The 70,828-nt window shown below is 45.3% G+C and overlaps 2 protein-coding genes across 4 annotated transcripts; one reads left to right on the plus strand and one right to left on the minus strand.

Annotated features, from left to right (window-relative positions):
- Window positions 1-473: 473 nt before the first annotated feature.
- Window positions 474-20,045, plus strand: Prss54 (serine protease 54). Of its 2 annotated transcripts, XM_028770336.1 has the most exons (6): window positions 474-709; window positions 841-935; window positions 4,657-4,828; window positions 13,560-13,818; window positions 14,596-14,727; window positions 19,355-20,045. In XM_028770336.1, exons 2-6 carry the CDS (start codon window positions 875-877, stop codon window positions 19,883-19,885), a joined length of 1,155 nt encoding a protein of 384 aa, XP_028626169.1. In that variant the 5' UTR covers window positions 474-709; window positions 841-874; the 3' UTR covers window positions 19,886-20,045. The 2 variants fall into 2 exon arrangements, with proteins under 2 accessions (XP_028626169.1, XP_028626170.1); XM_028770337.1 differs by lacking the exon at window positions 474-709 and having other exon boundaries at window positions 875-935; window positions 4,657-4,832; window positions 13,564-13,818; window positions 19,355-19,885.
- A 235-nt stretch (window positions 20,046-20,280) lies between these two features.
- On the minus strand, window positions 20,281-43,860 carry Ccdc113 (coiled-coil domain containing 113). 2 transcript variants are annotated; one of them, XM_028770469.1, is made up of 9 exons: window positions 43,688-43,860; window positions 41,155-41,281; window positions 39,466-39,627; window positions 36,674-36,829; window positions 34,968-35,048; window positions 31,851-32,006; window positions 26,708-26,815; window positions 21,814-21,969; window positions 20,281-20,435 (listed from the first exon to the last, which is right to left on the minus strand). In XM_028770469.1, exons 1-9 carry the CDS (start codon window positions 43,786-43,788, stop codon window positions 20,349-20,351), a joined length of 1,134 nt encoding a protein of 377 aa, XP_028626302.1. In that variant the 5' UTR covers window positions 43,789-43,860; the 3' UTR covers window positions 20,281-20,348. The 2 variants fall into 2 exon arrangements, with proteins under 2 accessions (XP_028626302.1, XP_028626303.1); XM_028770470.1 differs by lacking the exon at window positions 39,466-39,627 and having other exon boundaries at window positions 20,291-20,435; window positions 43,688-43,799.
- Between the last annotated feature and the right edge of the window lie 26,968 nt (window positions 43,861-70,828).

The following is a 70,828-nucleotide window of genomic DNA, read 5'->3' on the forward strand; positions in this document are numbered from 1 at the left end:
CATTTCAGATTCGCTGCTTAGTTGCTGTGTGACTCTGAGCCTGTTACTCAGTGTCTCTGGGTATCAGTTTCTGAGTCTGTAAAATGGGACTCTGAGAGTGTCTGTGTCTAGGGTGGCTATATGAATGTATGGAGCAAACCTTGGGACTGTTACCAGTGATGACATCCCAGCAACACTGGGTGTCAGGTTTTTTGTTTTTTGTTTTTGTCATTGTTGTTTTTGTTTTCCTTTTTTTTTTTTAAGACAGGGCCTCTCTATGTAACAGTCCTGGGCATTCTGGAACCCACCCTGTAAAACAGATTGGCCTCTCACTCACAGAGATCTGCCTGCCTCCACCTCCCTAATGCTGGGATTAAAGGCATGCACCATCACTCCCAGCCCTGATGTGAGTTTTAGTTTAGGAGGGATTCATCACAGTAAGACACTAAGCCATGGGAGAGCTCCTATCAAAACCCCGTCTTCTCTTTCAGCAGTGTTTTATGGCTATAGAGTCAAAGCAAGGGTTGAATTCCACAAATCAAAAGCCAACCCTTTTTAGAGAACCAACTATCTAGCACAACCAGGGCCCCAGGCTGCTCTGAGAAGACAACTGGAAAAAAGAATTCCCTCACTCCTTGGGCCATCTCACAAGCTGCTAGCCAAGCATCAGAGCCAGACAGCCTCTTCCTTGCCCATACCTGCAGGGAACCCAGCGCTGGGGATGTGACAGGTCAGTTTACTCCATCTGGGAACCTTGATGGCAAAAAGGAACCAGCTTCTACAATGGGGATCACCCCCTCCGGGGAGCAGGGGAACCTGCCTGTGGACGGTGATGGAGTCACGAGTCTTCTGTCTTCCCAGCTGCTCATGGTGCTCGCTGTGCTTCTCTCTGGGGATGGCAGAGATGAGCGGGCTGCTGCTGCTGCTGCTGTACATGTCCCACTCGTCATCTGCCAGTGAGTGTGTAGCTCCCTTCCCAAGGCGTTCAGTGACAGGTGGCGTCTGGGGTGGGGTAGGGTGGGGTGGAGGGACATCCAGGAGAACAGGGTGGCCCTAAATGCCCAGAGAGAGACTCACTGGGCAAGGAAGACCGTCCCCAGCCCTTTGTCCTGGGCAGCTTGTGTGAGTGGCAGGAACTAGGAAGTGCAGAGTGTCAGGGCAGGGATGTGGGTCTAATTCTAAGGATGGGAAATAGGAAAATCAGCAATAGGGCCCAGAATGGCTTGTGGGGCAGAAGGGTCAGAGTGAGAATGGCCTCCAACACTTGGCTCAACCTTGCCCACTTGGAGTGCTCTGAGCTCTGCGAACTGTGACACTCATCAGGACTAGTCCCACAGTGGCAGAGGTTTCTCAGGTTGTAAAAGTGGCTGCTATTGTCCCCTCCTTCCTGGCCTGTAGACTGCTCAGGGCCATTGGGTAGATGGAAGATCACACACACACACACACACACACACACACACACAGTGCAAAGACCCCACACCATCTTCAGCCTCCTCCTTTTCCCTGCCAAGGAGACCAAGAGATGCCCAGAAACACAGACATAGCATCCCTCCCACTAAGCCAAAGCTGAGACCCAAGGGGTTGGGGGAAAACACTTGCTTTCTGGACCAAATTTTCTCATCATGCCATTATCGATGGAATCGGGGCACAAGGCAGGGACTCTGTACAAGTACTCTACTACCCAGGTACTTACCCAGCACCCAAGTGGTACTTTGGAAAAAGGAATGTTGTCACATACATGGAGGCTCTTGGCTTAGGAAGGATTAGCTAATGCCTGCATTATAGATCACCAGTTTCTCTAAGAGAAAAACCAAGGCATAGATAAGGAATTTCATTGTTGGTATTTCTGAAGTGGTTAGTGGCTTTAGTGTTCTCCCAGCAAAGTCTGCGGAGGGACATTTGGTCTCAGGATACCCCACAGTGACGAGGTCCTCTGTGTTTGTGTTGTTTATTTGTTTTGTTTTGAGACAAGAATCTCAGTATGTAGCGTTGGCTATCCTGGTGCTCACTAGGTAGACCAGGCTGGCTTTAATCCACCTGTCTCTGCCTCCTGAGTGCCGAGATTAAAGGTATATTCTGCTATGCCTAGCCCTCTCAGAGTTCTTGACAATACTGTGGATGGCACTGGACTCTTGTGTTTTGGAAACGTCTTTGCTGCCGACATCCTAGGTCACCACCGGAAGAAGCCTTCCACTCTTCCTGTTTCTTCTAAACACTCAGCTTATCCCTTAGGTGACATCTCTCTGTCCCAGACCCTCCAAGTCCAACCCTACATGCTTAGTACTCAACCCAGTGCCTGGCAGGGCTCTGTGCAGGCGGATGAATGGCTGAAAAGGCATTCACTGGGAGGCCGGTGCACAGGATCTGCTGTGGTTGCCTGTCACACGGCATGGAGACCCAAAGCCACCAACACAGAAGCACTGATCTGAGAGTGATCAGGGAGTCGGCTTGCATTTTTGGAAACAGAATTACCAGTTTTGTCCCAAGGCTCAGCACAGTCGTTTATAGAGCTATCGTTTGCAGATTCCCATAATCTTCTGTATGATCTTGCAACAATCCCAAGTGGTGTACAGCCAGGCCCACGACTACACCCTTCAAAAGAGGAAACTGTCAGAGAGAGTAGTGGCTTGCCCATGATCTCAGCACACTAAGAGACTAGCTTGACTTTGAAGTCTGCATCCAGGCACTTCACAAATACACATCAACCCTGGTAAATGTTTAGCCAGTGCAATGTCTAGAGATTCTTGCAGATGCCTGTTACTCTCAGGATGGAGACTCTCTACCCCCTGGCTCCACAAGCTGAGGAGCCCTGTGAGCAGGAGAACTCAACAAGGTATATCAATGTCGGAGGGAAGACATGGAACAATAGTGGGTGTCAGCAACTTGGGGAGCAACATGGAGTGTACCATCTTGTTATGAATAATGCCAGGAAAGTGGAGGCTCAGCTCACCCCACCCAGCACTATAAGGAAGTCAGTCTCTGGCCTTGCCTTCTCCTCCCTTCTCTTTCTTCCACGATCTTTCCTGTTCTAACAGTCTCCGTGCTTGTATGAATATAGACCGTTAAGGACAATACAGGTCCACCCAACCTCAGGCTGACAGAGGGGGCATATCATTTAAACAACATTGTATTCTCCTGGAAACAAAATCCAGGCTTCCCGGAAGACTGTTCAGCTGGACAGTCTAGAAGGAAGAGCGTGAGCAGGATTGGGAAGGGGGACAGAGACAGCTTCCACATGGCAGGACTTTTATCTCCTTCATACAGAGTGAGGAGGTCAGGGAGTCGATAACCGACAGTCATTTTATTCATGTATCAGATAACTTATTGAACACCCACTAGATACTAGACACCACACTAGCTCCTTGGGACACACCAATAAAGCAAAACAGACCTGGTAGGAGGAGCCATGCTTGCCAGAAGGGGATGCAGGGAAAGAGAAGAGTGAATTTAAAGCTGAGAGTGTCTGGAACACAGGTCACGACTAGGCAAGTGGTGGAGTTTGCATTCCTCTGCACCGTCTCCATATGCTTGCCGCCTGTGTGACGGAGACAGGTGCTATCTGCCCTAGCTGGAGTTCTCCATCCACCTTAGCAGTGCCCACCTTCAGGGTTATGGGAGAACTGTCCCATAGTATGTGGATGCTGGCAGTGCTCAAACCTTTGGGCCTCAAGACCCTTTCATACTCTTATCGGGGGAGGGAGGCTAAACTACTTTTGCTGGGGAGGGGGAAGTCTTTGTCCTAGTGTTCTGTTGCTAAACACCCCACCAGAGGGATTCAAACAGCTAGTCACATCACGCCTATAGTCAAGAGCTGCCTACTTCTTCTATCGGCTAGCTTTTGTTACTATTGGTTTTTCTCTTATTGACAAGGTTTTACTGTGTGGCACTGACTGGCCAGGACTCACTCTGCTCACCCTGTAGACCAGGCTGGCCTCAGACTCACAGAGATCCCCCTACCTCTGCCTCCTGTGTGCTGGGATTAAAGATGTAAGCCACTACCCCTGAGGCTTCTTTACTCTTATACAGTTAAGGACACCCTCCCCCCAGGAAATGGTACTGCCCAGTGCAACCAGGTTCTTCTTATATCAATTAGCAGTTAAGAGTCCTCAACAAACATGCTCTCAATCCAACTTCAGATAATTCTTCATTAAGACTCTCTTCCAAGTGATTCTAGGTTGCGTCAAGTTGATAATTAAAACTAACCACCACAGATTTTATTTTTCACACTTACCATAGAAATTAAACTAGAGAAAGCAAAAGGACAAGAATATACAAATCCATGCATACATTTGGCCATCGGAGCGCTGACATCCCAAATCTGGAAAAGCGCACCATGCACTTGTGAGAGAAGTGTTGAGGAAGCAAGCAACAGCTTTTCCCTGAAGGAAGGGTCTAGACTCTACAGGATGCCTATGGGTCCCGCTATCACCCGCTTTTGTACAAAAGATGCCAGACAAGGCCTAGCCAGAGGTGCTGTGCTTGGCAGAGAGGCTCCAGTAGCCGAGAATTTTACGAGGTTCAGAGGTGTCTTTAATGTGGAAGATGATGATCCAGGGGTGGTAGAGTGAGCCCCAAGCAAAACAGCCAGCGGAACAGGAGTCCCGAGGTCTGGGGAATGGCGGTGCTCACAGCGGGGCTAGCTCCTTGCCACAGTTGAGGTCTATGCTCCCTCTGCAGTTTGTGGCATCCAGAAAGCCAACACCGAGGACGTGTTAAAGGAGAACCTTGTGAGCAGCACCGAGTTCCCCTGGGTGGTGTCCGTCCAGGACAAACGGTACACCCACCTGGCGTTCGGCTGCATTCTCAGCGAGTTCTGGATCCTCAGCACCGCCTCCGCTCTCCAGCAAAGGCCAGTGCTTCCCTGTGGGAGGGTTGGGGAGTGGAATGTCCTGTAGGATTGACTCTGGGTATGTGCGCCTGCGCCAAGGTCCTGAGGTCACCAGTGGCTCATGGGACTTTACTATGAGGCCCGAGGGTGGCACTAGTGAAAAGCAGGGTGCCATTTTGTTGTGTCTAGGAAGTCTACTTGTGATTTTGCTATAATCACGGAAGCGTGGATTCTTTGATGATATCCACCGGGTATCCTTCCAGGATAAGTTAAGGAAGTCGACAGGAGTCCTATCAAGACACCCTGGGCCTTACAAATGCCACTGCCACCGACAGAAGCGCACAGAGAAAGTGGAAAGAAATTAGAGCTGCTTTCAGAATGCTTTTCTCTGGGTGCTAAGAACACCCGTGGCTTCTTTTCTCTAATTGCGCTTACATATGTACCCCAAATTATATGCCATAAGCTCAGATTCTTACAAATAAGAAAAAAAAACCCATATGACTAAAGAATTTGGCAAACATCCTAAAAATATTTTCATAGGTATTGTAGAATACCTTACTTCTATCTAGTCCAATGAACTTTTGAGAATCAGTGTTAAGAAAGGTAATTTTATCCTCTTGGGAAGAAAGGTTTCATGTATGAAGTTGTTCATTGCGTGACTAATAACACTGAAAATGCTGGAAAGAAAGTAACCGTCTAAGTGATATTATGACACAGGCCTGTGATCTCAGCACTTGGAAGGTGAAGGCAGAAGGATCAGGAGTTTAAAGTCATTCTTTGCTATGTGTTGAGTTTGAGGCCAGCCTGGGCTACATGAGAGTTGGTCTCAAATAGGAACACAAACAAGACCAAAAAAACCAAAACCAAAACAAAAACCCAACCAACCTAACAAAAATCAAACATTCAGTTATCACAGATAAACAAATGATAATTTCTTGCATACCCTGTATATAAGATAGTATAATATGCATTATGTAAACAGAGAGAGGAAGCATAAGAATTTGTATGTACTTGTGTGATGTGCACGTGTGTGATTTGTGTTTGCATATGTAAGGGTGACATTAAGTATCTTCCTCTATTGCTTTCCACTTTACTGAAACAGGGTCTCTCATTGAACCCAAAGCCCACTGATTTGGCTGGGTTTTGCCCAGAGTTCCCTGTCTCCGCCTCCTGAGTGCTAGGATTGCAGGCAAGCTACTTAGCTTTTATCTGGGTGTTAGGGATCCAAACTCTGGTCCTCATGCTTGCAAAGTGAGTTATTTATCCACTGAGCCCTCTCCCCAGCCTGAAAGTCGAATCAGCTTAATTGGCTAAATAAATCAAAATGTAGACACCTAATAGGATATCCTGTAGCTGTTGAATTTTTTCATTTTAAATATTTTTAATATATAATGTTAAACTTCATAATTCTAGCACTGGAACAAATACATTTTTTTGGAGAGGAAAGAGTTTATTTCATCTTATATCTTACAAGACATTGTGAAAGATAGTCAGAACAGGAAATCAAACATGAACTTGGAGGCAGGCCCTGAGGAAGAGGTCATGAAGGAATAGAATTACTGTCTTGTGCAGACTGATTTCTTATTCCAGCTGTTCAGGGATGGCACTTGCAATAGAAAATCATCAGTCAAGAAAATACTCAATGATCTCTTGCCTATTAGACTATCTGATGGAGACATTTTCTCAACTGAAGTTTCCTTTTTCAGTTTGATTCCTGTTAGACTATATTTGATTTTAAAAAAAAACAAGAAAGAACAAAAAAAGAAAGAAGGAACAAAAGAAAGAAAGAGACAAAGGAAAAGAGAGGGAGGGAGGGAGGGATGGAGAAGGAGGAGGAGGAGGAGGAGGAGGAGGAGAGAGAGAGAGAGAGAGAGAGAGAGAGAGAGAGAGAGAGAGAGAGAGAGAGATTTTCTCAAAGAACTAGCTGCTCCTGGTTTTGTTGATTCTTTGTATAGTTCTTTTTGTTTCTACTTGGTTGATTTCAGCCCTGAGTTTGATTATTTCCTGCCGTCTACTCCTCTTGGATGTATTTGCTTCTTTTTGTTCTAGAGCTTTCAGGTGTGCTGTTAAGCTGCTAGTGTATGCTCTTTGCAGTTTCTTTTCAGGCACTCAGAGCTATGAATTTTCCTCTTAGCACTGCTTTCATTGTGTCCTATAAGTTTGGGTATGTTGTACCTTCATTTTCATTAAATTCTAAAAAGTCTTTCATTTGTTTCTTTATTTCTTCCTTGACCAAGTTATCATTGAGTAGAGCGTTGTTCAGTTGTCATGTGTATGTGGGCTTTCTGTTGTTTTTGTTATTATTGAAGACCAGCCTTAGTCCATGGTGATCTGATAGGATGCAAGGGATTATTTGAATATTTTTGTATCTGTTGAGGCCTGTTTGGTGACCAATTATATGGTCTGTTGTGGAGAAGGTACCATGAGGTGCTGAGAAAAAGGTATATTCTTTTGTTTTAGGATGAAATGTTCTATAGATACCTGTTAAATCCATTTGGTTCATAACTTCTTAGTTTTACTGTGTCTCTATCAAGTTTCTGTTTCCATTTCTGAGCCATTTCTGTCCATTTCTGAAAGTGGGGTGTTGAAGTCCCCTACTATTATTGTGTGAGGTGCAATGTGTGCTTTGAGCTTTAGTAAGGTTTCTTTTATGAATGTGTGTGCCCTTGTATTTGGAGCATAGATATTCAGAATTGAGAGTTCATCTTGGTAAATTTTTTTCCTTTGACAAGTATGAAGAGTCCTTCCATTTCTTTTTTGATTACTTTTGGTTGAAAGTCGATTTTATTCTATATTAGAATGGCTACTCCAGCTTGTTTCTTGGGAACATTTGCTTGGAAAATTGTTTTCCAGTCCTTTACTCTAAGGTAGTGTCTGCCTTTGTTACTGAGGTGCATTCCCTGTATGCAGCAAAATGCTGGGTCCTGTTTACATATCCAGTCCGCTAGTCTATGTCTTTTTATTGGAGAATTGAGTCCATTGATGTTAAGAGATATTAAAGAATAGTGATTGTTGCCTCCTGTTATTTTTATTATTAGAGGTGAAATTATATTTGTGTGGCTATCTTCTTTTACGTTTGTTGAAAGAAGATTTACTTCCTTGCTTTTTCTAGGTTGTAGTTTCCCTCCTTATGCTGGAGTTTTCCATCTATTATCCTTTTGTAGTGCTAGATTTGTGGGAAGATATTGTGTAAATTTGGTTTTGTCATGGAATATCTTGGTTTCTCCATCTATGGTAATTGAGAGTTCTGCTGGGTATAGTAGCCATTTTTCTTCTCTTAGAGTCTGTATAACATCTGCCCAGGATCTTCTAGCTTTCATAGTCTCTGGTGAAAAGTCTGATGTAATTCTGATAGATTTGTCTTTATATGTTACTTGATCTTTTTCCCTTACTGCTTTTAGTATTCTTTCTTTGTTTTGTGCATTTGATGTTTTGATTATTATGTGTTGGGACAAATTTCTTTTCTGGTTTAGTCTATTTGGAGTTCTATAGGTTTCTTGTATGTTCATGGGCATCTCTTTCTTTAGGTTAGGGAAGTTTTCTTCTGTAACTTTGTTGAAGATATTTACTGGCCCTTTAAGTTGGGAATCTTCACTCTCTTCCATACCTATTATCCTTAAGTTTGATCTTCTCATTGTGTCCTGGATTTCCTGGATGTTTTGGGTTAGGAGCTTTTTGCTGTTTGCATTTTCTTTGACTGTTGTGTAAATGTTTTCCATGGTATCTTCTGCACCTGAGATTCTCTCTTCTATCTCTTGTATTCTGTTGTTGATGCTTGCATCTATGACTCCTGATTTCTTTCCTAGGTTTTCTATCTCCAGGGTAGTCTCCCTTTGTGATTTCTTTATTGTTTCTACTTCCATTTTTAGATGCTGGATGGTTTTGTTTAATTCCTTCACCTGTTTGGTTGTGTTTTCTTGTAATTCTTTAAAGGACTTTTTGTGTTTCCTCTTTAAGGGCTTCTACATGTTTACCTGTGTTCTCCTGTATTTCTTTAAGGAAGTTATTTATGTCCTTCTTAAAGTCCTCTATCATCATTATGAGATGTGACTTAAAATCAGAGTCTTGCTTTTCTGGTGTGTTGGGGTATCCATAGCTTGCTGTGGGAGGAGAACTGGGTTCTGATGATGCCAGTAACTTTGGTTTCTGTTACTTATACTCTTGCCCTTGCCTCTCACCATCTGGATAACTCTGGTGTTAGCTGATCTGACTGCAGCTTGTCCCTCCTGCAACTCAGTGTGTCATTACTCCTTGAAGACCAGTTCTCTCAGGAATGAATTTGGGTATGGAGAGCTGTGGCACAGGGTCAGCTCTGGGGTGCAGATGGAAACTGGAAGGATCCTGTCTCAGGCTACTCCTCAGTTCCTGTGTCCTGAGGTCTCAGTGGGGATCCCTCTGAACAAACGTGGTGGTGTTACCTGTGTTCACTGGTGTGCCTATACTCCTGGGAGACCAGCTCTCTCCCAGCAGTATTTGGGTATGGAGCACTGTGAGCTGCTGAATTTTTAATACTTGTTTTATGTATTTTAAAATTACTTTTATTATTCTTTTAGTGTGTGTGTAAAATAATGGGCCTCATATGACATTTTCTTTTTATTTTTATAAAAATCTATTTTAATCATGTTTCCCCCAACTTCTCTTCACCTCTCTACCTCAACTCCCTTCATTCTCTCTTTCAAAAGCAAAAACAAAAACAAAAACAAAATACCACAAAAACGAAAATCAAAACTAGCAAAAGATCAATAAGATTAAAAAAAAAAAAGCCAAACAAGACAAAAATGAAATTAAAAGGTCCACAAAATGCCACTGAGTTTGATTTGTGTTGGCCAACTGTTCCTGGGAATGGGCCTTCCCTAGAGATACTCAGTACCCAGTATCTCCACTAGAGAAACTGGTTTTCCCTTTGCCAGCAGGTATCAGTTGCAAATGGCTTCTTGGTTAGAGCTGCTGCCTGTAAGTCAAGACAGAAATAAACCTACAGATACTCTAACCTTGGACTTTCTGTGTCTGCTTCCCCCTCTCAGTGCTGGGTCCCTGTCTGGCTTAGACCAGTGTAGGTCTTGTGTGTGCTGCCACAGTCTCTGTAAATTCACATGCACGTCAGTTCTGTTGTGTCTGGAAGACATTGGTTCCTTGGAGTCATCCATCACCTCTGGCTCTTACAGTCCACCTCTTCTTCCTTATAGATCCCTGAGCCTTGAGAGGGAGGGGTTTAATGAACACATCTCATTTAGGACTGAGTGCTCCCGAGACTTTCACTCCCTGCACATTGCCCAGTTGTGGGTCTCTGTCTTAACTCCCACCTACTATTAAAAAACCCCTCCTTTGATGTGGTTTGATGTGTATGTCATTAGGAGTCATTTTATTGCTGCGTTCCTGTAGCAGAACAATAGTATTAGGTTTCCTCTTAGGCCTGTGACCTATCTAGTCTCAGGTTCTTGGCCACTTTGTATCTGGCGTGGGTTCTGTCTTGTGGAGTTGGTTGGTTACTCCCATATCTGTGCCACTGTTATACTGGCATATCTTGCAGGCAGGTTGCTGTTCTAAGTCAGGGTTTATAGCTGAGTGACAGTCATGATTGCCTTTTTCCTCTGGTACTGTGCTGAATACCTTCCAGAACCATGAACGCTAGTCAGTGTGAATGAAGCTTCTAGTTAGGCACCAGATCAGCTTCTCCTTGTTCAATGACATAAGTGATGTCTTTAGCAATATAGCCTTACCATAAAGTTGTAGAGAGTAACCAATAGCCTTGGCAATAGTCTGTGATCCCTTTGGCCAATGACTCAATAATATGTAACCCATTCCTGACACTGGAGGTTTACGTGGTACCATATGATGTCTAATTCATTATGGATGCTCCACCCTTGATCCTCATACTGGTCAGAATATATGTGTGTGTGTATGTGTGTGTGTATGTGTGTGTCTGTTTGTGTGTGTGTATGTGCGTTTTATATATAATTTTTTATTTACAAAGCCTTTTTATTATTTTAAAAAGTTCCATATTTATTTCACTTTCTGACCCTGTGCTTCTGCCTTCAACATCTTCACAACAAGTCTCCTCAATAATGAAGCATGCCTGATCCTCCATGGACACACTTAACAAAGACGGAGCTGCTGTAGGCCCTGCCGATGTACTTCTTTGTTTTAGACAATCTCCTAAAGACTTAGGTCTCCTGGCATGAAGCCCTCGCAGTCTGTCTGGCCGCACACATACAGATTTTGGTGCTTTCCAAACCTTCTTGGTGTAAAGGTAAACAGTTCTATTGCCAGAGTTTCAAGACATCCTAGCTTTGTCCGAGGTTATATTGTAGGAAAGCCTGCAGTGCTGTGTCAAACTCTGGACTATTCTGAATGTCTCTAAGTACTGTCTTCAGAAGGACCAGAATTTATATGTTTAAATGGAAATCCATGTATACAGGTGACTATCCACAAAGAAGCAAAGATACACCATGAAAACATCCCCCAGTCACTAGTTTCCTTCCCTTGAGTCATGCCCTGTCATCAATTTCTGGGATGTTTCTCTTAAAAAAAAAATCTTACGTGTTCAGGGATCTCTATACATCTTTCCATATTGATTCTTAAGTCTATTAACACAGACAGAATCCTCTCTCCCCTCGTCAGCTCAGGTTTCCATAACAAAATATTGTAGTCTGGGTGGGTTAGCCACAAAGTCCAAGGTTAGTGTATTAGCATGTTTGCTTCCTTCTAGCTGTGTCTTCACATAGCTCTTTCCCTCTGTGTGAAAACCCGACAGAAAAGACTCCTGACATACATAGTCCCACACATACACATACATACATACACACATACATACACACACATACATATACACATACACACATATATACACATACACATATATACATACATATGTACACACATGTACACATATGCACACATACACATATACGTTTACACAATACCTACACATACATATATACATATATACACATACATACACATACACACATATACACATGCATACACTTACATACACATATACACATACATACACACACATGCACACATACACACACGCACATGAAAAGACTCTCAATTCCAGTTCATGTCCTCTCTATGGCTTGCTCTTTCTGTCCATTGAGGACTTTCTAGGCATTGATCTCCCCCTCCCATTGCTCCCCTGGGTCCGGGTATTAAATATTTCTGTGAAGAAGTCTGAGGCGATTCTGATTCTAAGCAGGATGTCTCTGAATGGCCATGTTCCAAGGAGATGCCTGGCTCAGCCCTGCTTCCCAGCGCCTGCTGTTCTCTCTTAGTTCACTTTCCTGAGTTTCATGAGTTAGACAAGGATGTGTATGATCAAACTTAGAACAACATCATCTTTGATGGACTGGATGTCCAGCTCTGCCAGATGGCTCCCATCTGTCATTCGTGAGCCACTCTTTCCTCTTCCCCCTCCTGGTGGGCCCCAGAGGGTTTGGCCTGTGTGGGTGACAGCAGAAGTTTGCCTTGCCTACTGGTTCCTGTTGGGTTGCATCAATGCAGCATACACTGACTGGAGGAGACAGTATAATCGGGACCTCTATTCTTCTGAGGTAAAGTGTTGATTGGTTCCCTCATCCAGCTCCATATAACTCTGCCTGACCTAAAACTCTACTCACCTAGGGAGACAGCTATGTCTGAGACCTGGGCTTTCGAGACCATGTTTCAATGAATACAGTGAAAGAGCAACTCAGAGTGACTCCCAACCTCAGTGCTCGTACGTGCACGCGCGTGTGCACACACACACATACACACACACAAAATGAAAATGGACACGTGAGAAAACTTTGCTAGTTTCTATCTCGTTTTGGTCACTGTTCTCAGCCTACTTACTTTGTGTTTTCTATTCTCCTCCATTCTGTTTCTAACTTGACCTTCATTCTTGACCTTTTTACTGAGAACCTTCTCACCCAGCTTCTTCTGAGCTCAGTGGCAGATGTCACCTGACACTCTCAGCTGTCCTACTTGGACGCTGAGTGTTCAATCCTCTTTATGGTTTCACAGTGTACATATTTGCTTCGAGTTCTTATAGTTTCTTGGGTGAGTCTCAAGGGATGAAGAAAAGATACTCTACCACTGTTAACCACTGTTACGCCATATCTTCCCACTCATTAGCCATATCGTATTATTCATTAAGATGTAAACTGCTAAGACTGTGAGTGAGAGTTATGATTACATAGCTGGTTTGATCATTACTTCATTGCTATGTTTAAAAACACTATTCATACGGACAAAGTTACCCAGTGATATGTGAACAGATGACCTTTGGTTGGTAAGATAAATAAATGTATGAAGACAGAAGAATCCCCCATGAGTCCTTGGGATCAAAAGGGAAAGCACAAACCTAGAAATTCAGAAGAAATTCCTTGGAGACTGAGTTCAAAGGTACGAGTAAAAACTAACCCAGAGTTTGGACAAATGGCTCAGTGGTTAGAACGTTTCTTGCTCTTCCAGAGAGCCCAAGTATGATTCTCAGCAACATCAAGTAGCTCACAGCCACCAGTAACTCCAGATCCAAGGAGCTCAATGCCCTCTTCTGGCCTTGGCAGGTATATAGCAGCACACATTCACACACACACGCACACACACACACACATAAATGAAAAACAAAACCAAAATACCCAGGGAGTGGGTTGGATGAGCATGCTGGGTTGAAAATAAAAACTGTGAGAAATGAGAAATGAGGAAAGTGGGAAGCTTCCTTTCTGTCTTGACTTTTCAAAATCCCCTTTGTTGTCTTTCTCTCTAGGAAGGAGGTTATTGCTGTAGTGGGTATATCTAACATGGATCCCCGAAAGACTGACCACAGAGAGTATTCAGTCAATACCATCATCCCCCATGAGAACTTTGATAACAACTCAATGAGCAATAACATAGCCCTCCTGAAGACAGAATCTGCCATACATTTCAACGACCTGGTCCAGGCCATCTGCTTCCTGGGCAAAAAGCTACATAAACCACCAGCCTTGAGGAACTGCTGGGTAGCAGGATGGAATCCCACGTCTGCAGTTAATGCCTTCCTTCTCCTAGAGGAGGCTGTGTGTGTGCTGGCAGTGGGGGGTGACTCGGATGAACTTCTTTAGGGCTTGTGTTAATCAGGATGCTTGGTGTTTAGGGTTGATTCCTAGTGTTTGCCTTTGTGGGGAGGGGGCAGGGGGCTCTCCTCTTCTTCCCCCTCTTCCTCCTCCTCCTCCTCTTCCCTCTCCTCTTCTTCCCCATCCTCTTCTCCTTTTCTTCTCTTTTTTCTTCCTCCTCCCCCTCTCCTTCCCCCCTCATTTCCTCTTCTTCTTCCCCTCTTCTTCCTCTCCCTCCTCTTCCTCCTCCTTTTCTTCTCTCCTCTCCTTCTTTTCCTCTTTTTTCCTCCCTCCTCCCTCTCCCATTCCCCCTTTCCCCTCCTCCCCCTCCTTTTCTTCCTCCTCCTCCTCTTTCTTCTCTATACCCAAGTAGCAAACAAGCAGCAAACTGCCTCACCCAAAGCCAGGAGGAGTAAGGGGAATAGAGCTGGGTGTACTCTTACCTAAGTCACCCTTTTTCTGTCATCTTGGGTAAAAATGAAACAAGGACATGCATAGTCTTTAAGTGTGGAGGAAGGGTGACTTGTTCTCTGTTTACAGATTCAGATTCAAAGCAGAGATAGTTTTCAGTAAAAACTCAGACAGGTTCTGATTTCTATGGGTAAAACGGACTTTTCTGTTCCCTCCTGTTTGGCTATGTGAGTTGCTGTTATATTGACACAGGATCACCTTCTTGTTAATAACTCTTGGGCTCTCTGTTGCATGGTCCAGACAGGAAATCACATGACAATGAGTATCCTGAGGAGAATCTCCGTGAAAGACATTGAAGTGTGTCCTTTACATAGAGACCGGAAAACAGAATGTGCCAGTCACACAAATAAGGAACCCAACAATGTTTGCCTGGTAAGAACTCAATCCAATAGTAGCCAAATCCCAAAAGTAATGATGGGTTACACCCATGGGACCAAGGAGTCACAGAGCACCTCCTTACTGGACAAAGAGGAATGAAGGACAAAGGGACAGTGACGTGAGATTCATGTCTCTGGTAGGAATAACATTTAGCAGAAAGTGAGTACTCAAAAACTTACTGAGTGACTACTGAGTGCGACATGTCATGCCTATAATTCTAGAACCTAGCAGGCCAAGGCAGAAGGATCGTGAATTTAAAGCCAAGGAGAAGTACATAATCACATCTTAACTTAAAAAGAAAAAAAATCTGCTGAAAGGACTACACAGAGTTATTATCTTCAGTGTAATGATTAAACATATCCAAGTCACAGATGCTCATTAAGGAGCTAAAAATGAAAGGTGTGAGTCCTGCATCCACTTGTGGGTATGTACACAAGTCTACAGGGTTGGAGTCACCATGTCCAATGTCTACGAAACCTATGTTCTCTTTTGATGCACTGTTTGCCAGGAACTGGGGATTTCTTCTGTAAGAACCCCTGCTTTCTATACATACGAGTCCTGCAGAGGATGACTGTCCTATGATTTGAGCAAATGATTTGAGCAAAATGTGCAGAATTCACCGCCATCTGGTTCAGGTGGCCTAATGTCTAAACCCAGACTAACGTGTCTTACTAAGACTAGTCAATAAATGTTAGAGTAAGGAGAACAAACTTCAGGCTAGCAGGCAAAGTTCTCTGTCTCTGTCTCTCTCTGTGTGTGTTTGTGTGTGTGTGTGTGTGTGTGTGTGTGTGTGTGTGAGAGAGAGAGAGAGAGAGAGAGAGAGAGAGAGACAGACAGACAGACAGACAGACAGAGAGACAGAGACAGAGAGACAGAGACAGAGAGAGACATAATATACTCTTTGGGATCAAATCTAGGACCAAGAACATGCTAGGCAAGTGCTCTACTACTGAGCTACATTTTCAACTTAAATCTGCCTTGGTAAGATGTCCATCACCTGTCCCATCTACAAATCTACAAATAACCTTCGAGACTCCTCTGGTCAAAATGCTTTTCTTCCAAGAGGAAGGCAAGGGTATTTTTTTTTTTTTTAGAGTAAAGAACACACAGACACCTTTCTAAAAGTCTTTGGATCCCAAAGGCTTGGTGATTCTCATTAAGCAGCAAGTTTACTCTCCCTAAAGTGATTCAACATTGTTCAACTGTTCTGTGCTTGGCTCCCTGCCAGGGGAAGACCTCAGCTGCTGCTGCTGCTGCTGCTGCTGTTGCTGCTGCTCACCTACTTCTCCTTCTCTTCTTCCTCTTCCTCCTCCTCCTCTTCTTTTTCATTCCTTCTTCCTCCTCCTCTTCCTCCTCTTCCTCCTCTTCCTCCTCCTCCTCCTCCTCCTCCTCCTCTTTCTCCTCCTTCTCCTCTTCTTTTGTTTTCGTTTGTTTTGTTTTGCTGAGACAGAGTCTCTGTGTAGCCCTGACTGTCCTGGAACTCATTCTGTAGACCAGGCTGGCCTCGAACCCACAGAGATCCCACATGCTAGGATTAAAAGTGTATGTTACCACTGTTCAGCTTCAGCAACTTCTCAAATTAGATGTTCTAAAAACAGTAGAAGTCATAGCTATTTAATAAAATCCTGGTAGAATTCATCCCACCAGTCCAGTACCACATTTCATTGAACCTAAGATGCCATTAGCTGTAAATGCTGGCATAATTTTACATAATGCTAAGATAGAAGGGTGACAGACGTTGCCATCAACAGATCCAAAATACATCATCTTCTCCAAGATGCTAGGTGTTGAAGTGTATCTAGACTCTGGATATGGTGTATTGTTAATGTGTTAAGTGATTACCCTGCAGAGTTGTTGTTTTATAACAGTGGCACCCTTGTGAAATCTTTCATATGTATACATGGTGTGCATGCAGAGTACGAATGTATGTGGCTTCATGTGTGTCTATCTAAAACCATTGTCTTCCTAGATGAATCCCTTACTTCTTTGAGGCAGTGTCTCTTGATTGAACCTACAGTGTGATCATTTGATACGGCTAGTCTAGCTAGCCTACTTGCCCCCTGTGTCCCACCCAGCCTCCAGAGCTCACCAGTCATTTACAGCATCTCAGCATCTAAGCTTGCTCAGCACACACTTTATCTGTTGAGCCATCCTCAGCCACTAACCTTTAGCTTTTGAACTGAATTCTGCTCACAAAACATCTAATGGTGATGTCATTGTTTTGAATGTCTTCTGTTGTGGGAGAACAGAAATGTGACCTGGTGTCTGGATTCTGAGCACCACACTTGTGAGGTATAGAAGAAACTTTCAGCTCTAGAATCTGACTAATGATTTTCCCTGTGGACCCAGAAGAGTTGCTGTGGACCTTTACTCTTTACTTTTATGGGTTTTACAACTCTTAGAGGTTTTGTGGGATGTCAAGGGAGAAGACCATTCAGAGAGAGGCCTCTCTCTTCAGTAGCTGCCCCTCAGGGGCTAAGACAGGAGGTAAGACAGAGCTGCTTCAGGGGCCCTGGGCCAGTGGCCTCTGCTGCTTTTACTTCAGAAACCAGAAATCATGGCTCTACTAGGTGAGGAAGAATGGATGGAGTGGGGGGACAATAAAAGACTCATTCATTCTGAGCCTGGGGTTAGCAGCAAAGCCATGTGCTAGCCAGGGCCACCTGTACCCACTACTGTGCATCAGAAACATCATGCTGTGTGTCCTAACTTCCATGCATTTTCTTCCTGAAGAACAGTTATGATCAACTGGGGGTGGGACCAGTGAGAGGATGGAGACCATACTACTCATCAGCAGGGAGCTCCATGCCCCAAGGAGCCTTAGTGTGTTATATAGACAGTGGTCATTCAGCAGTCCCAGGTGGCCAGCCAGAACACCGAAATAACCTTTCAACCATCTGCCTTTTGATAGTGTGGGGGTGACACAGCAGTCTATGAAAGAAAGGGAAGTACAGGAGTGCTGTGCTGTCCCTGTAGCTAGCAATGTGGAATAATATGCAGACTCTGTTGGCCTTAAACTGTCTCTGGCCTTCTAAAAGGCTACCCAGGCATGACGGTGTCTTTGCAGAATGTATGTGCCATGTCTGCCCTGTTCCCAGTCACTCCTTCTACCATGAACTCTCACCTCTGCTCTGCCCATACTTCCTAAGCAAGGGGGAGTATAGTAGGAAAGGACACCCCAGGTAGGGCTATTACCCAGGCCACAGAGCAGAAGAAGCTGAGAAGTTACCCTTTGCCTCTTTGTGTCTCCTCCTTGAGTTTTTCCAAACTGTTCGCTGTTATCCATTGCCACCCTGCTCACTGGTTGCCTCAGTCCAAACAGCAAGAGCAACATATCATTGGCTAGCCTGTCTGGCTCTTCCAGTCAAGGGGGCCATAAATTAAGGAGGGTGAATAGTCCTTCCTCTGTGTTGGACCCAAGATGGACCATGGGGTGAAAGAAGAAGGGACCACAGAGGGGACAGGTGGGATAAATGAAACCTGGTAGTTTTCCCCAATTTCTACAACTTCTTACAGAAAAATCATACCCCCTATAACCCACACATAGCTAACGATCGTAGCTCATACTTTACTGCGTGCATACTGCACGCCCAGCACCAGTGCTGAACATGTCACAGGAATTAGCTCATCTACGTATTGCATTAGAACCAAGCTGTTTGCCTAAGTCCAAACAGCAAGAGCAACATACCACTGGCCAGATTGCCTGGCTTTTCAAGTCAAAGGGACTGACTGGTAAGTATGCTTAGCATCTGCCTTCTTGCCTTGCATGAGATAAGGTGTGTGGGATAGAACTCCTGAGCCCCAGAGGACTGCTCCTTCAGGAAAGGGGAAGGCTGCAGTCTGGCACGGCCGGTGAGCAGAAAGAGTAACTGCAGCTGTGGCAGGGGGCAGGGAGCTGTGGATCCAGCACAGCTCTGCTTCCTGAGGGACTCTGGCCCTCCTGCCCCTCTATCTAGCTCCTCCTTAGCAAAAAATGAACAAGAGAAGAAGAGTTCAGAGATATGATCATTCTAACCCAGAATGGAAAGAAATGCTGGTGTTTGAGGGATGAGCTGCCAAAAGAGAAGAAGACTCATGGTACTAGAAAAAGACAGTTTAAATTGAGCCAGGAAGCTATAGGCAATCTGGGTACCAGGGCCACAAATAGTTTGCATAATACAAAGAAAAACTGGGCCAAGGAAGTAGCCCTGCTGGAGAGTGCTTATCTTACATAGAGCCCCAGTGTCAGGGATTTGATCCCCAGCCCTGCATGAAAGACTAGTTGTGGTGGCTGGCACTCCAGCGTGAGGAGGAGTCGAGGCAGAGTCACAGGGATCAAGAGTTCAAAGTCATCTTTAGCTGCATAGTGAGTAGGTTATATGTGATCCAGACTCAAAGAAGCAGGCAAGAAAGAGGGAAAGAGGGAGAAAGATGGAGGGAAAAGGAGGCGGGGGTAGGGGGAATGTGTGTGTCTCTATGTTGTAATTGGTGGTGGCTGTCTAGATTTTAAGTGGTAGCCTATAATTTGCCCCATTTCCAGAGAGAATCAATGCAAAACTTTCTAAAACAGACACTGGTACAAGGGTCTACTGAGAAGGAAGTTTTTCTGAGACCTGAAGCCCTCTTCTGTCCTTTATTGCAGGGGGAACCAGGAAGCCCTATGATGTGCCAAGTAAAGAATCTTGGTCTCTGGATCCTGAGAGGACTCCTGGCCTATGGAGGCGACTCGTGCCCTGGCCTGTTTCTGTACACCAGTGTGGAAGACTACAGCGACTGGATCATGGCCAAGACGAGGAAGGCTGGCCCTTCCCTGTCCTCGCTCCACCTCTGGGAGAAGTTGGTCCCTGAGCTCCCCTTTCACGAATCAAATATTGCCCTGACAAAGAATTCGTATTCTGTACATAGCTATACTGAATGGCCCCACTCCTACTCCCCAGGACAAAGAATATCCACTACATACAACAAGCAGAAGGATGCTGGGCAGAACTTCAGGGTAAACGGGCAACCGGAAGCAGGCGGGCCTTCCAAGGCGGCTATTCAACCCGTGTACTATGACTACTACGGTGGGGAGGCGGGGGAAGGCGTGGCTGTGGCTGGCCAGAACAGGCTGCATTGGTCCCAAGAAAGGATCTTGATGTCCTTCGTGCTTGTTTTCTTGGGCAGCGGTGTCTAGCTAGGAGCTAACCTACTACCACAGAGAAGAAGCTCAGAGGGCAAGGTGCTAGGTATCTGCCGTACTGTTCTGGTGTCTGCTCTTGATAGGTGCCCCCTGGGTGGCCACGAGCAGGCCCACGGCAGCACCGGGCTTGGCTCTCCTTCCTCTGTCCCACTCCCCTATGTGGGAAGGTCACTTTCATTTATGCTTGTGAACTAAATGTGGGCTAACAAGTGTCAAACGATTAGAGTGACCTTGTGGTTCTTTCAGTGTTAATGGTTCCAGGGGCCAGGCTTCAAAGATATTCCCATGGGGAGATGTGGTCCTGCAGGTGACCATCTAGATGTGCCCTGGTAGCTGGGGGGGAGGTGGCATGCTAGCTGGGCATAGGCAACAAGTGAGAGAACCCCATTAATGGAAAAAATAGAGAACTTTATTTAATGGGTCACTTCTTGGTTTACAAACTGCCGGCTGCTCTTAGCTATTTCCCGGGGGGCCGGATCATCTGCAGCTGCTCATCTGAAGTCTTCATTTTATTCCAGGCCTTTCGGTACCCTTTTAAGGACATCTACAAAACAAAAAAGGCGGAAAGGCGGAGAAGGGTTACTTGGGAAAGCTAGCATGTGCCTGAGCTGAAAGCCACCGCCATCTTTAAGCTGCTGGCTATGCAGGCGGCCCTGTTGGAGGCTGGGCTCTTGTGGTGCACCCCGCTGGTAGACATCACCTTAGGGCAATGGATACCCAAAGGATCTTTCTAGAGCTGAGATGTAGCTCAGTTGGTTGAGTGTGTGCCCAGCACTCTCAAAGCTCGGGGCCTGGCCCACAGCACCCTATCAACGTTGGAGTGGTGATTCATGTAGGAGGTGGGGAGACGGGGATCCGAAGGTCAGGGCTATCCTCAGCTACCTACTAAGCTGAATTACGCTGAAGGATCAACTGGGATGCGCGGGTCCCTGTCTCAGAAAAGGAAAAGCAAAGCAAAACAAGACAGCAACATCCAAAACGTCAAAGACTGTTTTAAAGAGTGTGTTTTTGTCCAGGGAAGTGAGACAGTGCATGCCCCATTGGGTTCTCTGCTCAGTTCCCAGGTATGATGTACCCCCAAGTTAGGTCTCTAATGTCTTCTCTGTCACCAAGCTACCATATGAGGAAAATGAAGTTAGGGTCAAGATGCCAGTTTCCCCAGCAGCTCAAGTGATTTTTAGGCTATACTAATGACACCCTAATGGGCAGGCCATATGGAGTCAAAGTGCATACTGCCCATCTAAAAGGCTGCATGCAGGCTTAGTTGTAAACAAGGGGCCTCCAGTAACAATGTAAATGCACGATGTTGGGTTCTAAGAACCATTAAAAACAACTTTTTTTTCCTTTTCTTCTCCCTCCCTCCCTCCTTCCCACCCTCAGCCCCCTTCTTTCTTTCTTGAGACTGGGTCCCACTGTATAGTCTTGAGCAGCCGAGAACTCTGTAAAGAGACAAGGCTGGCCTCAAACACAGATCTACCTGCCTCTGCCTCTCAGTGCTAGGGACTGAAGGTGTGACCCATTCCCCCCCTGCAGCTTCTCCTTTTCTTAAAAACTGTCTTCTCCATGGAAGATGCAGTACTTAATAAATCCCGTGATACGGAGGGATTTAGAAGACTCTAAAATTCATTATGGAGACAAGCAACTAAACACACTTGTGTCATAAGAGTCTCTTCCTGATCCTAAAGTACATCGGCCTTAATCATTAGAAGTGGAATAGAAAGTTAGAATGAAAATCCACTGTTCTTTTTGGCTGAGCAGCTGAAATTGCAGAGATTTCGCACGGATACAACATGACCAACATCCCTGTAAGTTCAAGCCTGACGATCAAGACTCTGAAGAAAAGTGTTGACGGCTTGAGATACTCGGTGATCCCATAACCAGGGCTAAGTCGGACTCATCCCACCTGGGGACAGCAGGCTCACCTCCGCGATCTCCACCTTCCGCTCCCACATCTTGATGGTCTTCTCCAGTTCCCCATTCAGAATCTTCTCCTTGACGTACATCATCACCTGTGGAGCCCGGAACTCAGCCAGCTGCTTCCGTAACTTATTGTTCAAGATATGGGCTTTGGCCCTGTCCTGTTGGGAAGCACCCATTAGCCCATAAGCACCCATTAGCCCATAAGCACCCATTAGCCCATAAGCACCCATTAGCCCATGAAATTCTGGGAGCTCCTACCCCATCCCCATGTCTCAGTACAGTTCCAAAATGAAAGGTGACAGCCGCAAAGGGTGGGGCCTTCTGAGGATTCTGGTTTTTTCTAGCAGATGGTGATGTTTTCGTCCGGCTCAGAAACCCGAGAGTGGCTAGGATCCTCGTCCCTTTCTTTTCCTTTCCTATTTCCTTTCTTTACTGTGCTTTCTCTTGTTTTGACTTCTCAGGCTGTTTTGTGTGTGAGATTGTACATTTATCTGTGCTTTGGCTCTATCATCTCGATTTACTTTCCTGTCTTCTTGTATTGTAAAATATATGTAACAAAATGTGCTATCTTAAGCATTTTTAAGCACATAGTTCAATGGCATTGAGTGCATATTGTAGGGAACCACTGGCAGATTTAAGCTATTAGAAGAATCCAGCTCTGAACTTGAAGATACATGGGTAGAGTTTATGCAGTATGAAGAGAGGTAGTGAAAACACAGAGAACTAGCCATTTCAGAGAGATGTAGGCAGCCTGAGTATGGTACATGTAGTGGTAGTAAAAGAAGGAGAAAAAAGAGGAGAAACAGAAAACCTACTCAAGGCTTCCATGAACAAGAACTTCCCAATTTTTGTTTTAAAAACATTAAGCTCAACACCCAGATAATTTAGACAAGCTCCAAAGAGGATAAATGCAAAGAAACCCAACCCAAATATACCACACTCATACCATTGAGTGATAAGGCAAAAGGAAGAGCTTGAGATGACAAGAAAAACAGGACAATCAGTCTTGTACACAAGCTTGGTGAGAGCAACAGCTGACTGCTCATCGGAAACAACAGAAGCCACAAGACAATGGGATCTAGCATATGCTAAAGGAGAAAGACTGTCAAGACACTGAGTGCTCTCTCTCTCTCTCCCCTGTGTGTGTGTGTGTGTGTGTGTGTGTGTGTGTGTGTGTGTGTGTTTGCATGGATGTGTCCACATAGTCATGCAGGCAGATTATGAAGGCAGAGATCAATATTGGATGTCTTCCTTGATTACTTCCCATCATACTTTTTGATGCAGGATCTGTCTATGAACCTGGAGCTTCACTGGTTTAGTTAGGTTGGCCAGCCCATGACCTCCAGGGATGATCTTGTTCCCCCCCACACACACACACACATCTCTGTCCCCACCATCACTGAGGTTACAGATGTCTGTGCCAGGCTATAAGGGTGCTAGTGATCCAAACGCAAGTCCTCGTATTTGCACAATAGGTAAAGCACTGGGTGCTTGTTTCTAATGCTATTGTCAATTAAAATGGATCAGGACTCCTTGAGAGAGTGCTGACCTTTTGATGGAATGAGGGATGAGCACACAGCATATTTAGTGCCAGGGAAGACCAAGAGAAGCCTAGAGCACCTCACAACACAGTGTGAAAGAAAAACATGAATTGAACTTCACCAACATTTTAAAGTCCTGAGATATGAACAATCCTATTAAGAAGATGAAAAATAGGGCTGGAGAGATAGCTCAGTGGTTAAGAGCACTGGCTGCTCTTCCAGAGGTCCTGAGTTCAATTCCCAGCAACCATGTGGTGGCTCACAATCATCTGTAATGGGATCTGATCTGTTTCTGGTGTGTCTGAAGACAATGACAGTGTACTCATATAAATAAAACAAATAAATCTTTTTTTAAAAAAAAAGATGAAAGAAGGCTAGAGAGATATCTCAGTGGTCAAGAGCAACAGCTTAGCTGTTCTTCCACAGGACCTGGGTTCAATTCCTAGCACCTACATGGTGGTTCACAAACATTTGTACATCCAATTCCAGGGGACCTCGTTCCCTCTTCTGGTTTCTTTGGGCACCAGACAGGCACATGATGCATAGACATGTGTGCAGGCAAAACACTCATGCACATAAAATAAAAAGAAAATGAAAAAACACTACAGAATAAGTAAAACTAATATACATAATAAGAGACTAAATCCAGGATATGCAAAGAATTCATACAACTCAATTTTAAAAGAAAACTCAAAACAAAAAAAGAGGCAGAGGACATGACTGCATGTTTCTCTTAAACGACAGACAAGCAGCGCAGGCAGAAAAAGGTGCGCTGTGTCATTAACCATCAGGGAATGCCAAATAAAAACCACAAGACACACAACTTCACACCGACCCAGATGGCCATTAAAATAGTGATGTGTTTTTAAGAGTCAGTAAGATGGCTCAGTGGTCCAAAGGGTTTTCCATGCAACTCTGACAACCCAAGTTGGATCCTGGGAACCCGCTTAGGAAACGCAGATGAAAAGTACAGAAGATACATGCTGGTGGAGTGCTCATCCGCAGAAGAAGCGTCTATGTCACCTCCGCTCCCAAGGCTTGGGGACCATCATGCAGGAGGTGGGCAGAAAGATCGTAAGAGCCCGAGGCTATGAAACCCAGGCAAAACAATGAGTGCAGGGCTTGCTAGGGCTTCCGAGTTCATGAACTCACAGGGCCTATGGTTGCCGGCACATGACCTACAGAAAATCAGGCCAGTCATTACTCTAGTCTGGCGGCAGGGGCTCGTGAGTCTCCCAACTGTAACTGAGGAGCTGTTGATAGCTGATGGCTTCTGGGGTGGTGAGAAATGGGGTAGGTCTGGCTCCTGTTAGGGTCACCATACTCCAGTGGATGGCCCCACACCTGAGAGTATACCAGCCAGCACAAATTGGACTCAGCGATATTAAAAACAGAGAAAGTTTTTTGGAGGTGGGGAGTGGGCAGCAGATGTAAAAGGAGTTAGGAGGAGTATGAGATTCCCAAAGAATTAATAAAATATTTTCAAGCGGGGCTAGAAAGATGGTTCAGTGGTCAATAGAGCAAGCTGCTCTTGCAGGGGACTAGATATGAATCCCAGCACCCACACTAGTTGGCACACAACTGTCTGTTATGGAGTTATACAGCTCATAACTCCAGGGGCATCCAGTGTTATGTCTGAGTTATGACTTCCTGAGGCACGTGCATGCATACACACACACACACACACACACACACACACAGAGAGAGAGAGAGAGAGAGAGAGAGAGAGATTAAAAAACTGAGATAAAAGATTTAAAATAATACACAGAAATTGCAGCCTCACATATTACTGATGTGTAGCCACACCTCAAAGACAGTTTGTCAGTTCTCCAGATGTTCCACATAGAATTGCCACGTGTAACTCACGATGCTACTTTATGTACATACGCAAGAGGAAAGGAAGGACGTTAAACAAAAACTGCTAAAAAAAAAAAAAAAAAAAAGAATGTTCGTACCAGCACTAATAATAGCTAGAAATAGTCCTACCTCAATTATTTGGGAACTAGCTGGGTTAAGAGGAAACTGCAACACTCATATAAAACGCCATTAACACTCTCTGCTTCCAATTTTTGGATCGCTATGCAAGCTCTTAGCAGTTCCTGCCACTGTGCCTTTGCTCCATCGTCAGGGACTCCGACTCTCTGAAACTGTAACCCTCAAACCAAATGATTCGTTTTTATAAGTTTCTTTGGTCGTGGTGTTTTATTACAGAAATAGAAAGGTACCTAAGAGTCTAGGCTAAGTATAAGATTTTATAACATGTAAAAAGCCCTGGGTTCAATCCCCAGCATTGAAGAAAACGAAGCTAACAAGAAAACTAAAAGGTACGAAATAACAAAAGCCAGGACTTCAAGAAGTGAATTTTAAGTTTTAATGATGATCTAATGCAAGGGCAAGTACAAGGCTTTGCCGCCTGTCACTCTGTCCTAAGGCTGGGCTTTCTGTGGGAGTTGCTTCTCCATCAAGCACATGAGGTGGATAAACACCTCAATCTGATGTAATCCTGAGGTGTTGTGGTCCCTGTGAGGAGGTTTGGGCCACACATACTCCTGGAATCCACTCAAAACCACGACACTAATAACTGTACTCGTGACTTAGAAGTGGACAAAGCAGTGTTATAGGTGGACTTGTCCAGTCACCAGCACAGCTGTGAAAACAGTCCTATCCTGCTGACTGTCTTCTGCCCAGGAGGCCAGTGGACTTTCTCCTCTACCCTCCCCGAAGGATCCTCTTTGCGTAACATCCTAGTGCTCTGCAGTCACAGATACTCGGCTGCATGTGCTCAGGGCATGCAAAGTTGATGCCCTCTTCCGGCTCCGCCCACTCTTCCACACTCTGATTGCTGTTGGCCTTGGAGTGAGCTTTGGCTGGCCAGAGGTCACAGTCCTTCAATCTCTGCTACAGTCTACTCACGCTGAGCATCCAAAGGACAGTTATGCTTCACATAGCACCCTCCCCCTCCCTCCACCCGTCTCTCTCTCCACCCTCTCATCTCTCCCCTTTATGTAAAACATATGTGCATTTTGTCTCACATGAGTTACATGAACATATACCTCTTAGTATTTTTAAAAGGTTATACACACAGACCTTCAGAACTCTGGACGTTCCACTCTGGCATTTCCGGTGGACTCTGTTTTCTTTGTGAGCAACCTCTAGAACACAACCCAGCAGCAAATGTAGTACCACTGCGATGTAAATCTAGCGTCTGCTTTTGTGTGTCAAAGCTATTTTGATTTTTGTGGGCTGGGTTCTTTCTCTAGATTAATTACTGAGGATCTGGAGTCTTGGTGGACAATGACCCTTGCGGACAGAAAAAGGAGGCACACATCAGAAATGGCACACTGTGTCCCCTTACCTCCTCTGCTTGTATGGTTTCTTTTTCAATTTTCCCAAGTAGCTCGTTTCTCAGCAAGATCTCCTTGTCCAGATTGATGTAGACCTCCATTGCCCGATGAAGCTTGTTCTGAAACACACCGGCATGGCACCTGCTAGGGAGGAGCTTTCAGAACAGTGGGGAGGAGAGACAGGAGCAAAAGCAAGGCCATCCATTCCCACAGATTCATTCATACCAGCTCAGGACTGCCAACGGTATCGGGAACCGGCTGGAGGGAAGGAGAGGATCCTTGGGATCTTGGCCTATGCTGGAGATGCAGAGTGGTCCAGCAACAGGACTCAAATCTTGTCCCACTGCTTTTTAAGAAAAATGCTTAGGTAGCCTAACTTCTCTTACACTGGTATGTTCACCTTGCTAAGTTGTGAGGAGACATCCTGGTAGAGAACAGAACATTGTGCCTGGCAGGCACCGGTCCCTCAGCAGTTGTGATGACTGCCTCAGGAAGGTGCAGAGAGAGAGAGAGGTGGGAGAGCCCCCCACAGGAGAAGGATCCGACCCCTCTTCCCACTTAAAAGTAAGGGAGACTAGATTTGAACGAATGTGAGTGTGATTCCTCAGCCTCTGAGCTCCACTACACATCTCAGCCTAAAGGAGTTGGGCTTGCTGGTGTCAGAGAACCCTGCAGGAGCTGCCTCGTGGGTGCCCACTATATTCTTTGCCCTTCAGTGTCCCCAGGCCCCTGTTGCCTAGATTGTCCTCCTCTGGAACCGTCTCCCTGGCACCTCTCCTGCATGGAAGTCTCCAGAAATGCTACAATGTACTCTGCCTGGCTGAGGACTGGACACACACACACACACACACACACACACACACACACACACAGGGGAGCTGGTTAATGAAACATTCTAAGCCTTGCCTCCAGGAAGCTTACTCACAGCTAATGCCAAGGGAAGTGGGGAGGCAGAACAGCACAGTGAGAAGAATGGGCACACAGTACACGGAAGCTGGTGTGTGCCGGGGTGGAGTGTCCTGCAACAGGACAGGGGACAGAGAATTCAAACATAAAACCACACTTCACTCTGTAAAGGAAGAGAGGGCAAGGAAAGTCGGGAGATGGGAGAAGAGGGTCCCGAAGGAACTGGAAGAGGAGCTCACAAAGCACAATGGAAGAAGGGTGCAGGGGCATTGCCCCAGAAGCTCAAAACTTAGATAATGCAGAGGAGCCTGACTGGAGCCATTTGCCTGGGGTCCTTAGGCTTGCAGGAACCTTTCAGATCTGGTCCTTTCAGGCCTCCTCGTTTGCAATTCCTCTAGGCTCCGCCCAACAGTTACCTAGCAACAGCTTGTGTCTCTGCCAGCCAGGTTCGAGCTAGGAGCCAATCTTATAAGAAGACCGCTCTTCCTTCCTTCCTTCCTTCCTTCCTTCCTTCCTTCCTTCCTTCCTTCCTTCCTTCCTTCCCTCCCTCCCTCCCTCCCTCCCTCCCTCCCTCCTTCCTTCCTTCCTTCCTTCCTTCCTTCCTTCTCGACCTCCTGCCCTTCCTCTCTCCCTCGCCGCACCCTCTTTCTCCTTCTATTCTCTCCCTCTCTCTTCCCACCTGTCCCCGGCCGGCCTCTTCCTCTCTTTCTCTCTTCCTCTCTCTGTCCTTCTCTGCCCACCCACCCCCCTTTCTCTGCTTCTACCCCTTCCCCCAAATGAACTCCCTTTTTCACTAGGCCTGTCTTAGGGCTGATTCTTCAGGGGGACACCTTGGCAGGGCACACCAAGGTACTCCCTCCTGCCGGATTGTACCGCGTTTGTGTAAAACACTACACTCTCTTCTTTAAGCCTCATTTCCTATTTCCTGCTCTGTATAAGGACAAGAAACCAGACAAAGAGGGTCAGCGTGGGGTGTAGGGGTGAGGGCAGTGTTTTGGCGGGGCTGACTATTCAGGTAGGGGGGAAGAAAAGCTGGGGAAGACATTTGTCCAGTTTTGAGAGGCAGAGCAGAATGGACTGTGCTCTGTTGGGCCAAGAGATGCAAAGACACGAAAGGTTAGCCCCTTGAGGTCACTACAGGAAAGACCCGGCTCTCCAGTGTAACAAAAGCACCTCAGATCCTGTGCTTAAAGCGATGGCCACTCTTTGTCTCCGTTTACCCAGGGCAAAAGTCTGGACACAATGCAGCTGGATCCTCTACCCATGAGAGCACCAGCCTGAAATCTAGGAACTGGCCAGGAGCAGGGCTTATGTCTGGGTCTTGAGGGCCTCTCTTAAGCACAACGGTTGTTGGCAGAACATGTATTCTTGAAGTCATAGCACTGAAGGGTTTCTTCCTGACTGCCAGCAGTTCCACTCCTAGAGGTCACCTAAGATCTCTTCCCTGTAGCCTCCTCTATCTTTAAAGCAGTGATGGAGGACTTCTGGCCCCCAAATTTCACTTAAACTTCATATCTATGACTTGGTTTTGCAATAAATAAATAAATCTGTTGATGGCCACGTGGGATGAATCAGGCCTTCTGGACACCTCCTTATCTTAAGGTCAACTTTGCCACATAGTTGCATCACAAAAATGACCCCCTATCCAGAGCCATCACATTCCCCGTCAGGATTTATTACACAGGGTGTGCACCTGTGAGCGGGACTGGGAACCTTTTAGAATGCTATCCTCCTGGGACACCAGGTCACTTAAGGCATACAAGGGTGATTTGTGGTGGCTGTAATTACACGCTTATCCTCTCTGGACTTGCCAGGCAGGCCTCGGGGCATGCTGTCAGAGGAAAATACACAGAATCATTCACACTCAGGCTCACCTAGGAGAGTCACAGAAGAAAGGAGAGTGTGTCTGCCTGCCTGGTCTCCCTGTATGGTCTGAGCTCTGCCCCGAGCATTTGGCCCTGTGCCTGGCTTGCATGGGCACTGGATTTTTCCAATAGATGGGAGTTAACCTGCATGTTTTCAACAAGGTCTCTTACTTGGGTACTGGATATGTGTGCTGCCAAATGGCTCCTCCTTTCTCCTTCCCATGATCACCAAATACACAAACCAGACTGCTGGTGGTTAGCAGCTATTTGCCGAGCACCGGCTCTGCGCAGGCCCTGTTTTCTATTGCTGGGCACACTGTGCAGAGCACACGAAACTCTGTCCACGAGTGAGACGTGGCCCTTGCCTCTGGCAGCTGAAGTTCCTCTACCAGACGAAGTACCGCCACTCCCGGTAATACCGGAGCAACCACCCAATCCTAGGTGAAGTCGGGCTTCCCAAGTCACTCCTGTTCTGCCTCTGTTCCTCTCACAGGAGCTGACCACTGGGATGTGAGAGAAGCCAACAGGAAGAAGCAAGACAGCCCTTCCCTCAGTTCATTACTCAGGCCCACCCTCAGATTCCTACGGAGCATCTTCTTCAGCTCCATCTTTGTTCACCTTCACGGGAAGTACGCTCTCGGGCAGCATTCTGACTGGCCAACTGTGCTGCTGCCCACTTTTCTCCCGCAGTCTACACTGTGACTTTATGCAACCTAGCAGCTTCCCCATGGAAACCATAGCTCTCCACTGCCCAAATTCCACAAGTCCAGGCAGCCCTGGAGCTGCTGGACTGTCTCCATGGGATAAGGTCAAGGCCCAGTGAGAGCTAGCCAAGTCCTACCCAGCTCTCCGGAGACCTGAAAGTCACCGGGACAGGTCTCACTTTGAAGCAACTTGTTCAGATGGGATAAGTGAAATATGACTGATCTGCTCAGTAGCTCTCCATGCTGCACAGGACAAAGGAAGGTCAACTGATTTGCATACAGGGCAGGCAGTCCCCGCTGCCTCTAATTTATGACTGGACAAAAATCTCAGCAATTTTGCTTTAGGTTGTTTTTTTGGTTTTTTTGTTGTTTGTTTCTTATTGGTAAAGAAAAGTGTTGAGCAAGCGTAATTCTTGTCACACAGCATCAGAGTCAAAGTCACTTTGTTCATCACGATTCTGTGGGACAGACGAAGGCTACGTGAAAGCTACCCAAGCGTTGTCACCTAGGCATGAGGTCAAGAGCCAGCAAACTCACTCTGGAGAACCAGATAGTAAGCTTTCAGCTTTGTAGGACCAGAGGCAACATTTTACACGTTACGCGGGGACGGTGGGGGGGGGGCTCAGTTTCTACAAGTGTTTTACTGATGAAAGTAAGAACATTATAACCGGGTGTAATACTTTTGAACAGAGCTGGTGAGGTGGCTCAGTAGGTAGACCTGTCTGCCGCCATGCCTGACAGTCTGGGTTTAACCCCTACAGCCCATATGGTAGAAGAGAGTTGACTCTTAAGCTGTACTCTGATATCTACATGTATGCCATGGCATGCTCGCCCACAAGCACACATATGCATACTAAAAATAATAGGATATGGTATTACATATATTATCTATATAGATATATAAATAATAAGACGATATTTATCTGTCACATCGTGTGTGTGTGTGTGTATGTGTGTGTGTGTGTGTATGTGTGTGTGTGTGTGTGTGTGTGTATGAATGGACTTTGTGGAAGGCAGGTAGGTTTTTCTGTGTTGGTTTGACAGAGTTCTCCATTGTTCAGTTAGACACGTGTGCTCCATTCTTAGTTCGCAGGCTGGTGGGGTGTGACAAGCTCACTCATCTTGCTGGCCACTGTGGTACTTCATCACTCACAGGGTGACCAGATGGCTTGGTCTGCTGAGGACAGGCCCTATTCATGTCCATAGTCCCTGCTTAATTATTAATAGCGCCTCTTTTCTCTCCCCAAAGCCTTGCACTTGGATGATAAATAATTCAGCAGTGTTCTGATTTATAGCTGAGACTGTTTTCCTTTGCAGGGTTTTAAGTGAAGTGCTGAATACATTCCTCAATTAAATGAGGCCCTAATGTGGTTCACTTTCAAACACTGTGCATAAAAATCACCCAGGGAATTCAAAACAAGCCAGATCTGTGTCCCTCTCCCACTAAGTCAGGGTGGGAATACAGCACAGACATGTGTGTTCAAAAGGGGAAAGCTTCCAGGTGTGCCTCATGTCCCATTAGGTTTGTGAAGACATTCTGGGGGTTTTAGGAGAGGGTGGGGGAGACAGCAGGAGACACCTACAGGCTGGGTAAACTCGTGTTCACAGGGTCCTTCCTGAGGTGGGGCAGGTGGCTGCAGGAAGCCTGGCAGGGTGTCTGGCCCAGGGGCGGAGCTTACTTTGTAACTGTTGAGAACCTGCAGGGTATTCCCAGAGGCCAGCTTCAGCTGGATCAGTTCTTGATTCCTTGCTTCAATCGTCTCCAAAAACTGAGCGTTCTCGATTTTCAGCTGCTGAAAGTCAACATCGTGCAGGGCCTCGCCCACCTCCTCCTTCTGTGGTTCAGAAAGAAGAACAGAGGCAAGGTCAGGGGAGACGGTAAACTTAAGCTCCCTCTTGCAATCTGGCGAAATAGCTGAGATCTGACACCATTCTGTGAAGCTGTCCTGGGCACCGGCATGGCGCATGTCTGTGTGCACTAGGGCTGGGTATTCAGTTAACACAATGCCTCTGGGTCTCAAGAAACACATCCAAGGCATCACAGAAGAGCCAAAGACAGCGATTCAACAGTACAGTGCAAAAGAGATAAAACAAGATCACACAGAAGCTCAAGAGCCAGGCCGAGGGAGAACGCCCACAGGGGAAGCGGTTCTTCAACAAAGCTATAGAGGCAGTCTAAAAACAGGCCATTGGAAGGTGATTTTTAATCTGGGTTTGGTGGAATAACCCTGTAATCCCAGCTCTTGGAAGGTTGAGGCAGGGGGACTTTGGGATTGAAACCAGAGTGGGCTATGTGGCAAGACTTTGCCTCAAAAGCAAACAAATAAATTCAACTTTAAACCTGGAAACCCACAAAGGACTGCCCGTAATTGCCCCTTCTTCGAATCTACATTTTTGTAGGTTTGTTAGTAAAAGGGGTCCCTCTCTAAACTGTGCTGCTTCCTGTCCAGGCTCATGGCTTCTTGTTTGTGGGTGCAGGAGCCAGCTTTGGGGCTGCAGTCACTCCTATCTCTACAAGTTTACTGAGACGCATAAAGCCCTGGGGTTGCTGCTTCCTCCAATTGCTACAATCTCCTTAAACCCAGATTGCATTCACCCAGCAACACTACGTCGTCTGTTTTCTGCGACCAGGGTAACCCTGGCCTCTACTGAGCCTCTGACAGCATAGTTCTAGGCCCTCATATCTCTGTTACCTTTATACGGAGTTGAGCCTACCTACCCTCTTCTCAGGATACTACACCCCATTAGCCTGTAGTCTTAGGGATAGGGCTCACATCCCTGTCATCTCTGAGCAGCAATGGCATAGATGTTAAAAGACATCCACATAGTCCTCACTTCAAGCCCCTTGTCACGATGCCTGAGCCTTCATGAAACCCTGGAGACCAGGAGCTCACCCCTGGACAGCATTTCTTTTCTAGAGCCCCCCCTTCAAGTCCCTCCTCCTTTCCACAGTAGCCCTAAGCACGAATAGTCATTCAGTCTCCTCTTGCCCTCACCACACTGTCTGCTACTTTCAAGTGTGGAGTTCACATTGGTGGGGCCGCCTGGGGAAGGGCAGAGCAGAGCCAGTCCCTCCTTGGTCTGAATTGTGTTTCTAGGACAGCCCGGACTCCCGCAGAACTGACTGTTATAGACTCTTCCTCTAAGCCTGTGCCTGTGCAGGTATTTTGGGAGTCTTGAATTTCTCCTTAGGGCTGCTCCGGCTTGTCCAGGTCATTTTGGATCTAGAGGTAACCAAGCAATAGTTGCCTGGCATGAACGTTGTCCTTCTCAGTCCCATGGGTTCATAGCTACCTCTGATGCACATGTCATCAGTCCCCACATTGATATAGTGATAAAAAAAACTTTGGGCAAGAAAGTGACAGACATTAGACCATATTTCAGAATCCCTGGGCCACATCAATCCTCTTGCCTTTAATTGGGAGTCCTTGAAGTCAGTTGTTGAAACACTTACCACCACACACTTTAGTGATGCCACCCGGCCACATCCCTCAAAAAGCCACACGTGTGTCATAAGAATCTCAAATTCAAGCCAATTGTGTTTACAGAAAGTCTCAAATTTGCCTGCCCAGAAGCCATGTTGGTTTCTTCTGGTCGCTACAACAAACTGCTATAAACCCAGTGCCTTAACCGCCTAGAGGTGGATTACTTTCCCAGTGTGGAGGCTGAAGGTCTGATGGGTTTGACTCCAAAGTCATAATGTTACCAGTACTCTATCCCTCTGGAGGCTTTAGGAAGAACATGGCCTTGTTCTTGCCAGCTTCTGGAAACTGCCTGTATTCCTTGGCTTGTGGGCCCTTCCTATATCACAGTTATCATCACTTTGACCCCTGCTTATTAGATTTCCTCTCACCCCTTTCCCTTTCTCTCATAAAGAGAGAAGTGATGGTGGGTACAGCTGAGTAATCCAACATCATCTCCTGTGTGGGTTAGCTTTAATTGTCCACTTGGTACAACCCTAGGATCACCTAGGAAGAGTGTCTCAACAAGGGTTTGTCTACATTGGTCTGGCCTGTGGGGAAGTCTTAATTAGACTAATTGATGTGGGAAGACCCAGCCCACTATGGGTAGCATCATCCCCTAGGCAAGGGGTCCTGAACTGTATTAAGAGTGCAGAAATGTGGATGTGATGTGACCAGCTGCTTGAAGTCTCTGCCACCTTGAATCCCTCATGATGTTGGACCATAACCTGGAACTGTGAGCTGAAAATATACCCCAGGTTGCTTTTCCTCAAGGTATGTCATGACAGCAGAAATCAAAGTAGAACATTTCCCCATCTCGAGACCCATAAATTAGTAACTGCTAAGTTCTTCTACCGTGTTCAAAGATTCCAGTGTCTAGGACAGGAATAATTGTCAGGAGTAGGTGGGAAGATGGGGAGGGATATTACTGAGTGTGGTGGTTTGAACAGAAACAGTCTTCATAGACTTATGTGTTTGAATTCTTGGCCCATAGAAACTAGCACTAAGAAGGCATGGCCTTGTTGGAGAAAGTGTGTCACTGTGGAGGCAGGCTTTGAGGTTTCAGATTGCTCAAGCCACATCCAATGGGACAGTCTCCTTCTGCCTTCAGGTCTAGAAGTAGAACTCTCAGCTCCTTCTCCAGTACCATGTCTGCCTGCACCCTGCCATGCTTCCCTCTGTGACAATAATGGACTAAATTTCTGAAACTGTAAGCCAACCTTAAATGCCTTCTTTTATAAGAGTTGCTGTGGTCATGGAGTCTCTTCACAGCAATAAAACCCTGACTAAGACACTTAGGTTACCTTTTTAAAAAGAAAGAAAAGAACCACATACCTGCCTCAATTGTAAAAGCATCTTTTTCCTTTGAACTTTGAGAGAAACATTTTTCAAACACAATTTATCCTTCATACTATCCTAAGGAAAAAATACACACACATTTTAATCAATTACTTGTCTATTCCCCTGTTGCTCGAATAGTACATCTGAAACTACAAACCAGAACTGGATCAGTGACATTCAGTCATTTCTTTCCAGCCATCTTAATTCTGCCCCAACTGGTATTGGGATGGCATTTCACTGGAAGCCAAGGCGCAGAGGAAACTGGGTGGGCTCTGTGCCAGGGCTACAGCGCTTCTGCTCTTGGCATTGGGTGTGGTGCTACTGCAGGTCCCTTTACTGACAATACAGTCTTGGGATTCTTAGGCCTTTTGATTGAATGGTAAGATGGCTACACATGTTTTATCATTCATAGTGTGTCATGATTAATAACCCTGTTCAACAGGTCAGCATGCTAACATGCGACAAAATCTCTACAACTGAAAGCATGTTCTCACTCAATTCCCCTTCTTTTTTCATGCCAGTCTGGGTCCATGAAGGAAGGAGATGAAAAGAGAGTGGCCTTTACAGGCTGTACAGTAACCGGACTAGTTCCCCAAAGAGACACACAGATCTTCTTGTTTCAAGATAACAAAACAAGAAGAAACCAATCTGGTGCTACTAATAATCATCCTGCCTGGTTTCTCGGGTTTGTTTTGGTTTGTTTGCTTGTTTGTTTGTTTTCCTTTTTGTTTTTACTTTAATAACATGCATTTAAAACACACCTTTTGGGGGTTGGAGAGATGGCCCAGCACTTAAAAAGAACTGGTTGCTTCTCTAGAGGACCTGGGGTTGATTCCCAACACCCATATGGAATCTTTCAACCATTCATAAGTCCAGTTTCAGGAGATCTGGCATTCTCTTTTTGCCTACACAAGCACCACGTATGTTTATGCATGGTGTATAAACATGTACATAGGCAAACCCCAAAACAAACAGGAACAACAACAAAAAGCCATACATATAAACTTTCTAAAAAAAGTTTAAACGCACATTTGGAGATTAAAAAATACTTTACATATGTGGGAAGTATGATGGTGGAGTGTCGGAGAAAATGCAGGCATGGCCTGGCAGCCGGTGTATTTGGCACACTGCTTCTAAATAAGAAGCATGGCACACTATGCCTCAGAAGCCAGAACACTGAATTCTGAAGTTGCTGAAGTAGTCTGTAGCTGGCCTGTGGACAAGTCTGCACTCTCCAAGCCTCCTTCAATGTGCTTCTTCTGCATAGAGATCCTGGTGGTATGAGTGAGGTATCCAATCCAAGGTAATATGCTAACCAATCACAGTAAACAGGCATCCACTACGTAAGTGCAATAAAGCAGAGGTTGTTCCCTGAAAGCGTCTCCAGAATGATTATCTCTGGGCCCTTTACTGAGCCACAGGCATTGCTGTCTTGTTGGGAGACACCCCGTAACAGCAGCAGCAGAGCAACAGGAGGGAAGCTGAGGCACATGGGTTGTTTCTGCATCATTGTCTTAAGAATTCATTCATTTCCCCCCCCCCTCCTTTGAGACAAGGTCTCTTTACATAGCCTTGGCCTGTAAATAAGTATCAATAAATTATCAATAAGTAGATCAGGCTGTCCTGGAACTCACAGCGATCCACCTGCCTCTGACCGTCTCCTGAGTGCTTAATTGATCGTTTAAGTGCCAGCAACTCACCCTGCGACGGTTCATATCCTCGATGTACTTCATCACTTTCTGAGTGGCCAGAATGCTCCCTTTCTTCTTGGATATGGTTTTCAGGATGTCTTTTTCAAATTCATGCACCGCTCTCTGAACTTCATTCCACCGAATGTCAGCTTCCTCGATGATAGCCTGGGTCAGCACAAGAGAGACTTTCCAGAATGCCGCAACGGCACATCCTCTAAGGATACCTATGTCCCACTGGCTTCTGCCTCAAGGTAGATGCTTCTTCTTAGGCTTAGAAAGATATCTCTAGGTACAAACTTGATTAAAGACAACTAGTATTTTAAAAAACAAAAACATGCACACTGGGCACAGGCCTTTAATCCCAGAATTCTGGAGACAGACAGACCTCTGAGTTTGAAGCCAGCCTGATCTACAGAGTGAGTTCCAGGACAGATGGGGTTACACAGAGAAACCCTGTCTCAAAACAAACAAACAAACAAACAAACAAACAAACAAAAGAAACATGCCTTGGAAGTTAGAAGCTGACAACCAACGAAAAGAAGATGTTGTATCTGTCACTATTTCCGTGTTGGGAGTATACTTTATCCATTAAAGGTCAAGCCATATAAAATACAGGGAAAATCTGGGTGTGGTTGTGTATGCCTGTAATCCAAGCACCTGGGAGTTCGGGTTGAGGCAGGTGGACTGCTGTGAGTTTAAGGCTAGCCTGGGCTACAAATACAAAATGAGATCTGTTTCAAAATAACACAATACCACCAAAACCCCAACGAATACAACACAAAGCAGGAGTCCCACTTAAATCTAGAGAGATGATAAATTAGTGTGTGTGTGTGTGTGTGTGTGTGTGGGTGATCAAGCACTCTTATATGCTGTATAGCTCAGAGAACAGATACTGCAAATCAACCTATACGCACAGAAGTCCTTCTTTATGTGCGCTTTCAGTGTCTGTAGAGCAGCCATAGTAAGTAAGTAAGCAGAAAATGTAAGAAACCACTAATTCAGGTTTTAATTTGCACGTCATTCTAAACATCACGGTAAGATTTCCATTCCGTCCCACCACTGGGGACACACGTCATCTTTTATCCAATGTATCCTGTTATATATGCTTCCCTCCCATTAGTGAATTAGCAGTCACTTGGGTTATCCATTGACTGTGGGGAGGGGGCAGATGTCAGTGTGGGAGTTCAAGCAACCCTTATTTTATTTGATGAAGTCCCCCAAATGCAAAAGAAATGCTGACATTTAATTAATGTTCATTGTTAAAACTGTTCTATTCTATATTGGTTATTTTTAAATCATGTGCTATGCCCAGTGTATAAGTTAAACTTTATCACATGTATGTAGAGGAAAATATAGATTAGGATTTGTCGCTATCCAAGGTTTTGGGACTCCACAGGATAACTTGGAGCGATATAAGAGAGAGCCGTATATTGACACAGACGTTAAGCAACAGGTGTACATCATGAGAGAAAAGGCTTCTATGTAGAGAGAGCTATCTGAACTCTAGAGGGAGACAGATCCAAGCGTGAATAGTAATGACTTCTGCTAAGATGGCAGCCCTGTTGTTTTCAAATGCTCCTTTAGCTTATCCATATTTTAAAAATGTTCTGTAATGGGGCTGGAGAGCTGGCATGGTACCCAAGAGCACTGGCAGCTCCTGCAGGGAAACCCCTTACGTTCCCAGCATCCACGCGTCGTCTCACAACTCTCTGTAACTCTAGTCCTAGAGATCCTGACGTCTGGCCTCCATGGGCACCAGGCGTGCATACGATACACAGACATACATGCAGGCAGACACATTGATGCTTATAAAATAAGAATAAATAAATCTTAGCCCAGCAGTGGTGGCACACGCCTTTAATCCCAGCACTTGGGAGGCAGAGGCAGGTGGCCTCTGAATTCGAGGCCAGCCTGGTCTACAGAGTGAGTTCCAGGACAGCCAGGGCTACACAGAGAAACCCTGTCTCAAAAAAACCAATAAATAAATAAATAAATAAATAAATAAATCTTTTAAAAAATAAAATATTCTATGACAAATATGGATTGCATAGAAGATTGAAGCACACACACACACACACACACACACACACAAACTCCTTTACAGAATAAAGTTAGAAGGTATCTGGATCACACAGTAAATCTGTTTTGGCCAGTCTTTCCTCATTTATCAACAAGAAATACCATCTTCACTGGATCTCCTTAGACTCTAGTCTTCCCACGTGGGAGCACCAGGCCCCTTACACGCTGCTTTTAACTCATTGTTTTTCTGCTAAATTATCCTCAGTAGGATCCAGCTTTCTAAGACATGAATGGTTTACAAAACCCTCTGCCTAGTTCTCAGGTCCCATTACTCTACTTGACCTGATTTCCAAACCAGACTTCTCAATATAAGAGTTTGTCAAGCTTGTTCCTATGTCCTTCTGTGACTTCCACCTCACCTGTTGGGTATCGTATCTTATCACATCATATCTTAGAAACAGAGGATAAAATACTTAAAGTAGACAATATGCCTCGACTCCACTTCCTAACATCCCAGTGAGGACAGGAGAACCAGAGTGGTCTTATGGCAATGAGGTCATACCTGGGTGTTGAGCACATAGGGGTTGGTGATGATATGTCAAACATTTTTGATATTTTATATCAAACAAATTTAAAGACTGTTATATACACACATAGCTATTGGTAAGTTCTGTAAAGGTAAGTCCTTCATTTGCCTTATCTTCCTTGGGTTTCTTCCCAAGGACAGGCAGTGAGGTAGACACCCACAGGCGGAGTGACAGGACCCAGAGGGAAGAAGATACCTCATGATGCTGCAGGTCCCGTTCTGCATTAGCCCTCATGTGCCGGATTTCATCTCTTGTGTCTTCCAGCTCCTTCTGTACAAGATCGAGCTTTTGCTCTACAGTGAGGCCTGCCGTACGATCCAGACCTCCACGGGTCTTGGATTTACGCCTAGATCGTAGCTGTAACCCAAGCAAAAGCAAGTCAGGGTAAAGGGGGATTTGGTGATAAAGCAACCTTGGGTAGTCGTCAAAATGAGCTCTTAGACCTACAAGAAGTTGCCTTGGGCCGAGCCTGGGAGAGGAAAGGATGTTGGACATTAGGCCAGAATTGACATTTCCCAAGTCATCCCAAGGCCCTGCACCTAATACCACAAGGCTTATGTTTGGCAGTGAGTTCAAATATATCTGATGCATTGAGGGTAGAAATCTTGTGGGGCAGAGTTGTAAGGCACTATCTTCTAGCCCAAACCATTGCCATCAAGAGAACAGCTCTATCTACCTTTGAGAGTCCAGCACAATCAGACCTGTGAACTCTTGGCATCCCCTCATCAGGAGCAGGGAGGGTCTTGGCCACGCCTCCCAGGCACCTGTAGGCAATTGTGCTCTAATTGTATGAAGTCTCCAGAAGGGGCAATAAACTGGGGAGAGCTGGGCAAGGGTACTTTGGTTCGTGTTGGGACCTTAAAAGGACAGGATAGTTATGATTTACATCTCCCCTGGGAAGGAATTTTAGAAATACCCCAGCTATAGGCCATGGAAAGCCCAGAGTTCAGTGCTTTCAGATGAACACAGAAGAGCAATGTGTCCCAGCCACCGAGTTTAGCAAAACAGGCAAAACCCATGAATGTTCTAAGCACTTAATGGCAGTGATCATAGAAGGTGTTCTGAGACAGGGTCTGTCTCTCTGTGTATATCCCTGGCTGGCCTGGAACTCACTATGTAGGCCAGGCTGGCTACATAAAACTCACAGCGCTTTTCTTGCCTCTACTCCCTGAGTTCTGGGATTAAAGGCATGTGCATCCATGTCTGGTTTCGACAGACCTTGTAAACTGATTCCCCAGTTGAGGGAATTTCAGGGAATTTCTTTTTTCAGTGAAAGGGTTTGAACCCAGAGCCCAGTGTCTAACAAGTAAAGATTTTTTTTAAAGATTTATTTATTTATTTTATGTGAGTACACTATAGCTATCTTCAGACACACCAGAAGAGGGTGTCAGACCACATTGCAGATGGTTGTGAGCCTCCATGTGTTTGCTGGAAATTGAACTCAGGACCTTTGGAAGAGCAGTCAGTGCTCTTAGCCACTGAGCCATCTCTCCAGCCCACAAGTAAAGATTCTACTCCTGAGCTTATACTTCTGGTACTTGGGTTTTTGTTTGAGACAGTCTTATTATGTAGCCCAGGCTAACCTCAAACCCTGTGGCCTTCCTTCCTTGGCCTCCCAAGTGCTGGGATTACAGGTTTGGGCCACCATACTAGCCTTCAAGGAATTCATTTGGATAAATTAAGGTATTCTGAAAGAGTCAGCAACTAACTTTATAGGATTCTCCACTTGAAAAAAACTAGAAGGGAAGAAATAATCAGAAAACAGAAGAGAGGAAGTCTCATGGCCATTTGATCCAAGAAGACGTGCCAAAGGCAGATACACAAACATTATTTGCATTTATGAAAGCAAACAGGATGAAGTCCTGTTCACCTTTCATTGTATACCTGTGAAAATTCTGCTGCTGATATTTTAATATCTGATAACCGTGGCATTCGGTGGTCCCTGGGTTCCAGTCGAGAGTAATATTTCTCGAACATCTCTGTTTCTGTTTTGAGAGCAGAGTTTCCATAGCTGCAAGATACAGGGCACATAAGTGAATTCTGTGAATAGCACACCCAAACAATCAGTATTTAGTACATCATTGGCTACTCATGGCCTTCTGTAAGACATGCAACTTCCTGGTGCCTTCCTTTCTTCACCTATACAACAGGTAGGATGACATCACTTTTCTTTAAGGGTAGTGGTGAGGGGTTCTGTGGCCTGAGGTCAGCTTTGGGCCACATAGTTTTGCTAGAGTATCTTAGATCTCTAGGCTATTGAGTCTAAGAAGCCACAAGATTCAGAGTGCTGGTGTCCTATTGATGACAGTTGCTGCTGTCATCTTCAGATGTCCTCTAACTCATTTGTAAAAGTTCTTCTGAATGGCCACACTCTTGAAGCTATATCTATACCCACTGATCATCTCTAGATACTCCCTTTGGCTTGTGTGTCACTATTCTTTTACCACTAGCCTCTAAATTAGAAATTCCATTGGACATTTATCATAGACAGAGGAAGTATTTGAACAGTGGTTTTTAAACAACCAGAGATAACATATCTAGCTTGTCTTGTGTATGCCAAGGTTATGACCTTCATAACTACTTCTCATACATAAAACTTGCCTTTCATTGTTTTGTTTTTTTTTTTTTGTTTAGAGACAGGGCATGGTGGTTTGAATGAGATGACACACACACACCCTTAGGGTTACATATTTGAATGATTAGTCTCCAGCTAGTGGAACTGTTTGGGAAGGATTGGGAGGTGTGACACTGTTTGGGAAGGATTGGGAGGTGTGACACTGTTTGGGAAGGATTGGGAGGTGTGACACTGTTTGGGAAAGATTGGGAGGTGTGACACTGTTTGGGAAGGATTGGGAGGTGTGACACTGTTTGGGAAGGATTGGGAGGTGTGAAGCTGTTGGAAGAGAAGTATCACTGGGAGTGGGCTTTGAGGTTTCGGAGGCCTAGGCCATTCAGTCACTTGCTGTCTGCCTTGTGCTTGTGTATCAGGTGAATGCTCTCAGCTACTGCTCCAGCGCCATGTCTGCCTGTCTGCTGCCGTGTTCCCCACCATGATCATCATGAATTCTAACTCTCTGGAGCAGTAAGCCCCTACATTAAATGCGTTCTTCCTTAAGTTGCTTTGATCATAGTATTTTGTCACAGCAATAGAAAAGTAACTAAGATACAGGGTATCACTGCATAGCCCCGGCTAGCCTAGAGCTTGTGCTATGTATATCGAGGCTGACCTTGAATTCACAGAACTCCACCTACCTCACTGGTGCTGGAACTAAAGGTGTGAGCCAACATGCCCAACTTTAATGTGTGTGTCGGGGGGGCGTGGAGTGCTTGGATTGAACCCATAACCCTATGACTATTAGACAGGGGCTAAAGCTACATCTCCAGACGCAAAACTTTCCCACTGTATCTGCATACACATACTCACATAGATATGCAGAAAAGAGGGTGACATGGAGGCCTACACGCACTGTTAAACTAATTCCTAAATTTTGAGATTAGTATGGAAGACAAATGGAAAACAGGAAAGTCATGATGTCTTTTCAACACATATTGTATTCTCAGTGGAGCCTTCCACGGGCCCGAGTCTGAATCTCTACTGCAAGACCTTAAGGAAAAAAACTTCAGACGGTGTTTATCTCCTAAGGTGGCTGTCTGATATACAAGACTGGCAGTTATAGACACTCACAAGGAAACTTCAGAAAGCGTGTACCTCTTAGGATGGCTGTTTCACATATAAAGCTGTGGCATATGACAGACACTCAAAATGGTAATTAGTAATAATCCCTCCATTCTGATATAAACTATTTACAGATATATGGAACCAACACCTCTTCCGGTCACTGGAAACACGATACTGTGTAATATCAATACATTGTACACTGAACCTCAACTATAGTACAGAATCTTCATATCCAGATAACTTGCTGTGGAAGATGGAAAACAGACTGTGGAGAATACAAAGCACTGGGCCAATCATTCATCTCAGTCCATCTCCACGCTTAAATCCTTTCTCAGCCCACAAAGCCGCAATCAGATCATTTCAATAGCTTAGTTTTCACTCAGCCGCCATATTAATGTTTATCTTAGTACTAACTTTGGAAAAGGGCTTAGGAAGTCACCTGATGCAGACCGGGAAGCCGGCTTGCCAGCACCAGGACGACACCAAGCTGAAGAAAGGTCTAGCGTCACTAAATCCTGTCTGATCTTTGCAAGGCCACCGGCCCCCTTGCCCCTCCACCCTGCCCAGGCTCCATCAATGGCTTGTCAGTTCAGGAGCAAGCAAGCACCAAGGCTAACCAGACAAACACAAATTCTTTCTCCATTATAATGCGATGTGTCCCTGCGGGGCTCCGCATAGACGTTGAGTGGTCTGTAAGCTACAACCGAAACCGCAGAGGTCCATGGTGGCGGGCGGTACCTGAGCTCCTCTACCAGCCCGCACAGTTGGATGACTGGCAGCTCGCCTTCCTCCTCCCCCTGGGAGTCAGTGAACGTGCCGTCCGACTCTTCCTCAGACATCTTTCAGCCTGTGGTGCTTCAAGAGCCTTCAGTAAGACATCCGGCTTCACTTCGGCCGCGACCCTGCAGCGCGTTGCCTAGACAACTGAACGCCGATTATAGGGGCGGGGCTTCGGGTAGTCCTGCCCCTCCCTTGCGCCTCTCGGTGGAGACTGAGCAAAGGTGCCTGCCTGCTCAGATACCTAAACACAATCCGTCTCACTGCTCTTCAGTTGGTAGTCACAACACCAGCTCCGGGTTGCCCAGTGCCTTCACTGTCTTTGGCACCATGTGAAGCCTATTTCATGCAAATCTTTGCATGGACCCTGTAATAGTACTATTCATCCTTCCAGTCAGAAACCGCAGGTCCAGAAAGCTAGAAGGGACTCGCAGAAGTCTCTGCCCAGTGGTGTAGTGAGGATTCTTGTCTGTGGTCACTGCCTGCAGTCACACACATGCTAGCTGCAGTTTTTCTATCATTGCAACGTCTCGCGTTGCTCGAAAAGAAAGAGAAACTGGTTCGTTTTTAAAATATCTATGAGTCCACGGCAAATCCCTAAAGGAGACTGAGTCGTGTGTCTTTAGTATCTTGGGATAATGTGTGACAAGGACCTTTTTAGCCTCTCTAATGGCTTGCAGTTAATGAGATGTCAGAGACCCAAACAAGTAGCAGCCTGGGATGACGACAGCAACAACACTTTTTTGGTACACTTAAAGGTGGTTAAAATGGTAAACATTTTTTTAATGGTAAATTTTATGATTTGCTGTCGAAAACCACATTTTTGAAAATTTAAATGCATGTAAAGCAGAATGAGTTTCAAGGTGCGTTAAGTTTGGAAAAACATAAACCTTAACTCACCCATCATAACATATAACTAAATTGGCACAATACAATTAATACTGAAATTCTTTCTTTGTGTTGACTTGGAAGTGTAACCTGCTGACACTAAGATAAAAGGGAGGGGAGGGAGGGGATGGGGGGAGGGAGGAAAGAGCCTTGTACTTCAAGGAATTAGGAAGAGGGCCACTAGACAAGAAGGAGGAATTCCAGAGAGAGTCTTGTTCCTGGCAAATTATGGATGTGACCGTGATAAGAGTTTTACCAAGGACATCAAAAGTTTTCAGAATTCTACAGCTGGAGTAAACCCCAGAGCAGATTTGACAGCTGTCAAACCCAGAATTCCACTGTTGGAAGGTAGCATCGAGGTTTGGGGAGGTCTGTTTTCCATGATTGACTGTAATGTGGTTCAAGTTGGAGGCAGAAGGTGTATGGTACTCTGCCACTGGTATCTAAACAGGGACCATCCTGGCAGGAAGAAATGGACCGGTAGCTACAAGTGGGTCAGCTGCGATGCAAGGTGTTCTCGGCTTTAATGAAGGGGCTGGTAGCTTGCGGAGAGGAGAGGGTTTGTCTCTGCATATCTTCCAGCAGCCCTCAATTGGCTGAAGACCCCTGCCAGTCATCTCCCAGCCAGTTAACTGACTGCTTGGAGACCACCGGGAATATTGGTAGGATTTCTTTCCTGGGACTCTTTAGTAGACATATTGCAGTTCAAAGAAGACCAAGCTGCAGTCTGTTTAAAACAATAAGAGGGGCAATTGTGGCTAAAGAGGCCGTGGAGAGACATTTTTTTTTCTGTGTAAGGGGGCATGGGAATGGGGAGAGAAAAGATACTGTGTGTTTACACACCCCTAGATTGCATTTGTGATCAACATCAACTTCTAATGCTGTTAAAAGAATACACAAACAAGTGCACACAACCAAGCTGAATGTGTGCACACAACCAAGTGGAGTGTGCTGGTACCCTCATGACATCCCAGCATTGGTAAGAGATAGGGACACCAAGGTCCTTGTACTCACAGAGAGGCATAAGAGAACCAGGAATGTTAATCAGGCAGGGGAGTATAGCCTCAGTGGAGGAGATAAAAATCAAACGCCTGCATTCCATCCAGAAAGCTGAGAGTGGATTTTGTTAATGACCTGGTGACCTTTTGCTGTTTGTGGAGGCAGACCTCCCCCCACCTTTTGCTATAGAGGCAGACCTCACCCAAACTCCCCAGAATGATTATCCCAGACTCTTCCTTCCCAAGACTCGAGGTCAGAGACTACATTAGATTCTAGGCTTTTTCTTTAGTTTCTTTATTTTTATTTCATGTGCAATAGTATTTTGTCTCTATAATTGCCTGTGTGAGAGTGTTGGATGCCTTGGAAGGTGAGTTACAGATAGTTGTGAGCTGCCATATGGGTGCTGGGAATTGAACCTGGGTCCTCTTGAAGAACAGCAAGTGTCCTTAACCACTAAGCTATTTCCCCAGCCCAAATTCTAGGACTTTTAAGTTATAGACTCACCCTCACAGTCACAGGCACTTTATAAAGGAATTTCTATAAGGACATACCTTAAGGCTTATTGTGAACCTGCAATTGGACTGATTGAACCAATGTTGCCTGGAAACCTTTTTCCAAGCTGTATACTCTGCTTAAATATGCTGACACTGAATCACTTGAAATTAGACTCCCCAAAGTCTGATCCAGGTTGATGAAGTCAGCCTGCGCCTGGTTTTCATTCTTACCTCTTCATGGGGGTTCGATTCCCTGAGAGACACCTGAAGGGACTCCCCCCCCCCCAACCCACTGCAGGTAAAGAGAATAGGAGAGTCTTCAAGGTCATCCTCAGGCACATAGTAAGTTATTGGTTAGCCTGGGCTTCCTGAGACCTAGTCTCAAAAACAAATAAACAAATAAGTAAGTAAATGGACATTGTTGTGTTGCTTAGCAACAAGGAAACAGTCTGGAAAATGGGTTGTTAGACTATTGCATCATTGGACAAACACCATAGCGTGTACTTGCACAAACTTAGGCGGCCTACTGCATTCCTGGGCTAAAGGGTATAAATATTCATAGTTCAGCCTAGCTCACTCACGCCATGATAAACAGAACTTCCCAAGATTAAATCAAACACCAGAGAGAATGATACACCGCAGTGATTTGGTAAACACGAAACCCGGGAAGCTGCGACTGGTATAACACAGCAGACTGCTTTACAGCACGTAACAGAAAGAATATATAATAAAATTTAAAAATCTACTTTTTACTTAAATCAACCTAATAGTTTAGCCTCGTTATTAAATATGTGTGATATTCAATTGTATTGGGTTCGGTTACACCAGGAGAATCACAAACAGGCCAGTAATACATCGCACTATGTTAGGCTGGCTACAGTGGTGTGATTCTAACTCATTACTACCTGTGGGACCACATCATAGATTTAGTCTGTTTTAACAGAGCTGCCACATGCAGCATTTAGCTGTGTGTGCACCACGAAGCAGCCGATGCTCAACATGTCCTTTCTTATGGAAAGTGGACTAAACAGGGAAGCTATAACTTACCAAGAAAGTCCTATGTAAGTGCACAGAACTTAAAAGCCTGACAAGATCAAACAGTAGGTGAAGGCTTCTGCTGCTAACCCAAATGTAGAATGATAGGTCCCTCTGAAAATCATTTAGCAGTTTCTTGAATATCTAAAATACTTTACCACATGACCCAGTCATGCACTCTGGGATGCTCACCCAAGAGAAGGCACCTAAGTCTACCTGAAGATATCAAGTCCAAAAGACAAGAATGTTCACACAGCTTTAAAATTTTTTAAATTTTATTTTGTGTGTGTATATGCACACGTATATGTGGTCTTGCGTGTGCAGATGCTCGGGGCCACAGACATCAGATTCCTTTGGAGATGGAGTTATAGGTGGTTCTGAGACAGTCAGCTTGGGTGCTAGGAACCAAACTGAGGTCCTTGAAGGAACAGTCTGGGTTCCTAACTGCTGAGTTGTCTCTCCAGCCCCAGGCAACTCTATTTTTAATAGTCTCAAATAGGAAGCAACCTAAATGCTTACCCACAGATAGAAGACAAAAGACATTGCCGTGCGTGAGTGTCTGCCTAGCAGTAAGGTAGGAAAGCAGAGTACTACTTCAGGTGAGGAAACTCATAAACTTCAAAACAAGGACGAGAGTGAGAAAACGTCAGAAAACACAAGATCCATGCTGTGTAGATGCCTGTGTATGAAACTCCAAAAAAGTACACACTGTCTATAATGACAGAAACAGATCAGTAGCTGCCTGAGGCAGGAAGATCCAGTGGAACAGGACTGTGGAAAGACTACATACAGAGCAGGAACATGCATGGTGGATATAAATAGACTAAAACTTACCAAATCGGTCAGCATATACTTTTTAGTATATATGTTTGCTGTCTATCAATTACAAATCAATAAAACTATAAGGTAAACATCCTGTTGTTTCCACTCCAGCCTTGCACATTCAACCTCTGCTCCTGCTGTGTGACAGGCATGTTGAATGTCACATCTTCCCACTACAGTCATGGTCTTTTTTCCTCTCTCTCCAAACCCACTCTTTGCACATTCTTCGTCATCTTAGACGATGCTGACTTCATCCCTCCATGAGCTCAGTTTAGCAAATGGGGGAGTCATCCTAGACCAGCCTTTGAGTGCCCCAGCCTCAACCCCACATCTGATCTTTCACCAGTTTTCACTCGCTCTTCCTTCAACATAAATGCAGAATATAATTTCTTATCGCTCCAACTACCTAGGTCTAAATCACCATTGCCTGTTGCCTAAATGACTGCAGTTACATGTCACTGCACACTTTGTAACGTGCCCGTAAAACCGTGAGAGAGGAGGAGAGGGGAGGGGCAGGAAAGGGGGAGGAGGCAGATGAGAAGGGAGGAAAGAAAAGGCTAAGTGAGGGAGGAAGAAGAGGGAGGGAAGGAAACATAAGGAAACTGGAAGAGAGGGAAGTGGGAAGGGAGAGGGGAGAAACAGAGGGAGTAGGGAGAGAGGTGAGAAGGGAAGGGTTGAGGAAGGGAGGGAGCAAAGGCTTTCTTCCTTCAGGTCATGCAGTGAACTCACATTCAGTCAAGGCATGGGTTAAACATAAATTGGATCATGCCTCCTGGTGCAGAATTTGGATAATTTCCTGTCTGGCTCAAGGTGAGATCCAGAGTCCCTTATAAGGACGTGCTTGCCCAGTTGCCCCTGCTAATTCTTCTCCTGACTCAGTTCTTACCTAGACCTCCTGACTTAATTCTTTCTAGTCACACTGGTTTCCTGGCAGTCCCCTTAAACAGGCCAGGCAGGCTCCAGCCTCTGGACCCTTACCCTTCGGATCCCCTCAGACTTCCCTCAGATGCCCACATGGCTCATCCCTTCCCCCTTTTCAGATTCAGTTTCCTTTCAAGTCTACCTCCTCCTTTCTGCTGTCTTCTCGGTCCTGGAAGAACTACCGAGCAGGTTTGTTAACGCTGAAAGAATCACCTGGAAAGCAGAGTAGCTTGCATACACAGCATGTCACTGCAACACAGAGACGCTACTCCACCCCCTCTTGTCCTTCATATCTCAAATCTGCCCCCAGTGGTGTTTTTGTTGTTGTTGTTATTGTTTTAGTTTTGCTTTTGTTTTGTTTGTTGAGGTAGCCCAGGCCTTGAATTCCCTATATAGCCGAGGATAACTTTGAGCTCATGATCCTTCTGTCTCCTCCTCTGTACTGGGATTATAGCATGTGCTACCCTTCTCACTGCAGCCTCAGATTGCTGACTTTTGGTTAGGCTGTCTGGCAAGAAAGCCCCAGCCATTCTTTCTCCTGTCTCTACATCAGCCCCCAGCATCAAGGTTTCCAGCACCCCCTTGTGTCCTTGCCTATGTGGGTGCAGGGGATCTGAATTCAGATTCTCAGGCTTGTGTGGCAAGCGCTTTAATCCACTGAACCATCTCCCCCAGCCTCAGAAGCAGATTGTTTTAATGGTCCAGGGTTCCATCCATGGTTTGGTTGCTTGTCTCGACTTGGGTAAACCTCCCAATGGTTTTGACTCATGGTTTCCCCCTTTATAAAATGGGGACAGCACTTTGCGGCGACTACTCTGTGCATCTTGCAAGACTATTATGATCCATAGGAAGGGGAAGGGAAAAGTATGTAGAAAACTTGAACCAAAGATGGGCGAGCACTCCAGCATCGCCTCCGCCTGGAGAAGCCAGTGCTGCGGTGTTGGGTGTGGAGGCTGCTCAGGACAGATCATTGCACGGCTGAGTGATTCAGCCTGCTGAATTTGAATAATAATAGTGGAAATCGTCATTGTTCATTCTCTGTGTACTTGTTACCCGTTAGGTAATACTACTGTTGCCTAATAAATGCAGTTAGGCCAATCTTTGTTTCTGTCACTGTTTGTTGAGTGCTAACGTGCTTTGCAAAGCATGTTCTGTGCATCATCTTGTTGCATCAGCACTGATGGTTCTGTGAGATACAGGCTCCTCTGTGTGTCCTGTTCCCCTCATGAGGACATGGTGGATCAGAGAAGTTAAGCAACTTGCCCAACATCACGTAGCCATACTGGGCAGGGCTGAAATTTAAATCTAAGTTTATCTTAGTCCTTGCAGTCCTTTGATCTATCTGCCCTGTTACCACAGAGGTCCTCAGTGGGTAGGTAGGTGAGACCTCTACCCCACTCCCAGGAGACATCTGGAAATACCTGAACTAATTTTGTTTGTAGTAACTGAGGATGCAGGTGGGCGGTGGTGGCGCATGCCTTTGATCCCAGGACTTGGGAGGCAGAGGCAGGTGGATTTCTGAGTTCGAGGCCAGCCTGGTCTACAGAGTGAGTTCCAGGACAGCCAGGACTACACAGAGAAACCCTGTCTCGAAAAACCAAAAAAAAAAAAAAGTAACTGAAGATGCCATGAGCATCCAATGGTGTGCTAGAACTGCTGTTCTTGGTAATTTGATGGCCTACTAGAATTACTGTTCATGCTAGTTTCCTAGAGCCTCAGTAAAAAAATGATCCTTTAAGCAACAGAGATTGCTTGCCTCACAGTTTTGAAGGTTATACGTGCCAAATTAAAGTGTCAGCAATGCTCTTCTCCCTCTGATGGCTCTAGAGAAGAGTTCTTCCCAATTTTCTTGGCCTCTGGTGCCTCCTTGTAGACTTTTGGCTACATCGTTCCACATCCCATGTCTCCTCTCTGTATGGCCTCTCCCTGTAACTTTGTGTCCTTTGGTATTTTCTTAAGTTACCAGGTTTGTTTTTCCTTTATATTTTATTTTTTTGCTTTTGCTTTAATTAGTTGATTAAGTGTGTAGTTGAATACACATGCCCCAGTACACATGTGGAGGTCAGGGGACAACTTTCAGGAGATGGTTTTCTCCTTCCACCAAATGGGTCCTGAGGATTGAACTTGAGTCAACCTTGGTGGCAAGAGCCTTTACCCATTGAGCCATCTCCTTAGCCCTTCATTTTATTTTTAATCAATTACAGAACATTACGTTAAGAGCCAACTCTAAATCTGTAATGATTTCATCCCCAGACTCTGCTCTAATTATGCCTGTGAAAACTCTTGTCCTAACTAAGGGTCATATCGGAAGTTCCAAAGGAGCCTGAGTTTGGAGTCAGAAACTATTCAACACATGTTGCAGCAGAACAGTGAACTCTTAGCCCCACGAGCTCCAGATACCAGCAAGTCTGAGATTGAAGAGTCTTAGGCATTTGTACCCTGGGAAGCAAGAAGAATACACCCTTGTCAATCCAGACAGCTGCCTCAAGTGGCGATGCCGTGTTCAGAGGCCATCCTGCCTTTCCACTGCCTCTGCTTCTCTGGGACCCCTTCCATTGACCTGGCCTCTGGTATTTCTAAGTGGATGCTGGTCCCTGCCTGCATTTCCACAGGAGACTGTTTTGAAACACTAGGTCCAGTCTACTCAAGTACTAAGCTTTAACTATGAATTGGAACTTCCTGGTTTCTTCCTTCCCTAAGGGGGAAGATGCTCGGTCTCAGTGAAGTGAATGGTTGGGACTTTTGGAAACAAGATGTGCTGTGTGAAGCATATCTCATCCAGTAATTTCCAGAGCATTTGTCTTCATTCTTTCTCCAAATGCTCACTGACTACATACTGTGTGCATGGCCTATGAGCTTTGGGCCTGCAGCATTAAGTAGCAAGGCTAATAGTGTCTGTGCTTACTCGGGGCTTCTGTCTGAGTAAGCAGCTGCATTCCAGTGGGGCAAGAGGGAAAATGCAAGGTGCCCCTGATTTCAAGGCATCAGGGAAGTTTCTGAGAGCTAATGGGGTCTGAGCTGAGATGTGAGTCCAGGTGAGTCAGGCTCTTAACTGAAGTTTGACCACAATCTTTGACCCCAGCCAAAGGCCAAGAGAAGAACAGGAACCCAGAAAGCAAGGGTTATGAAAGACTAAGAGAAGAGAAAACACTGCGTAGTCAAAAGAAGTCCAGTCTGTGCTCCAGCCCTTTAAAAGAACAAACAGAAGTTCTTCTTCTTCTTCTTCTTCTCCTTCTTCTTCTTCTTCTTCTTCTTCTTCTTCTTCTTCTTCTTCTTCTTCTTCTTCTTCTTTAGATTTATTTATTTTATGCATATAAGTAAACCACCATTGCTCTCTTCAGACACACCAGAAGAGGGCACCAGACCCCATTACACATAGTTGTGAGCCACCATGTGGTTGCTGAGAATTGAACTCAGGACCTCTGGAAGAGCAGTCAGTGCTCTTAACTGCTGAGCCATCTCTCCAGCTCAAGAAGTCTTTCTTAATATTCATACTTTTCCTTTCAGTCCTTCAGTGCAAACTATTGTGATGTTGACCCCTGGGTCCATGTTGAACATTACTCCCCTCAGAGTCACATGGATTGGCCTAGGCCTGATCTCTAAAGCCTCTGAACCCATTCAGAAGCACTGGGAAACACTGGAAATGGCCAGACATCTTTGCTATCTAGAAGTTGCTTTGTCCCAGCCAAGACAAGGAATGTTCCCAGGAAGCATGAGCCTGTGTACATGTTCACTGAGAGTGTAGCTCCCAACATAAAAATCAGCATCAGAAGCATGTGGTTAAAGGCCAGCTTGCCTGACGAAGGGGTAAGTCTCATTCGCATTGCGCTGATGGTGGCAGAACAGAGAGGATTAAAGACCTGTGTCACCTATTCTATCTGTATCAGACAGGAGCAAAATTACCAAGACCCTGGGTTCTGGCATCAGACTGATCCGTGTTCAGACCTTGCCCCCACCACTCACTAGTTGCGTGCTTCATTGCCTTTGATCACACTACTATCCCCTAGGGCTGCACATCTTGTGTATATTGCAAACCTCATGACCTCATTCCTGTGAGAACTCAGCATAGGGCTCAGCACCCAGACAGAACACAGGCCTTCATATTCATTTCTTCCCCCTTGCTTTTGGTCATGAACTCAACTCCAGATTCCTCCTTCACCCATTTTTCCTGGGGACACTCACTGGATGGGGATGGAAGAAGTGGGGATCAGTTAAAGATAATGGTCTCTCTCTCTTGGGGTATTCCTTTTTCACTAAAGATTTCTGTACAAGAAAATGTGCACAATCCATACCTGTACAGCTCGATACAACCTTAAAAGTGGAAGAGATTTGTGCAACCAGCGTATGTATGACTGAAAAAATAGAATACTATTTCTTGGTGCTAGTGGGCTATAGACCCCAGCCTTCCAGAGACCCTTTTAGACATACTACTCCCAAGAGTACCCACTGCATCCTGAACTCAGCCACTGACATATCCTCCTCTTCTAACCCTGATCCAACACATCATGATGTCCACATCTGACTTCTTTCACTCAGCATATTAATAAGTGTCACCCTCCCCTGTGTGGGTGATTGTATGCCACTCATTCTTGCTGCTGGTGCTGCACAGTATGTCATATTTCATTGTGACTATCCATTCCACCATGGATGGTTTCTAGTTTGGGGCTGTTGTAATAAGGGGCTACCGTGAAAATTCAAGTGTGTGTTTCTGCTAGGTGTTACCTCAGAAGGAGAAATGTGACCAAGCCAGCTCAGTCAGTCAACAGGTTCTCCAGCACAGGAGTGAGGATTAAAAAGAAAACAAAAAAGACAATTAGACAACATTGTTGCATGACCCCAGCCAGTTCTGAGGCTGAGGCAGGTTTATTTTTTCCTAATCTGCTTTTATACCATTTTAATTACATGTAAGTATTAAGGTCAGTTCTAGGTTGAGGAACTAGCAATACAATAGATGCAAATAGTCAAGGAACAAGCAATACAATAATCACAAATAGTCAAAGAACAAGCAAGGCAATAAACAAAGTCCCATGAACACTCCCGTGATCTCTGTTTCTAAGGGCTTATCAGAATGACCAAAATATCTGAGCCTACTTCCCTGTTCTTCCCAAAGTCATATTCATGCCTGAAGCCTATTTCTTTATTCTAGCCTAAGATTTAGATTCCTTCCTGAAATTACTTCCTTGTCATTCCTGCCTAAAGCCCATTTCCTTGTCCTTGGCCAATGTAAGATTCCTAGCAAGGGGCCCCAAAAGCTCTCCACGGAAATGCTATGCTAGGTCATAGTATATTTTGCAAACTCGGGTTAGGCCAGGCATGGTCGCTTCTCCATTCTTCATGTCCTCATCCCATTGCCCATAGTGTGTCCTCCTTAGATGCTGTAGAAGGGTTCTTTTTCCTGTTGGCACCTACCTGATCCTGACTGGGACCTCCAGGGACAGTGAGGAGATCTCTAGGCTAAAGGACAAGTCTTATTCAGCACCGATGGTAGCAAAAAAAAAAGATGCATTGTGTTGGGGAGGGGTGACCCACTAGGTTGCTTGAGGCCTCACCAGGAAGACTACTGCCAAATAAAGGCCATGACTCTTCCCAAGCCGAAAAACAGTGTTAGAATGCTTGTCTCAGGTTCATGCCAGCCAAGGCTGCTCCAGCCCACTTATGGACCCACAGACTGTTCTCAACATGAGTTGCCCACTGTAGCTATATACCTATGTAGGATGTACCCTGCCTTCCTACCTAGGGAGCAGTCCCAGCAGTGGAGAGTGGCATCTTAGGCCTGATGGTACCCCGTGTGCCTCATGCATAGTGGGCAGTCATAACTGACCTGTGAGCATTCTGCTATGTGCAGATCCTGCTCCCAGCATCGACATCTTAACTCCCTCAACATGTTGCCGTGGTCCATTCTCTGGATGAGACGATGCTCAGGCAGGTATCCAACCAGTGTGTGTTGTTATCAGTAGCAGCAATGCTCGGAGCAGCAAAGGCTTTGCTAGAGTCTGTCTTTTGTAAGCATGGGACTTTCCTCAATCTCCTTTGCTATGAGATGGAAAGGAATGATAAATGATACCCACCTGGACCAGATTCTGGGGAGAAACAGGCAAATTAGTGAGGTTGAAGTGATGGTAAGCATGCGTGCATGCATACACAGTAATGAAACTGGGCTTCAGTGCACATATGTCACACCTGCTTTCTGGATGTACTTAGTTAAGATAAGTAACAGACAAAAGAAACTCTGTGACAACCTTCAGGATTTAAAACAAACAAGCTGTTGTGGGGTGTTGAAAACAAGTCTCTTGTCAGGATATAGGGCTCGAGATGACTGTGGACAGGAGCAGCAGCTCTGGCAGGGACTGAGTGGTGCCCAACGTGGGACAGAATGGGCCAGGACAGAATAGTGCCTCAATGTTGGAGCTCCAGTAAGCGGGATACAGTGAAGGACACCGCTGGAATTGGAAGCACTTATCCTCACTCCTGAGCTGGAGAACCTGTTGGCTGACGGAGCTGGCTTGAGTTTGGCACACACGAGGCAGCAAGAATGAGAGACCCAGTGATGGAGTTACTGGAAGAAGGGTCTGCCAAAAATTCAGAAGTGAAACAAAGGTGATCATGGCAGGAACCTGTGCGTTGGACCAGTAGGTCATAGTAATTAAAATGAGGCAAGAAATAAGTCAGCAGGAACAGATGAAAAAGGCTTTAAAGACGTGAGGAGTAAGTTGCAGGCTGCTCTGAGTAAAAAGAGCTAAACAGATAAATAGATAAATAGAAGGTTGGTCTAGACAGAGAGCTGAACAGAAAGATAGTGTTAATCAGTTGTATTAGATTGATTTAACTTTCAAAATGGGTGTGATTCTGAGTTGTGTAGTTATATTTTTCCTATGGATAAAAGGTCCATGTAAAGGCTTTTCTGGTTACTGGCTCAAGGATAGGGAGATTTGGGAAAAAAGGTTTTTTCTATGTGTTTTCTGAAGAGGTCATTAAGGTAGTAGTTATATCTTCCAGGATTATATGGATCAGACATGACAGAGATAGGCCTCCAGAAGACTAGATTCCAGAGAATCAAACAAAATTATTATCTTGATACTAAAATTTGTTTTGAGATTTGTACATAGCCTTGGTGAATGAATCTTCTTGTCACCTGGATGTCCACTGATGTCCTGGACTTCCAGCTGGATGCAGTTAAGACAGACATCAATGGCTTATCAATTTACTCTTCCCCTCATCCCTCTTCTAATATCTCAATACCCATATTCAGCTTGAAGAAGTTAATGAAGAGTCGGTGCCCCAATTCCCTGGACTTAGGGACTGAAGTGGTTAATATTAGGTTGTCTTTCTAGGAAAAGTAATAGTTTTATTGGAACAGGGAGGAAGAGCTAAAATTGATTTCATAGCCATAATCTACTGGTAGAAATCTGCATAATTGTTACTAAGCTGATGGAAATTCAAGGATTTCATTGGTATAATTTCCTCTATTAATTCAAAATTTGTGGGTACAAGGCTTATATCTTTAACTTCTCTAACAGGAGGAATTGTGTGCTCCTTAAAAAAGAGTGTTGCTTTTATACCAACCATTCAGGCATTGTTAAGTCTCTTAAGTCAGGTGTTGTCTCTCAGGTTCATGCTGTTCAACAGACTGATGGCTTTTGTACAACAACAGATAGACGCTATTCAAATGAAATCCATACAGGTCCGTTATTACAGGCTGGAAGTAGAGGATTCTAAAACTTCTGTCATCAAGACTGATGAGGATTAACCCCTAACTTATGCACTAAGCCGGATAGTCAATGATGGGTAAGAGAACACCTCAAGACCCTTGCTCCTAACTGGGAGGCCTCACCATCCTAAGACAGGAGCTCAATCAATGGCTGTTGAGTATCCAAAGACAGGAAAGGGAGGCTGGGGTCCTTTGTTCTGACCTAAGGCAGGCATGGTTTCGGTAAGTTTTCCGTAAGTTTTCCCAGCCTTCCCTTTTGAAAAAAATTTTAAAAGGGGGACCTGTTGGGAGCCGACTCCTAGCAGCCATCTCGAGCCATATACCTTGAAAAGAGACTTGTTTTCAACAGCCCACAACAGCTGAGCACACCCTGATAAACATCTTTGTTTAGTGCCCCAAGATGCAAGGCGCCTGTGGTATCTCCATGCTGCAAGGCATGTGGCAAAGTGCCTTCAGCTGTGTTCCCCTGCTTGTCCATGAGGGCAAGGCATGTGGTAAAGTATATAAATACCAGGAATTCCTTTCAATAAAGGGAGACTTGGTCAGACTCTGTCTTGTCTCCATTCTTCGAGTCTCTTGCCCCTCCATCCCCATTCTCTCTCTTGCTAGACCCTGACCCGTGGACCAGAGCAGCAGCTCGGGCCAGGACAGCACACCTTTAATCCCAGCTCTCAGGAGGCAAAGGCAGGACGATCTCTTGAGTTCAAGTCCAGCCTGGTCTACATTGAGATTTCTGAGACAGCCAGGACTACACAGAGAAACCCCATCCAGAAAAACAAAACAAACAAAGGAAAAACCAGTTAGGACTGGTAGATGGCTCAGTAGGTAAGGTGCCATCTGTGTGAGCATGTAGATCTAAGTTTGAATCTCCACAACCCAAAAGCTGGATATGGTCTCTACAATGGCTGTGTTTCTAGTGCCTCTGACAAGATGGGAGGTGGAGATGGGAGAATTTGCTAGAAACCAGCAGGCCAGGTCACCTTGATCACTCCTCAAGCGAGATAGAAAGCAGAGACCAACATGTAAGGTTGTCTGTCCTCTGACCTCCTAGGGTACACTATGACACGGGTGTTCTTGCATTACACAAGCATTGCATGCACACCTATGTGTGCATTCATATATACATATAAACATTGAAACAAGCAAACAATTATCATATTTTATCTGATAAATCATATACATTATGGATGTGTCTGTAATTCTAGATACCACCCTTAGGTGTGTCCACTTGGTGACCACATTGAAATCTTAGTATTAGAGGTCTTTTTCCTTCTTTGTTCCTTTCTTTCTTTCTTTCTTTCTTTCTTTCTTTCTTTCTTTCTTTCTTCCTCTTCCTTCCTTCCTTCCTTCCTTCCTTCCTTCCTTCCTTCCTTCCTTCCTTTCTTTCTCTTTATAATTATAGGTCTCTTTTTAGGGCCATACCCTTAAACCTTTGATATAGAGGTATTTTCAGTTGCAACACTATAAAAGAATTGACATATACCCTTTATCTAGATTCCCCAAAACTTCTGAATATTAACCATTTACATTGGCTTTATCATTCTTTATGTGTTTAATTTCTCTGAAACACTTAAGAATAATTTGTGACACCTCTTTATCTTCCAATACTTCCGTATGCCTTTCCTAGAAACAAGGGCATTTTAGTAAACTATAAACTAGAATCAATAGTTTCTTTTTCATAAAATGTAGCTGGGGTCTGGAGAGATGTCTCAGTGTTGGCATTTTGTCTAGGCTCAGCCCCACAGTTACCTGGCAACAGCGAGGTATGCCTGACTTACTATAAAAGGAGCTGTTTGCACTCTCTTGCCCTCTCCTCTTACTCCCTTACTTTCCCCCCATTCTCCTCCCCCTCTCCCTCTCCATGTGCTCTTGACCAGCCTCTCTACTCCTTCTCTCTCTCTCTCTCTCTCTCTCTCTCTCTCTCTCTCTCTCTCTCTCTGCCTTTCTCTCAACTCCCCTCCCCATGCCCTGAATAAACTCTATTCTATACTACACCATGTGGCTGGTCTCTCAGGGGGAAGGGATGCCTCAGCATTGGCCTGCAGAGTCATCCTCTTCCCCCACACCTTACTAGGCCTCCACCAAACATACCCCTGCCTTCTATCTTTTTATAAAACACAACACTCAGTGGTTAGGAATACTTGCTGCTCTTGCAGAGGATCTGGGCTGGATTCCCAACACCTCCTAAATAAATAAATAATAAAATGTAATAATTCACAATGACCAGGAGAATAGGGCTGCTGCGGTTCATTGTCTAATTTATGTTTCTTGTGTAAGTTGTGTCTGTTGTTCTGCTAGTGCCCTACAGAGTAAGATACATAAATGAACCACCTCTGTTTTCATGGTTCTTTGTCTCAAACGGTACCTTAATCTATGTTTTCTATGATCTTGACCTTCATTGTTTGAAAGGCTTATTTACTTTATGCCTGTGAGTGTTGTGTTTGCATGCATGTGCTCTGTGTGCATGCCTGGTGCCCGTGGAGGCCAGAAGAGGGCAGCAGATGGCCTGAAAGTGCAGTTATAGATGCCTGTGGGCTGCCATGTGGGTGCTGGGGACCAAACCCCAAGTTGTCTGCAAATCAGCCAATGTTTTAACCTCAGAACCGTCTCTCCATCCCCAACCTGGACATTCTTTTTTCTTTTTCCTTGTGTGTGTGTATGTGTGTCCCCATTTCAAGTACCCCAAAAGACCACCAAGGAGCCAATTCTGATGCAGTCACACTAGGGTCTTTATTCAAACTCCAGCTTGGGCTACACTACCAACTACTTATGATTGTTGGAGAGTAGCCTGGACACTAGTGCTAGGTGCAGGCTTGTTGGTTAACTTGAGTTCAACCTTAGGTCAGGTTCTCTAAGATGGAGTCTGAACCCAAGATGGTGTTGGTCTGGTCTCTTAGTGTGTATGTGTGTGTCTGTTTAAAGATAGTCTCAAGTCTCAATACAGAGCCTTAGAACTCACTGTATATAACAGGCTGCTTTCAAACAGAGAGATCCACCTGTCTCTGCCTCTTCCAGTGCTCTAGAGCTAGCCTAACCTTGATATTTTTTTTTCTTTCTTCTTGTTTGTTTGTTTTCAAGACAGGGTTTCTTTATGTGTCCTTTGCTGGCCTAGAACTTGCTATGAAGACCAGGCTGGCCTTGAACTCACAGAAGATCCACCTGCCTTTGCATCTCGAGTGCTGGGATTAAAGGCATGTGCCACAACTGCCCAGCTGATATTCTTAAAGAGTGGCAGGCCTGGAACTTGCTATGTAGGCCAAGCTGGCCTTGAACTCACAGAAAATCCACCTGTCTTTGCATCTCGAGTGCTGGAATTAAAGGTGTGTGCCACAACTGCCCAGCTGATATTCTTAAAGAGTAAACACCAGTTATTTGTGAATAGTGTTCCTCAGTTTGGGCTTCTCTGGTGTGTTCTTGTGATTCAATTGAGGCTCTCCTATTGGACAGCGATATCAGAGTTTTGGAGTGTCAACTTGAGGGCAAGAAGTGCTATCTATGTGAGAATTTGAACATGGGCCAGCCCCTTGGTTAAGATGGCGTCTGCTGGGTTTCTCTGCTGCAGCTGCTGTTTGTCCCTTTGTGGTTAGCAAGTATGTTGTGGGAAGATGCTGTGAGTCTATTTAAATATCCTGTTTCTCACCATCCTCCACCCACCAGTGTTAGTGCTCCTTATGATTCTTGCCCAAATTCTTGTTACTGTAACAGATGCCAAATGGGGGATTTCTAATCCCATCAATCCCTGTAGGTTTCTTTGTCTAAAATCTACCTTATTTATATTAGGACAGACTGACAAGTTCTTTTTTAAATTTTTACTTATTTTTAATTTATATCTATGGTTGTTTTGGCTGTGTGTGTGCATGCTGAGTGCACCCAGAGGCCAGAGGAGCGTGTCAGATCCTCTGAACCTGGAGGTTATGGAAGGTTTTTAACTGTCATTTGGGTGCTGCCCAGCATTCAATCTAGGTCTCCTGGAAAAGCAGCAAAGGCTCTTAACCACTGAGCCGTCTCTCCAGCCCAACAGCTAGATCCTTATTTTTTTGTGTAAATTGTAATTCTTTGCTAACTGTTAAATTAGTTGACACTTGAATCAACCCAAATTTGGCCAGCAGAAGCCCCTTTGAGTTGGTGCCTGTGACCTTCTGACACATCGTCATCACCTTTTTTTGTACCTGTTTGCTTCCTGGCAAACCAGATGTTCATCTGTCTACGTTTCCCTTACCCAAGTCTGTGCTCAGCTGCTATTTCAAAAAATTCTGGTTCCTTTCATGCAGAATTTATATAATAAAGGAGGAAACCGGAAGGACAGAGCAACTAACAAGGACATGTGTTCTCCTGTTATCTGTCCTCTACTAGCTGTGCAACCTAAACATGCAGAATGTTGCCTGCCTTCCTTCAATGAAGATAAACTTCTGGCTGTCAGACAGGCATGAGTGCGGGTGCACATTATAATCTCTGTACTCTAGGGGATCAAGGGCTAGAGGTCAGAGGACAGCAAGTTCAAGGCCAAAGGCTCTGCAGAGTGAGACCCTGACTTGAGGGAAAAAGTAAAAACCAAAACCAAAAAGAAAAAAAGAAAAAGAAAAGAAAGAGTTGTTGATTCGCAGAGTTCTCCATTCATTGTGTTTTGAAGCCTCAAGATGTTGGGGTACCCCCAAGTACCCGCTCCTTCTTGCTGTGGTTCTAGTTTGTTTCCAGGTGGCTACAAAAGAACCCCATCCTCCATCAGTTACTTTCTACAGAACTGGGGGATAATTAAAACTGACAGCACTCGATGAAGATCATGAGCGATCCCTGTCCGATTCTGAGCTGCAGGACATCGGGAGCCATGCCTTGTCCTCCACCATTTCCCCATTCCTCAAGGAGCAGCACAGATCAGATGCTGAAAGAGCAGGGACTGAATGGGGAAGAAAGAGGGAGCCAAGAAGTTTCTGGCTCATTGTTGTTAAAAGCAAAATGATAAATAGGTTAGTGTGTGTGGACTGTAATCCCAGCCAACCAGAGCTAGAGGCAGGAGGGTCAGGGGTTTGAGGACATCCCTAGATATAAAAGGAGTTCCAAGAGGCCCCCAGATCCTAATGTAAGATTTACTTATGTTAAGTGTGTGTGTGTGTGTGTGTGTATGTGTGTGTGTATGTGTGTGTGTGTGTTTGCACAAGCGTGCATGTACATGTACCTGTGGAAGGCAGAGGTTGTAAGCGCCAGTGAGGGTACAGACAACCCAAACACGGATCATCTACAAGAGCAGCAAGCAGAAAAGTACGTATGAAGTATAAAACCAGGGCTCAGGAGCCACTTGGATCACCAGCGTAACCATACAGGAGCGCAGACTGCCTTCAACGGAGGCCCATTTGAAGACTGACCTGAGACGATGTAGGCATGACCTGAGGCATTGCAAACCTGCAGGGCCCATGGTACAGTTCTGCATCACTGCTGGAAGACAGTGATGAGCCCAGCGTGGGTTACCAGGCCCTCGCTCAGTTTCTGCCAGTCTGGCACTGGTGTAAAGTTAATACTGCATGGCAAAGAAGGGGAGTGTTGCTTGACATAACGGAGTCTCTCTGACTCTTTCCCAAGGTTGGTCCCATAGCTGGTAAAAAGGCAGAGTTCGCTGGGCAAGGTTTGCTTGCCTGTAATCATAGCACTGAAGAGGCTGAGGCAGGAGGATCTTGAGTTGGAAGCCAGCCTGGACTGGCGAGACTGTCTCAAATACAAAGAGAGGCAGAGGGAGAGGAACAGGTAGAGGTAGAGGTAGAGGTAGAGGTAGAGGTAGAGGTAGAGGTAGAGGTAGAGGTAGAGGTAGAGGTAGAGGGAGAGGGAGAGGGAGAGGGAGAGGGAGAGGGAGAGGGAGAGGGAGAGGGAGAGGGAGAGGGAGACGGAGAGAGAGCATGCCGGCATCCTATCCCTCATCTTTCTCTTCTCACTCGCCCCTACCCTAAACTTCTTCAGCTCATAGGTTTCCCTTCCCCCAGCTTCTCATTCCTATAGAACCCTGACATTTTGGCCTGGCGCTTTCTTGGCTCTCTCTTGGTCCTTTTTCTCTCTTTTGCCTCTGCCCATCCTACCCTCATCTCTTGGTCTCCCCCTCCTCCTCATGGCCTGGTCCATTCTGCTGGCCATGTTCAATCTACTACTTGCTCTTCCTGCTCTAGACTCTTCCAAGTGCATCTAGCTGAACTCTCCTTCACATCTACGATAAAAGCTTCCCCTCAACCACACCTTGGAGGGGTCACATCACTTTACACATGTGGTGCTGAAGCCCCCACTTTATATAGCCATTGGCTTGTCTGTCAGATAAAGTCGGGTGTGGTAGTTCACGCCTGAAATCCCAGCACTTGGGAGGTGGAGAAGGTATGATTGCCATAGACTTGAAATGAATATGAACTCTAGAGTGGGCTCCAAGCCACCTTGAGCAAGAGTATGACCCTATCTGAAAACAAAAAAATAAACAAACGAACGAACCAACAAATAGTCTAAAATTTGGGGGATATTTTTATGCATTTCTGTAAGCTTCCCAAGTAGTCCCTGAGGGTCACACAGAAAATGCCTAGAGGCAGGAGCTCTGGCATATGAAGATAATCAAAGAAGCTTCACTGGTGATTAAAACCATGGGCTCCTCCCAACTTCAGCGCGCACAGGCCGGAAGGTCCTGGAGTTCATGACTCTTCCCAGTCCCCAGTTCTCATATGTAGCTGATCAAGGAACCTGGCTCTGCTTGCTCCAGATGGCTCCAAGAACCCTCATGCACAGCCTAAGTCAAAAGGGTCCCTTGTTTCCCTGGGTTTGGAAAAGATATCTTCTTTAGGACTGTAGAGATGGACTTCTGTGTAGGTTCCAGCTGCATGGTGGCTAAGCGGGAAGGGGAGGAGAGAGCCATCCCCACCCTCTCCAACAGTGAGTCACCCTGTCAACATGCCCTTTCCAGAATTCAACTTGCAGCTGGTTTTACCAGATCCCCCGGAGATGGGGCCTGCCCTTGCCCCTGCCAACCCAGAACCCTCGCCTTTGCCCTCCTCCCAAGTCAGAAGCAGAAAACATGCCAGGCCAGAACTGTCTGAACTCTCAGACCCCTTTCTGGTCTAAACTCTCCCTGAGGTCTCTATAAAGAAAAAAAGATTATTATGGGATGGCTAGAGTCAAAACAGAAACCTTTGCCTTCCTCTCTAGCCAAGCCTACGCTCAAAGGAAACTCTTATAAGGGCTTAGTGTGGAATAGTCTAGATTTTATCTGTGCATAGTCATTTTTAAATTAATTTTTAATTTTCCAAGACGTAGAAAGGAACTGGGAATGTATGCCAGTGGTGGAACATTTTGCCTACCACGCACAAGACCCTGGGCTCAATTTACAGTGTACACACACACACACACACACACGTATTAGACAAGTCAGGGTCCCCGTCTAAACTGCTGCATTCTTGTAGAGATATATAGCACAACCTGTTTATCTTTTTGCTTTTCCTGGACACTTTGGTTGTTTCCATTTTTCCTCTGTTTTTACATTTTATTTATTTTCTGTGTTGGAGTGTTTTGTCTGCATGTATGTCTGTGTGTCACATGCACGACAGGTGTTCAAGGAGGCCAGAGAGGGCCTCAGCTCCCCTTGGACTAGAGTAACTGATGGTGTGGGTGCTGGGAATCAAACCCAGGTCCTCTGCATAAGCAGCCTCAGAGCTTAACTGCTCAGCCATCTCTCTAGCCTCCTAGTTGTCTTTTTTGTTCTTTTTCAAGATCATTTTTTTGGTCATATTCATGCACACTTGTGGTATTAGTAAGTCAAATACTATTTCTAGACAAAATCGGTAATGTCTTCATCGCCTGCCTACACACCAGTCACCATCTGTGAGCTCTGATTCTCTAAGGAAAGGTCACTCTTGCATCTGTCCCTCCTGGCATCTGCCATCTTTATTCTGAATAAGATGCTTCCTTGAGATGTGTTGATCTCTTGACCCTAGACATGACTGCCACACAGGGCCACATGCCTCCTCCTTCCATTCTTCCCGTAGAGTTGTATGACAAATTCCTGGTCCATTTTTATTGTAATCAGTGAAGTACTTTTCCTGCCAAGATATGGCTCTTAACTTTAACTGCCCACTAAATCACCCGGGGACCTTTAATCGCAAAGGCCAGGTTGTGTTCAAATCTCTTACATCAGGCTGAGAGTGAGAACCAGTCTTTGGGACTTTTTGGTGTTTTCCAAGTGCTTCTGATATTTGGCCAAGAGTAAGAACTGCTACTCCTAGGTCAAGTACAGTGCATGCATTATTTTCCCTGTTTCGTATTTCCCACTAGGAAAATTTTCACGCTTCTTTTTTCTTTTCTCCTTCCTTCCTTCCTTCCTTCTTTTCTTCCTTCCTTCCTTCCTTCCTTCTTTTCTTCCTTCCTTCCTCTCCAACAGAACTGTAAAACCTCTCTGAGGGCAGTTGTCTACAACCACATCCATCTAGAACCTTCTGGAGGTCTCACCACCACACTCTGAATGTCTCCACCACATTCCCTGCACCCTGGCACCTGAGTCATTCTTTTTTGAAGTACTTGCTTTTTTTTTTTTTTTTTTTTTTTGTGGATCAAAGCTGTAGCAGTTTCCAAGAAAGGGTGCATGGGAATGTAAGACTATTTTTTACTCTCTCTTTCAATCTGACAGATTGAGTTTATGTTTGGTTTAGAGTCCCTAATTTCAAAATTAATTTCAAAAACATTTCCAAATTATCTTTCTGAAGTACTATGTAAAAGAGCTCTTTGCTGTAAATGTCTACGGCTTTCTCCAAGGGTCACTTTCTTCCAGGTCTCATGTTCATTTTGAGTGCTAGAAAAGCTGCAAGAAGCGATGCCCCACTCACTTGGAAGCAGTTGGTGGATCTTTGCCCACTGGATGGAACACTTCTGAGGCATGTTCTTTCTGCACGCTGTCCTGAAGGCCCCCAGGACGACCAAGCTCCATTTGTTCACACTGTACACTGGCTTAATAACACGCCTGCTTATTGGCTTCCTTCCTTCCCAGTCTCACTTCCCGGCCAGTCCTCAGCCAGCATTTTCTGAGATTATCTGCCTTTATTTTTCTGTGGTGCTGAGGATCAGGCCCAGGGCCCAGTATGTGCTACAAATGCTCTACCATTGAGTTATATCTCAACATTGACGTTAACAAAATCTTAAATCACAATTCTTTTTTTTTTTTTTTTTACATTTATTGAGTATTAGGGGAGGGCTCACACACAGGCTAAACTCTGTGAACTGTGTGGATCTTTCCACCATTCGGATCCTTGGAATTGAACTTGGGTCATCAGTCTTCGCAGCAGGTGACTTTGCCAACTAAACCATCTTTCCGGCTCCTTAACATTTTATCGAAAGGCTCTCTCTTGCTGGTCTGTGAAGGCTTATCCTGGTTCATAGTATCTACAAGTTAATTTCCTGAGTTTCTCCCATGTTATCTGTCCAGTTTCCTGCTGTGGGAGATGTGTGTCTACGTGGCAGAATCCTTGGAGCCAAGTGGCCAGACAGGCGAGGCTCACACAGACTTTTGCACGTTACCTCTGATTTTAGAATCACCCTTCTTCTTTAGCCCTGACCTGTGTCCTTAGGTTGTGAGTTTCCCTGGTTTATAGAACAAACCTACACCAGGGTCCAAAGGAGTAGTTGTCGGCCATGCTACATTTGAAAGAGCTTCTGGGAAGTTACTCCAAGGATAGCTGATGTGAGAAGTACCATCTTAAAGTAATAGAAAGCCCACAGCATCCATTTTACAATCTGTGCCTGTGGGCGGAGGACCTGGGGGAGGACTCAGCTAGGGGCTCTGGCTTGGGAATCTCCTGTGCAGTTCTAGCCATCTAGATGAGAGAGCTAGCCAGACCTCTCCCTCTGTGCGTGTATATAGTCTTGGGCTTCTCCCTATGTTTTCCCACACAGGCTACTTTGAGGTTTGGGGGTCTCAAGGATGTTGAGTATTGACATGGAAGTTTAAGCTCCCAGCATTAAGAGCCTGGGGAGTGGCATAGTAGCATGTCTACAGATTTCTGTTGTCATGAATCAAATGACCCTCCACTGAAAGAACAGGAACACAGACTCCATCTCTCAGCAGGAGGAAGGCCCCAGTCACATTGTACAGCAGCACACAGAATACATAGGAAGCAGTTCCACTCCAGCTATGATGCGTCATCTAATCCAGCTCCTAGCATTTGGGGAACCCTCATGAACCTTCCTGCTTTGAGGGGAATGTTTACCAGGTCAGTGTATGCAAGCCAAGAGTACCCAGCAAATCCACATTTTAAGAGGCAACTTTCCAGGTAAGAAAGTTTTCAGGTTGCCAACCTGGTCCATCGATAATAATCATTTCTCGGTAGGCATCAGCCCAATGGGAGGGAAGCCAAATGATGTCAATTTCCCACCCATGGAAGTTATGCCCCTGCAAGAGCGTTAGCCACTTCCTCTTCCCATAAGGACTATGCACTGGCACGTTCAAGCCTAGGAAATGGCAATAGGGTATTGTCTACTAGGAATACATTTGGCTACATTTGTAGCTGACCTGGGAGGCACGTGGCCTGTGAGTGCTGGCTTGGACACCTGGCATAGACTAGCAGAGCGAGCTTCTGGTCCGCACCTCTGAGGCAGTTCCAACTCTGTCAGTTCAGCTGCTTTCTGCCTTCCAAAAAGTCGAGTAGCACCCATCACCTGCTGCCAATATAATTGCTGTGGCATTGCGTCATTGTGCACATAAGCAAGCGTTCATACCCCTCTGTGTAATTTTACATCTATAAAAATGGATCATGCTGTGCATATGGTTCGGCGATTTGCTCTTTTCACTTAATGTATTTGAGACAACGCCAATGTTCGTATATGGAGATCCTCCTCGGTCATTATCATGGCTGCGTAATGTTCCAAAGTTAGGGACAGGAATTATATTCCAGAAGAAAGACGAGAACAATAAGAGCAACAAAAACCCTTATCCCCCTCCCTAGGGGGAGGGTACTGGGCAGATGGATCGGGTGGGCTTTGGGAGGAGTTCATTGCTTCTGGCACCTTTACCTGGTTTTCCTGTAATTCTAATCATGGAATGGACACTCTGGGATCTTCCTTTTTCTTTGTAGCATCATTTTTATAAGGCAGGGTTTGTTTGGGTTTTTTTGTTTGTTTGAGGTTTTTTTTTTTTTTTTTTTTTTTTTTTTTACTTTAGTATGATTCACATTTGGAGGATTAAATTTTGATTTTTTTTTGTAAGGACATTCAAACCATGGAACATGGGACACGCATTTGGTTTCTGTCCCTGTTTGTAGCTTCTGAAGTCCTTGGAGTCTCTAGAGTAGTGAGAAGGAGGAGGGAAGCTGAAGGCTAAGGAGATACACTCACTCACTGCCTGCTGGTGACTTAGTCATGCTTACCTTGGAAATTTCCATAAACACCCAAAGGACTGCATTCTGGTTGCTTTAGGACAGGTGAACTCAACGAAGGTGCAGGAGAAGGGCAGCCAGTAGGGTATGGGACACACTCCTCTCTTCCTTTGGCTCTGTATACCGTGTACTGTTGTCCATAATCTTTCTTATCTCTTTCCTAATAAACAGTCCCTGAGTTCTAACAAAGTGATTGAGCCCCAGGAGGGTTGAAGGAACCTTGGTTAAGGTACACAGTCGGTCTGAAGCACAGATTACAGCTTGTGCTTGAGACTGGTACCCAGTGTGGGGATCAGATCCTCAACCTGTAGGATCTGACTCTGTCTCCAGGCAGAGCTCTGTGTTAGAATTGAGCTAAATTGTAAGTTGCCCAGCTAATGGCTTTTTAGCAAATCTTGGAGGGATACTTGGTATGTGGGGAAGGGGGAGAAGCACCACAAATCTGGTATTGAACCTGTTAAGTGACAGTAAAGAATAGGAAAAGATACTTTGTAGCCGGGCAGTGGTGGCACACACCTTTAATCCCAGCACTTGGGAGGCAGAGGCAGGCAGATTTCTGAGCTCCAGGCCAGCCTGATCTACAGAGTGAGTTCCAGGACAGCCAGGGCTACACAGAGAAACCCTGTCTCAAAAAAACAAATGTAGGACAAAAAAAAAAAAAAAAAAAATATATATATATATAGTTATTTTTCCTTTTCCCCTATACGTATGTTTATAAGAAATTCAACATAAGCCCTCTCTTTGTCTTTGTGTCTGTTGTCGTTGTGTGTGGTTCATGAGACTGTGTAGTATGTGTGTATGTGTGTCCATATGCAAGCATGTGCAAACCAGAGCAAAACATCTCTCTCTGCTGCTCTCCTCTAACCTTCCTTTTACATATGGTAATGTAACATCTCTCTGGGCTTTAAGTACCCAGAATCCTTTGCAATGCCTCTTTCGTACAAAGCAAAGGGAGACCCTTCTGGTACAAGTTCAGACATCTTCTACTCTAGAGCATCACTTTCACTGTCAAGTTTTTTTTTTAATATATAATTTATTTTTTTTTATTTTATGTGCATTTCTGTTTTGTTTGCCTGTGTGTCTGTATGAGAGTGTCAGATCTCCTGGAGTTGGAGTTACAGACAGCTGTGAGCTGCCATGTGGGTACTGGGAATTAAGCCTGGTCCTCTGGAAAAGCAGTCAGTTCTCTTAACCACAAAGCTGTATCTCCATCCTCAGTATCAGTTTAAAAAATATTTTTTAAAGATTTATTTTCTTTCATGTGTATGAATGGCTTGCCTGCATGTGTGTCTGTATACCGTGTGCATGCCGAGTGCCTGTTGAGATCCGAAGAAAGTGTTGGATCTCCTAGAAATGGAGTTACAGATGTTTTGAGCCACCATGTGGGTGCTGGGAACTGAATCCAGGTCTTCAAGGGCAATAAATGTTCCTAACTACTGAGCCATCTCTCCAGCCCCAATATTGTTTTTGTTATACAGAAAATGACTCCTGTTCCTTGTCAAAATATTACCTGGAGAATATTAAAAATTTTAATTCTTATTTAAATGAATGTGCACCCATGATATGTTTGCTAACTGGGAGACATTAGATGGTACAAAAGACCATCTTTCCTCTTAGAGGAAAGAGTTGTATGGCCCATCAGAAAAAGGCATGCCAAAAGCAGTCTGTTATGTTCAGAACAAAATTGATTAATGGCCACAGACAATAAAACCATTGGGGTATCTTTTATATGTGTGTGTGACACGACCTCACAGTGTAGCCAGGGCTGGCCTCACACACTCAATCTTACTGACTCCGTTTCCCCATTATAGATGTACATCAACACACCTGCTGGGGTTATCCTTTTTTAGCAGACAGAAATTATTTGTCTCACTGCTGAAATTCTGTCAGTTACCATATAACTTTATCGACTCTGGCCTCCAGGGAGGAGTCTACTTCAAGGCCAAGGAAGGTACGTCTCTAAAAACTGAAACCACGCCCAGCGCTCTGTTGGACAGTGCTATAGCACACATTAAAAAGACACATGCTGCTCTTTTGCTTATCCGATTTGGGGATTTTTCAAGCTTTCTTCATTGGTTTTTAAAAGATGTATTTATTATTTGTATGTATGTGTAAGCATGTGTACATCATGTGAGTGCAAGTGATCCTTGAGGTCAGAAGAGGGTGTCAGATCCCCTGGAGCTGGAGTCACAGGCCACTGTGAGCTGCCCAATGGGGTGGCTGCTGGAATCCAAACCCCAATCTTCTCAAAGAGCAGCAGGTGATCTTAACACCTGAGCCCTTTCTCCAGTCTCAGCCTCTCCCTCCGTCCCCCTCCCTTCCCCCTCCCCACTCTCTCTTCTCCCCTCTCCTCCCTTCTTCCCCTCCCCCTGTCCCATCTCCCTCCCCTCCCCCTCTCTCCTCTCCTTCCCTCCCTACCCCACCCCCCGGAAATCCACATCAGACTGGTTTAGTTTTTCTCTAATGGAAAACAGCAAAAGCTTCCATGGTCCTTTCTCATCTGTCCTCTTCCTTCTGTCTAGCCACACTCCAGGAAGGTGAGGCTAGTCCCCTGAGACATTGAGTTTCCTTTAGTCAGTGCTAGGACCGGGTTTCCTGCCTGCTCTCATCTTCCTCTCTCCTTTTCCTCTTCCTTTTCTTCCTCTCTCTTTTACTCTCTCCCACTCTGGTACTTCCTCCTCTACACACTGCCTCCCTTCCTCCCTTCCTTCCTTGCATTAAAAAAAAAAATTAACCTATTGTACTGAGATATGATTCATATACCATATAGCCATTTAAAGCACACAACTCGGTGGCTTTTGACAGATTCACACAGTTGTGCATTCCCGTCACCCTAAAAAGAAGCCCTATACTGATTAAC

The sequence above is a fragment of the Grammomys surdaster genome, unplaced genomic scaffold, assembly GCF_004785775.1.
Source record: "Grammomys surdaster isolate TR1022 unplaced genomic scaffold, NIH_TR_1.0 201, whole genome shotgun sequence".
In the NCBI taxonomy this organism is placed as follows: domain Eukaryota; kingdom Metazoa; phylum Chordata; class Mammalia; order Rodentia; family Muridae; genus Grammomys; species Grammomys surdaster.

Excerpts from the sequence above, each read along its gene's own strand:
- Prss54 (XM_028770336.1), top strand. The coding sequence starts at position 875 with ATGGCAGAGATGAGCGGGCTGCTGCTGCTGCTGCTGTACATGTCCCAC. Across the intron at positions 4,829-13,559 it reads GCCTCCGCTCTCCAGCAAAG|GAAGGAGGTTATTGCTGTAG; the intron begins GCCAGTGCTTCC and ends CTTTCTCTCTAG. Across the intron at positions 13,819-14,595 it reads GATGGAATCCCACGTCTGCA|ACAGGAAATCACATGACAAT; the intron begins GTTAATGCCTTC and ends TGCATGGTCCAG.
- Ccdc113 (XM_028770469.1), bottom strand. The coding sequence starts at position 43,788 with ATGTCTGAGGAAGAGTCGGACGGCACGTTCACTGACTCCCAGGGGGAG. Across the intron at positions 26,816-31,850 it reads AGGTTCTCAACAGTTACAAA|AACAAGCTTCATCGGGCAAT; the intron begins GTAAGCTCCGCC and ends GGTGTGTTTCAG. Across the intron at positions 20,436-21,813 it reads GGAAGGTGGAGATCGCGGAG|ATGTCCTTAAAAGGGTACCG; the intron begins GTGAGCCTGCTG and ends TTTGTTTTGTAG.